Source organism: Lethenteron reissneri, chromosome 33 (assembly GCF_015708825.2).
Source record: "Lethenteron reissneri isolate LAM-NWPU_2019-01 chromosome 33, ASM1570882v1, whole genome shotgun sequence".
NCBI lineage: Eukaryota > Metazoa > Chordata > Hyperoartia > Petromyzontiformes > Petromyzontidae > Lethenteron > Lethenteron reissneri.
The window spans coordinates 357,518-429,606 of record NC_083811.1 but is presented as its reverse complement, the minus strand read 5'-3'; the positions used below and the strand labels follow the sequence as shown (position 1 = coordinate 429,606).

General features: G+C 56.4%; 3 protein-coding genes across 3 annotated transcripts in view; 1 reads left to right on the top strand and 2 right to left on the bottom strand.

Moving 5' to 3' along the window:
* The window catches only part of LOC133350420 (phenylalanine-4-hydroxylase-like), a 35,399-nt gene extending 25,132 nt beyond the window's left edge, over positions 1-10,267 (bottom strand). The window contains exon 1 of the mRNA XM_061564759.1: positions 9,983-10,267. Coding sequence (XP_061420743.1) covers positions 9,983-10,036 — 54 coding nt within the window. The 5' untranslated portion in view covers positions 10,037-10,267. The remainder of the gene's footprint in view (positions 1-9,982) is intronic.
* Positions 10,268-16,941: 6,674 nt separating this feature from the next.
* Positions 16,942-20,178, top strand: LOC133350395 (achaete-scute homolog 1a-like). The gene has a single exon (XM_061564729.1). It carries the CDS (start codon positions 17,415-17,417, stop codon positions 18,135-18,137), a length of 723 nt encoding a protein of 240 aa, XP_061420713.1. The 5' UTR covers positions 16,942-17,414; the 3' UTR covers positions 18,138-20,178.
* A 33,684-nt stretch (positions 20,179-53,862) lies between these two features.
* Positions 53,863-64,667, bottom strand: LOC133350454 (magnetosome-associated protein MamJ-like). The gene is made up of 3 exons (XM_061564808.1): positions 64,529-64,667; positions 58,825-59,167; positions 53,863-57,488 (listed from the first exon to the last, which is right to left on the bottom strand). Exons 2-3 carry the CDS (start codon positions 59,102-59,104, stop codon positions 56,581-56,583), a joined length of 1,188 nt encoding a protein of 395 aa, XP_061420792.1. The 5' UTR covers positions 59,105-59,167; positions 64,529-64,667; the 3' UTR covers positions 53,863-56,580.
* Between the last annotated feature and the right edge of the window lie 7,422 nt (positions 64,668-72,089).

The following is a 72,089-nucleotide window of genomic DNA, read 5'->3' as shown; positions in this document are numbered from 1 at the left end:
CTGGCATAGCCAAAACCCACATCGTCACCAGAGATAAAGAATGCCTCGATCTGGAGGGAAGCGAATCTCCAAGGAATAATATTAGCGCCACACGGGGTAGACATGAATTCCCCCAGGAGAGGGCGCCTAACCCAATAGAATCGACACCCGTCCACAACACGCTGAATAACGTTCCACGTGGGGGGAGGAACGAGGCCAGAGGAACTTGGCACCCACAGCCGCCACCACCATGGAATTCAGAAGAGGGCGGAGGCTGGAATTATGGACGAGGAAGAGAGAGTGACGGGCCACACCTACCCCGCGGAGGCCGACGCCCACCAAACCAGTCACCATATCGTCCCCTACTGCCGCCTCCACCAGCAATAGAGCATAGACCGCCGTTAGCTAACAGGAATCGATATGCTCACCACATTAGGATGGAAAAAGAGCTCCTAGGGAGTATGAAGACTTCCATGCAAGTAGCGAAGGGAAGAATACCAACTATACCCACACAAGAGGAGGACACACCCAGAGCAAAGGTAGCCCAAGTGAACGTAGGGAAGACAAGAAGCCTCGAAGCAATCACCGAAGTGGTACCAGAGGGAAAAGGGTACCATCTGGGGGAATTGATTCCCGTAGGACCAGTCGGACGAGTCCACGTGGAAGTAATACTGCAAGACACCCTGACCAGCCAGGGCCTTTGTGATACTGGAGCAGAAATATCCATGATATCCAGAGAATTATTTGACGAACTCCAGACTGCCCTCCAGAGGAAGAATGAAACACTACAAATGATGCCAAGTAAACTTACCTACTCAGGATGTGAAGGGACCCACATGCGACCTTTCGGCAAAGTTATGACGAAGTTGACGTTCAACAAAATCAACATGAACCATCCCCTATATGTCGTACAATACCCAGGTAAAGAACTGATTTTTGGGATCGAACTACTGAATCGCCTGAAACCCATTGTGAACCTTGAATCCCGACAAATTTGGGCACAGTCAATGCCGGAGAAACAAAGGGACTCAGAAGATGAAGACGTTATGAGAGACTCCACGGGAATCCAAGTGATAACACAAGAGCTCGACGACCTATCAACGACAATCAGGAACGAAGACAAGCTCCCCGCAGGAATTCGAATCACTCAGCTAATGACTAACAGACTGAGAGAAGTCCGAAAGGAAGCCGACTTAGAGTCAGTATCACCGAAAGACCGTCTCCTCATGGAGTATATACCGCCCCCTGGAGGCCAAACCGACGAACTGCAAACTGATGAAGGAGAACCCAAGGGCAAGAGCGTATTACCCTCGGATGAAGCCAAGGCAACTCAACCGATAGTAACGCAAAAGGAACTTTCAATTGAGCCGCCCGAAACCACGAAGGCCCTAGATCCAAACCAAGAGGGAAGAGTCCTTACAATAGAAGAACAAATAGAACAACAAATTGAAGCAGCAGACGCCCTCGAGAGGGAGGAGAAGTCAAAGCTCGCGACACCAGCGAAACTCACAGACGTTGAGCCACAAAATAAATATGGAAGTAACATCAAATCACTCTCTTGGGTACGTGGACAGAGTCCAGGGATTGATCGCACAAAAGTTAAAGTAAAATCGCCAGGACATGGTACACTAAGGGCAGAGGCAAAAACTGAAGGGAAATGGCAACACGAGCGACACGGCACTGGGCGCGCACACAGAAAATGCACACCACTTAAACACAGGAGACACAGCACAGACCAAAGTGACAGATTGCCTGATGATAACTTGTTTGATGATGACGCTGTCAGCAATCAACTTTCGGAATACCTGTTCACCAGTAAAACCCTTAAGTTGATGGACAAGGCTCTAGTCAGAATTCCCGATTTTGACCCCCACAATAAGACTATGGATATCCACACACATATCGCGACAGTGGAAGAGGAGGCAATGATTAGAGGGCTGAGGAGACGGGATGAAAAAGCGAGTTTGTTGAAACGGACCTTACATAAAGAATCTATTCCATGGGTAAAGTCACTACCACACAAGGTTAGAAATGATTTTAAACAATTGAGCCTGGCAGTGATTCGGAAGTTTGGAGAATATTCGACACTCACTGAGGGGTTTTATGCTGTAAAATCGATGACCCAGGGCATGGACCAAGATCCACGTGACTACCTCGTCCAATTTAAAAGAGCGTATTACGCAGGCGATGTGAATCAATACCACGAAGGGGATAAAATGTTCAAAATAATGTTTTTTGAATCCTTGAGCCCAGAGATTACAGAAAGGGTGAGAATGGTTTTGAATCCAGAAACCGCATCCTTACGCCGCATAGAGAGCAAGGCGTACATGGCATGGTTATACAGAGCTAAGAATCATAATTCGGATCCAGAACACAGGGAGAGGGATGAGGAACCCAGCCTCTCAGAGAGGAATAAAAATCACCGAGCAGTCCCACCATGCAGAGAGCAGCAGAAACGCACGCACACATGGCAAAATAACCCAGAGAGAGGTTGGCACGAGAATGAGAGCGGCACAAAGCCGAACATTCAGGAGAATCGCAGGAGGGGGAGGTTCAGAATAGAACCATACCAACACCCCATGCCCCGACATGCGCAAGGTCAAGATTACCCACAGGGATGGCGAAGTAACAATCCAGGAAAATTTGGCACCCAAATGGGAAAAACACTGGGCCAAGGGTGCAGGAGAATCGTAGGAGGGGGAGGTTCAGAACAGAACCATATCAACACCCCATCCCACGACACACGCAAGGTTCAAATTACGCACAGAGATGGGAAGATAACCACCTAGCGGGAAGGTGTTACACATACCGCGGAGGTATGGATGCGAACATTCACGAGAATCGCAGGATGGGAGGTCAAACACAATCGATACAATTCCGACCAATTCCTCCACCGGCTATACCAGGAGGGAATAGAGGAATAACACAGAATACGGTCCAAATACGTGATGAACCATCCACAGTGATTGAGAGCGGGCAGCCCATACGCGCCACACCCGCCGAGGTGTTAAACCCGGCGCTCAATGTGAAATACAGGCAGGCTGCAAGTGACAGGGCGGGCAAAAACGTGGACAGTACTCCCGTAAATGACGCGCGGATCGAATACAAGGACAGGGTTGCATTGAAGCGTGATCGGACAGTACAAAAACAGACAGCAGGGACACGCCCTGAGGAGCGCAGGCATGAGCCTTTGAATGGAAAATATCCAAGGGAAACCAAAAATTATGTGGATCGGAGTGCTAAAATGGAGACGAATGTCCATGACGTATCGGGAATGGTGTTGAAATCCAACACACTAGTAAAAACAAAGAGGGCAACATTACGAGGGACAGAATTAAATCGACACACGGACTCGGCAAATGTGCATGTAATCGCAGAGAGAGCGAATGCCTCGAACCAAGGGTCAAAGTGGGTCGGGTGCGCGAATTCTGGTTATGTGCAGCACAATTTTTCACCACACACTCCCACGACACAGAGAGTGAGAGAAGAAACTACAAAAACGAACCCCGAAAACCGTGATCGAATTATCGAAGTGATAAGTGGTGAACGAGGCAACATGAGGAAAGTAACGCATAAATGCGTTCGAAACCGCTACCTAGCGTTTCCCAGGATTTAACAAAAACAAAAATGAATATTCGTCGGAGTCATGATGTATCAGAACCGATGTAACGCAATATCGATGTTTAACGCTTGTTTAATTTTCTTTGCTCAATTCAAAATAACCATGTTAAGTTGTGACACGTACGCGCGCGTTGTAAGGAATAGCAGCAAAACTTGAGGACAATCGATGGTTCATGATGGAAGAAGGGTATACATTTTTTTAAAAATAACCCGTGGCCATTTGACCACTGGTCATTTTTAAAAGGGCGGAATGTTGTATACTAACCCTTCTTCCATAATTGAGATTAATAATATTTGATGATTTTTATATATTATCTTTTTACTTGTTTTTTTTAATGAGTGAAACACACCAAGCGCAGCAAACTGCAAAACACCAGGTGTTGTTAAGTAATGAACCGGAGGAGGGCTAGGATGGCAGAATTTACAACGTTGCTTCAAGGGAAGATAAGGCCTGATGAACGGGCACATGTCACCCGTGCAGGCGGCAGAGACAGTGGGAGTGTCAGCCAGACATAGTTAAGGCAAAAGCCCAATCATCCTGCATGGTTTTAAAGTAACGTCAAAATTCGAAATTCAACAACAGAGTAGGCTAAATTATCGATCCTCGCGCTCGCTCAAACTGGAGACCAGGCTGCGAGCTACATCAATGAACCATTGCCCATTTGCTAATCCAATACTGAATGTTAATATTACTGAAGTCAAAACGAATTCTATGACCTCAGCACATGGGCAAATAATAGGGCAGTGTCGACTCAAAGGCAATGGAAGAAACAGAGGCGCCTTTGTCTAAATCACAACCACAGAAAGCCAGGAATCATCACTGATTGTGTGTTCAGGAATTCCGAGCTAGTTAGAACACGTGCACAGGGGGGGAGCTGATGTAAACAACCCTGCGCGTCTGGATGTGAGGGGGCCTTGGACCTGGAATCAAGAATAAACACTCCCAGAGCAGAAGGTGGACAGGGGGAGAGGTGATTTAAAAGAGGGTTGTATATCTCTCAAGGCACAAGACCCAGCTGAACAACACGGCTGCGGGGGTCACCAGAAGTTCGCATTCGCCTAGTTAAGACAAAAAGCTCAATTATTCTGTATTGCTATTAAAGTAACGTTAAAGTCGGAATTTAACAACAGGGTAGGCTAAAGTTATCGATATTCACACCCACTCCAATTAAACCAGGCCACAAGTTACGCCTACTGAACCATCACCATTATTAAGTCAATATGAAATGTTATTTCCATACTTCAATACTTTCTATACAATTCGACCCGAAGCATATGACAATCAGAACCTTCCTAAGTCAAAATTGAATCGCACCCAGACAGGAGCGAATAGTCAATATAAGGTTGAAGAGGGAAGGAAATCAAGAGCACGGCGAACTGCAAACGTAAGCAAAAAGCCGGGAACAACACCAGCCCAGCAACAGCGAGTGGGGCTTCGACAGGCCATAAAGTAGAATAATAACTCCCGGGGTCAGGGGACACAAGAAGAAGCAGGCAGACAAAAACCAGAACTGACTCCAAGGTTCAACCGCCCTCACCTACTCAGGGGTGACGGAAATTAATGAGGCCTTGAATTAACGGCAGGCAACAACAACGGCGAGCAGAGATAGGGTGGGGCAAAGACTGCGGGCTATGGAATGCAACTTCGTGTCAGTAAAGCCCTGACAAACAAGTTAAGTTAAAGACATCACAATACATAATATCGCACATAACATCAATGTTAACGCTATTCACCGTAAACTATATTCCGCTTATATAACCATCCAGGCACCAAGGAATACGAATTCCTAGGATCAAGAAACTTACCCCTTAACCTAAGATATCGGGAATAAATTAATAGTAATAAGTATATGCATGAAAAGACAAAGTAAAACTTATGAAAAGCCAGGATAACGGGATGAATCACAACCAGGTCGAATATAATACATAATAAAAAAAAAAACGATGTTAAACCCAGGGTCGGAGAGAAAGGGAGATCCCGGCCGTCTTTGTATCCCCGCAGCGCGGGATAGGAGTGTGTATACGCTCGGGGAAACCTACACTTGAGTCAAGCACCACGATGGGAAACGACAGACCTTAGGTTACATACAGAATCATAACTGTGAAATAGTAAGGGACAAATGTTAACTTAAAACTTTTAACCATTTCTTTGTGCGCCGGGTCGGAGAGAGTGTTGCCCCCCTCCAGGTTGTGCAACACGAACAAAGACGCCTATGAGACGATTTGTAACGTCTGTGTTTTGGGTTCATGAAGAAGGCCAGACAAGAGATAAATTGCACCCAGACAGAGAGACGACTTCGAGACAATTTGTAACATCTGGTTGTTTGCTCGTGGGTTTTATGGAGGGAGTTGACAACGGAATATACCGTCAGTGATGCACACAAGGACATACGGACACACACATGGACACACCTGCCTACGGACAGATCCTGACACAGCAAAAATCGGAAGCCCCGCCTTGTGGGCGGGATCCAGGGGGATTTTTCAGCATAAAGGAACGGATCCTGAACATTGGAAACCAGTGCGACGGGAGGGTCCACTCAGAAGCTCGACCGGGAGGGTCGACTCAGGAACGAGTGCGACCAGAGCGGGTCCACTCAGGAGTGCGACCAGAGAGTCGACTCAGGAGCGAGGGCGACCAGCGGGTCGACCCAGGAGCGAGCTCGACCGGGAGGGTCGACTCAGGAGCGAGCTGCGACCAGCGGGTCGGCTCGACTCATCTTCAGCTCGTCAATCTCTGCTGCCGCCGGAGATCTCCGCTGCCGCCGGTGGTGAGCGTCGCGACTTGGCGACGATCCAGCGCTGCACGCTACGAGCGAGTTGTGGGCGCCACCTACCGACCGGGTTCCGAACTGCGACAGCGTATCAACAGCCATCCGAGCAATTCACCACGGTGACAGGGGAGCGCCTGATACGTATGACGCGCACCGCCCCCTCACCACACGACCACCAGGCGTCTGTTGACATAAAGAATCGACTCCGAACACTGACTATTCAAGACAACTCTTACCACTCAAACACACTCGAACCCATAAGTCATCCGTGGCTGGGAAGGCATCACAACGAGACCGAGTGGTGGCCATCCGTCGTATAAGAGTATTCTTAATTTTTATCTTTAATATTTAGTGGGCTGTACTCTTAATCGCATAAATTCCCAACAGATCCATCAATACGAACTGATTCTTGGCACCTCCTTCCGCCGAGCCACGCTCACGTGGGGAGTGGTGGCCCACCGGATCCTTATCAGGTGATCTGGTCCCCAATTAGTAAACTTGGTATAAGATAACGATCTTCGGAAAAGGAGCACCGTCGCAGGCCCTTACTCCGAGCCGTTCTGCTGTCAGATAACCTGCCGATGTATCTGTTGAGATTGGTGCCTTTAAGAATAATAACTGTTTTTGATTGTGTTTTTTTATCGCCGTATAATCTTTCAAGTATCTTTCAGTCATAATCGCCGCACGTACTCGCATCCTCTACAGAATATTCAACTGTTCCGTGACCCAAGGTGTTAACAACGTGATAAGGGTTGCGTATGATCAATAAGGAGTGCGGTACTGCGTGAACAATATTGAGTATAATCATTCATTAACGTTAAGGTTTTCTTAGCATAGTATTTGCATGTTTTAACGACTCTCTCTCTCACTAACAACCATCGCGTTATGCGGGATCCATGTGCCGTTGTCAAAGTGAAATCAGACAATCGTTGATGATACTGTATTGATGCCGTATTGACGTTCCGGGATTGAGAGTTCGCATACTATATCATAGTTAAGGTTGAATTAGTAATAAATTGATCAATACAGAAGTGGTTGTGTGATTCTTTCCTGAAATCTATGCATAAGATCTGCTTCTGCGTTGAGATTTGAACTTGGTGACCTTAATAAACACACTAATACATACTCAGTAAATGTTAAAGCGATAACGGGGTGAACCGGGGTCTGGTTATCATAACGACTTGCGTTATCATAATTACACCCACTCGCATAATTAATACGATTACCTCTCGAATTGGCATAATTAAAATGTGCGTAATTACATAATTAACATATTTCCGGATAATTACACATTTGGCCAAATTTCATTAATTATTATTATTTCCACTGAATATTCATAACCCACACATACAACATAATAATTTCACCCACGCACGCATACAACATAACAAATTTTCATACCCAACATATACAACACCACCCACCCCCTCTTGCCCTACAAGTTGAGCAACTCCGAGTTTCACCGGGAGGTGGGGGGGGGGGGCACTAAATAGCGCGGGGGAATGAATCTGAGAGATTAAAACGAGAATATGAGCCCCCCCCCACTCTCCTCCCACAGCCCCCACACCTTCTACCTCGCACTATATGAATTCTCAACAATTTAGGTGACGGACGCCACCGCTTTGCGATGTTTAAACAGAACCCCTGGCTGCTCCCAGGGCCCCCTGGCTACCCCTGGCTACCCCAGGGCCCCCTGGCTACCCACTGGCTGCCCCCAGGGCCCCCTTGCTGCCCCCAGGGCCCCCTGGCTGCCCCCAGGGCTCTCTAGCTGCCCACAGGGCCCCCTGGCTGCCCCCAAGGCCCCCTGGCTGCCCCTAGGGCCCCCAAGGACCCCTAGGGCCCCCTGGCTGCCCCCAAGGCCCCCTAGCTGCCCCCAGGGCCCCCTGGCTGCCAGTAAGACCATTGTTCCGCGTGGGTTTCTCTAATCGCGGTTTCTAAGCTCAAGAACCATAAAGGGCCCACAGCATCAAGCAGCCCGCAACAAACAGCGCGGAATGTTTCCTTCAGGGGTATAAATGTCCTTCACGACGACTACTACAGTACTACTCCTACGAGTGACGAGAATGAGTCCAATTATAACGGATCGAGAGTCAGATTGTCAGTTACAGTTATGAGTGTGGCTGGGCTTTACGGCCCGACTTGTCCATTGTATCCTGGAGGTGTTCACGACGCCCAGGTTGGTGGACACCGAAGGCTCCCCGCACGCACGGCTCCACGTGTTTTGGAGTTAGGATGGAGTCAACACCCGGCCGTGACAACGCCGAGTTGACGTTGACTATAATTCAGTCGCGACTATGATGATGATGTTAATGACGATTACGTGGGGAGGATGCTGAGAGTGCGGGGACGCTAATGCTGATGATAGTGGGGAGGAGCGGAAGTCGAACGGCCAGCGCGTTACGAACCCGGCGACCCGAGTTCGTTTCCCGCCCGCGGCCAACACCACCAGTGACGATTATCTGAATCGGTCCTGGACTTCCCATTAGCCGACTCAGCCTCAAATAAGTACATGGTGAGATGTGTAAACATCGCCACTGGGGATACAAAGGCGGCTGGGCGTGGTGTTGGCCACCCACCCCTTAGTGTGCCGTGCCAGCCTTCATAGGTGCTCGCTAACAGCACTTGCCCCAGCAGTCTGGTGAAAGCTACATGGGAGATCTTTGTCTTTTGTTTGAGTTTGTCTTTGGTGAGAACAGAAACCTCACGATTGTATTTTTTTTAACGTTTTGGTGAGAGGGGTGAATGTTGTTGATGGTGGCGGCGGTGGTAGTGGTGGTTGTGGTAGTTGGTGGTGGTCGTGATGATGATACTTTGATTGGGACACGGAGGTTCTTTATTGCCGACAGGTACACTCTCATTTTTCCAAAATCTGAAAGTTGTGGAACCACCCAGTTTCGTCTCTTGGCATCTCAATTCTGCCATCTCTGTTCTCATGTAAACTGACTATTTTAAAATCACTAAGGTGGATGTGTAAATAAAAATGTACAACATAATTAATATTCTTAATATTCTTCTTGGTTCTTTCGGTAAAGTCACGTTATTTTTATTATTTTATTACTTCCCTTCTACGTGACTTTACCGAAAGAACCAAGAAGATGAATCCCTGCAGTCACGAAAGCTTTAAATCGAAATATAATTAATATTATTATTAAATTTTTATTTTATAATCTCTAATTGTAGAATGCTTTGATGTTGTCTGCCGGCCGAGTCGGACCCTTAAAAAAATCTTCTTAACTCAATGGGCTTCACTCGTGAAGTAAACTTCTGACTTCTGATTCTGAAACTTCATCATTCGTTGGCAGTGTTGAAGTGAGCACAATAAGAACACAAATCAACGACGTTTAAAAAAGACTTAGAGTCGACGTTTCGGGAAATGGCCCCTTTTTAAAGTAGAGCCATCATAATGTTGGGGTTTGCGGGAGGGTTTCCGATGGGGTTCGGGTGGTGACGTTGACGATGGGGAGAGATGTGGATAGTTGTGATGCCTCCCTTGGGAAACTTTCATCGTTTTCTGATTTCGCTCAGCGCATTCACGAATGCGCGTGTGTGCAATGTGACTGCTGTTAGGAGCAGGGTCTGGGCGGAGTGGGGGGGGGGGGGTCACTCACCGACTCCGAATGCTTGGAACCCGCGCCGTTGTGGGTCTTCGTGATCGCGTCCATCTCTGAGTCTCCGCGTTCTCAGTGACCGATGTCAACTCTCTATCTCGATTTATCCGGAACTCTCCCCGTCTCGCTCTTCCCTGTCACTCTCGCTGTCTCTCTCTCTTCTCTGTCACTCTCGCTGTCTCTCTCTCTGTCTCTCGCTCTTCCCTGTCACTCTCGCTGTCTCTCTCCCTCTGTCTCTCGCTCTTCCCTGTCACTCTCGACCTCTCTCTGCGATTCATGTCGAGCGCTCCCGCGGCCCAACTTTTATGGGATCCGTGGAACAACAACAAATCTCGCGTGGGGTGCGGGCACGGCCAATCAGAGCGCGAGAGGGGGCGACGCCCACGGGGGGTGATGATCGGGGTGTTGAGTGATGGTGATGTGATGGGTGAAGGTCTGCCGGTGTCGAGATGTCAACTACCTCGCCTGGTATACAGGAGGACGTGGGTTCGATCTCAACCCTGACGCCTGCTGTATACTTGGAGTTTGCGTGTCTCTCTCTTTCCCCGTGGTCGCGTGGGTTTTTCTCCGGGTCCTGCGGTATTTCACTCCAGATTTAGAAACTTGCGTTTAGAGTATTTGGCTGCTATGAATGTCCACGTGAATAGCCACTTCGTCGAGCTGTCACGTGTGGCCAGGTCGCTTCGGAAAAGAGCTACGCAGCTCAGTGGGCCTTGCCTGGTGAAATAAGACGAATTGTTTAATCTCGTTTATCTCTCACAGTCTCACGATGAAACAATTCACCCGACACCTGCGCACAACCGTTGTCGTCGCTCCATCTCCGCGGCGGATGTCCCTCTCGGATGCGTTTCTCTCCTTTGGCTGTCACTCTGCCAGTAGCTTCGACCACAGCCATCGTCCCGCCAGCGACGCGTCGTCTGCCCAAACCCTCGCACCTTCCTGCACTCTTACTGATGGCGTTGCTGTTCGCGCGCGTGTTCCCGCGTTCCTTTTCTGTCCCCCATTTGCAATCCCGAGCGTACCTCTCGCCGTGATTCTTGGCGCACTTCTTAGTGTTGTGATCCGTCCTCTTCGTCAGTGCCCGCGGTGCTGCTCCACGGGTCACGCGTCGCACTCTGGGCGCTTTGGAAAAGTCGCTTCGCACGATCCACGCTCAGTTTTCCACTCCAGCCGTCTCCCAGGCGCTTCCATATCTTCCCAAACTGATCTCTGCCCGCCTTCAATCACTGCCCGTGGATGGGGGAAGCTGGGGTTAGATGGGGCCGGGGGGGGGCGTGTTCCCCCATCGTGTTTCCCCGACAAAAATCACTGTGAGCCAACGATGCGCGTCGCCTGTGATTGCTGTGGGTAACGAGAGATGGTGTCGGTCGTGCGCGATGGGTCACGGTGATGTTGGTGGCGATAAATGGTGGTTGTGGTGGTGGGCGATGCGCGATGGGTGGTGGATGATGTGGATGTTGGTGATGGGTGGTTGATTGCGTTGTAATATGCGCCGCTGATGTTGATGTTGGGATCGGATCGCTGTGAACTCTCTCTTTGTGATTACGCCACGGCGCGTGAGCAGCGTCCGCATGACTCCTGCACGGGGGGCGGGGGTTGAGCCCACTCGCCAGCCCCCGCTATCGCGACTCCCCCCGTGGGAGCCCCTTTCGGGGTCCCGGTCATCACCACGGACTCTGACCGAGGGGTTGCCTCACTCTTCGGACGGGGGACCAGGGTCGGGGGCTTGGCGGCCGCATCCCCTTGGTGTGAGCGGTGGCGAGTGGAGCTCGGAGTGGGCGCGGGGTTGGTTCTGTGACTGCGAGCAATGCGACACTCCACATTCAGACCGCGTGGTTTTCGAGAATCAAACTCATTGGGTTTCTAATAATTTCCATACGATCTCCGTGGCTGATAAAAGATGAATACCACTTTTTAAGGAAGTCGAGTGGTTGTTATACGAAAGGACTGCCCCCCTCCCCCCGTCATAAGAATGTGAAATTTCCATCATTACATTCCCATGGACGGGTTCAGAGGCAGTAGATGCGTGAACTCGGCGTTGTCGTCCGCGTGGTATTCTGTTAAACAATGCGACATCGATGCGTCGTGACGCGTGTTCTTGCCGAGGAGTGGCGTTGCCCTTGAACATTCCGGCTGAATATTGAACGCTGGGTTCAATATCGGATCGCGTGGACCGTGCGTCCACGTATCTACTGATTGTGCCCCGATTCAGAAAACCCCACACTCGCATTGTATCTGTGCTGCTGCTGCTGTTGCTGCTTTTGTTGCTGCTATTGTTGCTGTTATTATAGTTGCTGCTGTCTGTTGCTGCTGTTGTTGCTGCTGCTGTTGTTGCTGCTGTTGTTGTTGCTGCTGCTGTTGTTGCTGCTGTTGTTGTTGCTGCTGTTGTTGCTGTTATTGTTGCTGCTGTTGCTGTTGTTGCTATTGCTAATGTTGTTGCTGCTGTTGTTGTCGCTATTGTTGCTGATGTTGCTATTGTTGTTGCTGTTATTGTTGTTGTTGTTGCTGCTGCTGCTGTGTACGACCGAACCGGCCGCATGCGCTCACAGCTCTGGCCGTGGCCCGCAGCGCCGCTCACTCCGGCGCCAGGGTCCCCCTCCCGCCGTGTTCGCTTCGCGCATCTGAAGTTGCAGTCGTTCTCCTCCCGCATCCCTCTGGCGTCTGACGCCGATCTCCACCCCAAGCGCGCGCAGGAGACGCGCCCCCTCGGGATGCCGCCCTCACGCAGAGCCCTGGCGGCCAACACTCGCGTCGCGACCAGAACGCGCATCACGCGGTCCTTGACCACAGATCACGTGGCCCGTCAGAACAAAGACCTCCTCGTCCAAGACCCAAACAATGCCCAACATTGCGGCTTTATTCCTCCTCCTCGACGACACTGGTGGAACCGCCAACCGCATCAGAACAGCAGCGAGGGTTGGTGGATCACCGCACCCAGTTGTGGCGAACTCTCTTCTCGTGGTCGACGAGACGGTGTCGTACCCTGGCTCACCAGCAGAAGGCAGTACAGCAAGTTGACTCATCGCCATCTGTTTCCATCTGTGCGGGGATGGAGTGTTTCCCCTTGCGCAAGACGTGGGGTTTTCTCCGAGTTCTCAGGCTCCCTCCCCACGTGACCAATAAACACGGCTCGTCACTCATTGGCTGCAGACTTCTTAAAGTAAAAAGCCAATGTAGCAGCACCCGACTGCAAACGAGTCCGAAGACCCAAGGAGTGTGGCTCTCGTGGTCAAATAAGTCAAGAGTATACATAAGTGAACTTCCTATAAAGTAACAAAGGTCGGCCACTCGGGGCGGGCTCGATCTGGCGCGACCGGACGCGGCGCGGCGTCGTCGAGGCGCCGTGCGCTCTGCGGCCGCACGCCGCCTCTCCACGGCCAGCCGCGAGCCAATGGTGCATATTCCACATTCACATGGCGGGTGCGAGTTAGCCCATAAGACTCCCACTGTTGACTTCCCCACAAAGTAGAACGTATTGTTTTATCGACCCCAGGAGGGATGATTGGGTGAGCCAATCCTCTCTCAGCCAGGATTAATCTCGCGAACTTTCCGATTGTGAGCCTCTCACTCTACCGCGGAGTCACCAGATAGGAGAGAGAGAAATGTACAGTATAAGAGTGATACGAGATTTGAGAGAGATTTGTATTAGAACGGTACGAGATATGAGAGAGGTAGGAGAGACGCATGCAGAGGATATGAGACGTATGAGATAGAATCGGAAGAGACGCTGAAAGTTGGGAGATGCATTCAGAAGAGTCGCCTGGTCCCTCTCGCACATCGACCCAGAGAGATGATGGAATGTTCCCGGTCGGGTCGCTTAAAATGCGAAATGGAATCGCCCGCTGCTGGAGAAAGGCCCTCCCCACGCCGCGTCGGCCGTGGCGGTTGTCTGACCATACTTCCCCACGCTGGTCTGTGTGGGGGTCGTCACGTCGCTTGGGTGACAGCAGCAGCACCGCAACTCGATCGGTGTCCCTGTCCCGACGTCACGGCTCGCGATGCCGCACGCGGCTCAATCGCTTTGATAATCACTTACCACTGCTCCATTGATGGTGTTATAGTTAATGGGGTTGCTTAATTGCTCTGATAGTTAACGCAAGCGATATTTGATAATCTGCTCGTTAATTTGTCGAAGTGCTCTCGGAGTTTACTCGTGCTGCGGTGCGATCGCCTCGTGGGTCTCCGCGCGCCCCCTCGCGTCTCCGCTCCGCGTCTTTCCCCTCGACCCACGCGCCATGGCGAGCGAGGGTGATGCACGCCCCGCTCCCCCCCGCCTCTCACGGGATCGACTTGGAGAGTTGACGCCGCGAGACCCCAGAGGCGCGGAATAAATGGTGACCTCGTCAGCAGGGGGCAGCAGTGGCGCGCAGGAGATGGATGGGGTAGAGGTTGTGGTAGGAGTCGGGGGGGGGGGGGGTAGAGTTAGGGGTAGGGTTTGAGTTCGGGGTAGGGTTAGTGTAGAGTTAGGGGTGGCATTTAAGAGTAGGGTTAGGGGTAGAGTTAGGGGTACGGTTGACTGAGATGACTGACAGATGCACCATCTGTGGTCAACTTTACGTGCCAATTCGCTGTATTTTATCCGCCTGACGCTCCACTCGTTGTTGTGAGCATCTCTTTCATCTGCCCACCAATGTTGTTGGAGGGCGACTGCCTACAACTCCCCAACAGCGTCCTTGACGAACCTCCTCTACAGAGGCCGATCTTGACATTGATTGTACCAGTTATCGGCAAGTCCACTCAGTTCCACATTCTTCTGAACCGTGTCAGTCCATCTCTTCTCCAGCCCGTGTCAGTCCATCTCTTCTCCAGCCCGTGTCAGTCCATCTCTTCTCTAGCCCGTGTCAGTCCATCTCTTCTCTAGCCCGTGTCAGTCCATCTCTTCTCCAGCCCGTGTCAGTCCATCTCTTTTCCAGCCCGTATCAGTCCATCTCTTTTCCAGCCCGTATCAGTCCATCTCTTCTCTAGCCCGTGTCAGTCCATCTCTTCTCCAGCCCGTGTCAGTCCATCTCATCTCTAGCCCGTGTCAGTCCATCTCTTCTCCAGCCCGTGTCAGTCCATCTCTTCTCTAGCCCGTGTCAGTCCATCTCTTCTCCAGCCCGTGTCAGTCCATCTCTTCTCTAGCCCGTGTCAGTCCATCTCTTCTCTAGCCCGTGTCAGTACATCTCTTCTCCAGCCCGTGTCAGTCCATCTCTTCTCCAGCCCGTGTCAGTCCATCTCTTTTCCAGCCCGTGTCAGTCCATCTCTTTTCCAGCCCGTGTCAGTCCATCTCTTCTCTAGCCCGTGTCAGTCCATCTCTTCTCTAGCCCGTGTCAGTCCATCTCGTCTCCAGCCCGTGTCAGTCCATCTCTTCTCCAGCCCGTGTCAGTACATCTCTTCTCCAGCCCGTGTCGCACCCATCAGCCTCATCTATCCAGGACTGTGCGCAGACTTTCAAGGATCTGCGAGCTTCTCGCATAATCTCGTCAGGTTTAAAGCAGGATGGATCGTAGGCAGGTCCGCCTGAATGTTTAAAACCGACGCAGATGTTCTTTTAAGGGGGTCCACCTTGCGCAAGCATAGATAAGAGAGGGCATGTTATAACTGTGGCTGAGAAGACCCAGACAGCTTCTACACAGCGTTATGCAGCCGAAGCATTTATACACACGCATACACAAAGACAACGATCTCCTGTGTAGCCTGCATCTGCTCTCTCAGCAAGTTCTGCACGCGAGGGCCGGCACGGCACACCAGGGGGTGTTTTACACTCCACACCAAGTACTAATTTAAGGCTGAGTCGACCTAGGGCAACGAGGCCCAGGATCGCTTCAGATAATCGTCACTGGTGCTGGCCGTGAGCGGGAATCGAACCCGAGTCGCCGGGTTCATAGCTCAGCGCGCTAACCGCTACACCACCGCTCTCCACTACACACACACACGTGTACACACACACACGTGCACACACACACATACACGTGCACACACACACGTGCGCACACACGTGCACACACACACACGTGCACACGCTCACAACCTACACACACAGTCTGACGAAGCATTCACTTTGCGAAGGGCGACAGCGAATGGACAATAATCGCCCCGAGTTAGCGGCCTCCGTGTGTAGCGCTGCGTGGCGCGCGCGTGAACGCCGACGCCGCTCTCTGGCTCCTGAGGTTTCCGTCGGCTCGGGGGCTCTTGCAGCCAGACCGAGGCATGGCCATTGTCGCGGAGAGTCGCGGATTACGGAGCGCATAGCGCATGATACTCGAGAGGGCGCAACGCGCAATCTCATCAACATCGGCGTGACCATGAAACCAGGAATGTCATCATGATACACGTCGACATCATCGTCATCATCACCGCTCTCATCGTCATCATAATTATTATTATCACCACTAACATCAAAACTGTCATTAAAACTACATCATGACTATCATCACCACTATCATCCATACTAATAATAAAAACTATATTATGGATGATACTGGTCACGAAAGCCTACGTGTTAAAATCACCACTATAAAGATCACCACTGTCATCGTCACCATTACCATCATCACCATCTCCATCATCACTACTATCATCATCACCACCACCGTCATTATAAGAACTATCAGTGTCACTATCATCATTAACGCAATCGCCACCATCATGATCATGAACATCATCATCGTCATCATCACCGCCACTGCCTCCACCATCACCGCGGACTCCACGGATCCGCTCCGCCGCCCCCGCTAGCCCCCACCCTCTGCTCCTCGTGCACGCGCCGCGCGCTCCCCCGACTCCCCCGCCCCTCCCCACTCCCCCGACCGCCCCTCCCCTCGCTGTTTGTCCGCACTCGAGTGGCACGCGCCTGGCGCGCGCGTGCGGCCCCAGTGTCAATAGGCGACACAAAGCGGGCGGGTGTGGCCCGGGGTGGTGGGAGGGGGAGCGGAGGGATAGAGGCGGGGGGGGTGAGTCCCTCGCGCTCAAAACCTCGCCCCGGGGACCGTGCGCGCTTAATGCGCGGGAGACGGAGACAGAGACAGAGAGAGACAGAGACAGGGTGAGACAGAGACAGGGTGAGACAGAGACAGGGTGAGACAGAGACAGGGTGAGACAGAGACAGGGTGAGGCAGAGACAGGGTGAGACAGAGACAGGGTGAGGCAGAGTGAGACAAGCCACCCGAATAGAGCGAAGCAGAAGGACGAGCAGAGGAAGATTCTGCGACACCGAGACAGAGAAGCCACCTGCTGCATAGAGCCGAGTCGAGAGGCAGCAGCGGCAGCAGCAGCGGCAGCAGCAGCAGCGGCGGTGGCCCGGCCAGGTGAAGAGGGCAAGAAAACCTCGCCGCGTTGTTCCAGCTACTCTGACAGCAGCACAGGTTGGCTGCTGTCCACCCCGGCGGTCCCCGTTTCCCACTGGTAACCTCCGAGTCCACCTCCGAGGCCACCTCCGAGTCCACCTCCAGAGATGTCCGTGCAAGTGGCTCCTCCCTGCGCGTTCGCGCCCGCGGGTCCCATGATGAGCCTCATGGCTCCGGGCTCCCCGCACGCGGGGCTCGCGTCCCCCGCGTCTCCCGCGGCGACTCCGGCGCGAAACCCGGGCGCCGGCAGCAGCAGCAGCAGCAGCGGCAAGGGGCGCTCTGGCAGCAAGAAGCACCACAACCACCTCCATCACCACAACCACCATCGCCACCACCACAACAACAGCCACCACCACCACCGCGCCTCGTCACCCGAGCTGTTACGGGTGAAGAGGCGACACCCCTCGGGGGGGCTGGGGGGGTGCTTGGGGCTCCCGGCGCCCGCGTCCGTGGCGCGTCGCAACGAGCGGGAGCGCAACCGCGTGCGGCTCGTCAACATGGGCTTCGCGGCGCTGCGGGAGCGCGTCCCGGGAGCCGGAGCGGCCAAGAAGATGAGCAAAGTGGAGACGCTGCGCTCCGCCGTGGAGTACATCCGCGCGTTGCAGCACCTCCTGGAGCGCGGCGACGGGGCCGCGCGCGCCGCGCTGCGCGCCGCGATGCCCGCCCACGGCGGAGACTGCGCCGCGCTCTCTGCGCTCGAGCTCTGCTGCTCGTCGTCGTCCGTCGCCTCCCCGCTCTCCTCGTCCGGCGCCTCCTCCTCCGAGATGGCGTGCGGCTCGCTCAGCCCCGACGACCACGACCTGGCTGCAGACTTTGCCGCCTGGTTCTGAGACTCGAGAGAGACAGAAGGGAGAGAGAGAAAGACAGAAGGGACGGGGGCGAACGTGGAGTTCCCTTGCAGAGAGGGCGGATGATGAGTCCAGGAGGAGCTCCCCCCCCACCATTCCCTGTTCCCCGCTGAGTGAAATGATCACCTGCACAGAGACGATGCGTGAATAGCGCGTGTGACGAAGCGGAGGGGGGATGCGAGAGACGGTTACCGAGTCTGACTGTGGACTCGTGAAAGCGTGAGAGAGAGCGTGTGAGAGAGCGTGAGAGAGAGTGTGAGAGAGAGTGTGAGAGAGAGAGCGTGAGAGAGAGCGTGAGAGAGAGCGTGTGAGAGAGAGAGCGTGTGAGAGACCGTGAGAGAGAGTGTGAGAGAGAGAGCGTGAGAGAGAGCGTGAGAGAGAGTGAGAGAGCGTGTGAGAGAGCGTGTGAGAGAGAGTGAGAGAGAGAGAGAGTGAGAGTGAGAGAGAGCGTGAGAGAGAGAGCGTGAGAGAGAGAGCGTGAGAGAGAGAGCGTGAGAGAGAGAGAGCGTGAGAGAGAGAGAGCGTGAGAGAGAGAGAGCGTGAGAGAGAGAGCGTGAGAGAGAGAGAGCGTGAGAGAGAGAGAGCGTGAGAGAGAGAGAGCGTGAGAGAGAGAGAGCGTGAGAGAGAGAGAGCGTGAGAGAGAGAGAGCGTGAGAGAGAGAGAGCGTGAGAGCGTGAATTCCTGAGCGACTCTTCAACCAGTCACGTGATTGTCTAAAAGTTATGTCACTCGTCGAGACTCGGGACGCCGAGCAGCGGGGGATCAGAGACCAGGAGTCGTGAAGCGGTCGCCGCCACCTTGGCAATGCTGTTACCCGGGAGGAGGGCCTCCCACGAACCCCCACGGACCCCCACGGAGCCCCGAGATTCAATATCTACCTTGCACCCCTCAGCCCCGATGTGTGTGACACTCATAGTCGCCGTCATGTCCATGAACACGAACGTCGGGGTGGCACGCGTGGGGGGTCGCTCCCCACGCGTGCCGCCCCGTTTGCCCGGGAGCGCGTCTCCTGTGCGTGTGACGCTGACAACAACAGCAAGAAGAAACGCAGGTCGAGTGGATAACATTCAGCGACTTGGCAAAGTGGGGAACACAGATGGGGGTATCTGCCAGTTATCTCAGTCAGTCAACTCTTAAATCTTGGGTCTGTCCCGTAACCTCCTGCCACCAGAGAAACTTCGATACTTCACGTGGCCTCAAGGTGCACCTAGCCTGGCACAAACGCCGTGGTGATGTCACCGCCACTTGGTGGCGAACGACGGTTGTTGTGAATGCATGCGTGTGTGCCGAGGTGTGTGAGTGTGGCGAGCGGTAGTGCAGCGACTAGCGCGCTGCGCTACCAACCCGACGGGCCGATTTCAAATCTTGCTCAGGGCCAACACCAGTTGCAATTATTTGCACCGGTCCTGGGCCTCCCGTAGGTCGACTCAATCTCAAATGAGGACTTGGTGCGGTGTGTAAACATCGTCACTAAGGAGACAAAGGCGGCCGGGCGTGGTTCTGGCCACCCACCCCCTCGTGTGCCGCGTCGGCCTCCATAGGTACTCGCTAACAGCACTTGCCCCAAACGTTTATTAAGGCTATACGGGGGATCTTTGTCTTTGCGAGTGCGCGTGTTTATGAATGCAGGGGGTCAGTTCCGTTAGCGAGCACCGCTTAAGCCAAAGCTACACTGGGGCAGGGGGGGTGGTTTGTGTTGAATGTGGCGCAGTTCCTCCCTGGGAACGAGCATCAGAATCACGTCGTGACGTTCACCTCTCTCGAGTCAGCCCTGAAAGATAATGTAACGCGGTGTACAAATATCAGCACGGAGAGACAAAGGCGGTCGGGCGTGTTTCTAGTCACACCGTGCTGGCATATTCGAAGGTGCTCGCTAAGAGCACCCAGACAGTCGGATACGGTTATAAGGGGGACCTTTGCCTTGACGTGCGCGCGTGTGTGTGTATATGAATCTATATATTTTGTGTATATGCATTTATAAAAAAACTATACTGCGGCGAGGATAGCACCGTGCCGGCCCCGAGCTGCCTCATGTACTTGACTATTTTATCTCATAAACTCTATTGAGAACTCTGTGAGTGGACGAGGTCTCTGTGAGCGAGCGAGGCCTCTGTGCGATTTAATAATAAATCACGCAACATCTCGCACACAGACACGCAGAGACACATAGACACGCAGAGACACAGACACACAGAGACACACAGAGACACACAGACACACAGACACACAGACACACAGAGACACACAGACACGCAGAGACACAGATACACACAGAGACACGCAGACACACAGACACACACAGACACACAGAGACACACAGACACGCAGAGACACAGACACACAGACACACACAGAGACACAGAGACATAGAGACACACAGAGACACACACAGGCACACACAGGCACACACAAAGACACACAGCCACACACAGACACACACAGACACGCAGAGACACATAGACACAGACACACACAGACACACAGAGACACAGATACACACAGACACACAGGGACACACAGACACACAGAGACACGCAGGCACACAGAGACACACAGACACGCAGAGACACACAGACACACAGAAACACACACAGGCACACATAGACACACAGAGACACAGATACACACAAACACACAGACCCACAGACACGCAGGCACACAGAGACACACAGACATGCAGAGACACACAGACACACAGACACAAAGAGACACACACAGGAACACATAGACACGCAGAGACACAGACACACAGAGACACACACAGACACGCAGAGACACACAGATACAGAGACATACAGGCACGCACACAGAAAGGCAGAGATAAACACAGATACACATTCAGATATGAAGACACATGCACACATACATGCAAATACAGTCATGCATGCATAAACCCACACAGATGCACATACGGAGACAAATATTCCCCATTAAGCCTGAAACAGACTGTTGGGGTAAGTTCTGTTAGCGAGCACCGATGAAGAACGACACGGCACACGAAGGGGTGGGTGGCCAGCACTACGCCCGACCGCCTTTGTCTCTCCCTAGTGGCGATGTTTACACACCGCACCAGGTACTCATTTGAGTCTCAGTCCACCTAGGAAAGGCCCAGGACCGGTTCAGATAATCGTCACTGGTGTTGGCCATGAGCGGGAATCGAACTCGGGTCACCGGGTTCATAGCTGGCTAACCACTACACCACCGCTCCAGTTGGATACACAGACGCACACCTCTGAGCGCACCTACCGCTGGCGGCACCCGTGAGCGCGCAGGTGTGTACACGCGCACACACGTGCACACGCGTGCACAGTGTTTGTACACGCGCACACACGTGCACACACATGCCACGGCTGTGGCTGAGTGGGGCACCAAGGCGATGGGGGGGCTCGGAGCCACCGGGGTTGAAGGGCCGAGAGGGCCCAAGAGAGAAGATCTCCCTCCCCCCTTCCTCGCCACTCCTCCAGCTCGCACCCCACCACGCCCCCTCCCCTCGTCCCCGCTCCCTCGTCTACACCATCATTAAAATGATCACGTGGCCGCGCGTGATTAAATGAGGAGCGGGGGGGGGGTCGCCTCTGGGCGCGCCCCCCCCCACTCCTCCTCGCATCTGCAGGACGCACAATGGTCGTGTTGTGCCCAATGACACGGAGCGTGCGCGGACACACACACACGAACACACACACACAAACACACACACACGGACACACACGCACACACACACACGGACACACACACACGAACACACACACACGGACACACACGCACACACACGGGGACACACACACACATACACACACACACATACACACACAAGGACACACACATACACATGGGGATACACGGACACACACACATACACACATACACACACGGACACACACACATACACACAGGGACACACACACACATACACACACATACACACGGACACACACATACACATGGGGACACACACACACGGACACACACACATACACACATACACACACGGACACACACACATACACATGGGGACACACACACATACACACACATACACACGGACACACACACACACGAACACACACACACGGACACACACGGACACACACATACACACACGGACACACACACATACACATGGGGACACACACATACACACACATACACACGGACACACATACACACGGACACATTACACACATACGGACACATACACACACATACACACATACACACATACACACACACACGGGGACACACACACATACACACACACACACACACGGACACACACGCATACACACGGGGACACACATACAGACATACATACACACGGACACACACATACACATGGGGACACACACACATGCACACATACACATACGGACACACACACATACACATGGACACACACACACATACACACACAGGAACACACACACACACACGGACACACACATACACATGGGGACACACACACATGCACACATACACATACGGACACACACACATACACATGGACACACACACACATACACACACACGAACACACACACACACACGGACACACACACATACACACGGGGACACACACACATACACACATACATACACACACACGGACACACATACACATGGGGACACACACACACGGACACACACATACACATGGGGACACACACACATACACACACATACACACACATACACACACGGACACACATACACACGAACACACACACGGACACACACACATACACACACGGACACACATACACACACACGGACACACACACACGGACACACGGACACACACGGACACACACACGGACACACACACGGACACACATACACATACGGACACACATACACACACGGACACACATACACACGGACACACACGGACACACACACACGGACACACACACATACATACACACACATACACACAGACACATACACACACGGACAAAAAGACAAAAACAAAGATACCCCCTATAGCCTTAACAGACTGTTGGGGCAAGTGCTGTTAGCGAGCACCTATGAAGACTAGAACTGCACACGAGCAGGTGGATGGCCAGAACCACGCCCGACCGCCTTTGTCTCTACAGGGGCGATGATTACATATCGAACCAGGTACTCATTTGAGGCTGAATCGACCTAGGGGAGGTCCAGGACCGATTCAGATATTTTCCACTGTTATTGATCGTGAGCGGGAATCAAACTCAGGTCGCCGGATTCGTAGAGCAGCGCGCTAACCGCTGCACTACCGCTGCACTACCGCTGCACTACCGCTCCCCAAACCGCAACACACACACGGACACACACACAGACGTATGCACAGATGACTGATGCAAACACAGACGCACGCAGATGCTACACTTGCACGCCCCAAGTAATTCTAAGATCTGGATCTTGTCAGCGGCATCACCATCATCACGATCATCGTCACGAAGCGACGCATGAGGCACAAAGGCGCGCGCTGTCGGGCGGCGCGAGCCGGGAGGCGTCCTGACCCCACCGAGACCCCCACCCGGACCCCTACCGTGACCCAGAGCGGCCGCTCCCCATCCCCTTGTCTCCCCATCCCATCGTCTCCCACAGCATCGCTCCCAATCCGGTCAAAGCAAGTGTGGGAGCACACGCCGAGACATCGCGTAGGGGGACCCCTTCTGGCAGAGCCCCCAAGCAAACCCCCTTCCTCGGGATCCCTTCTGGCAGAGCCCCCGAGCGAGCCCTCTTCCCATCCCGGAGTCTCTGTAGTCACGGACGATCTGATGCAGCCACGAGGCGACGAGGCTGTGTCCGCCCCCTTGGCCTCCCCCTGCGCCCGCAGGTCCTCTGGGCGAGATACTCTGGGGGAGCGGCGTGCCCAGAGAGTCGGAGCTGGGGTCCCCGTGCCCTGCAGGCAGCGAGCCTCACCTTGCCCTCCCCCGTGATCCCCTGAGCGTCCCCGCACGGGAGGCACGGAGACACGGAGCCGCGTCCTTCTGCTAAGATAACGGCGACGCCAAACGCGCAGTGACTCCGAAGGCTCCTTTTCAGGCGCTTCCTGCTGGGATGTCTGGCCAGCTCTGTCCGACTGAATATTTGTTTGGATCGGTGTCGGTTGAAATCTGAGAGTATCCGAAAAAAACCCCACCGCGCACACGAGCAGACAACACAGCGCTGCACAGATGGATTAAATCCCTGTGCTGCTCTGCAAACTCCTCATGGTGATCCACCAATCATTATTTTAAAAGCGGGCTTGCCCCACCACTCACAGCGAGCTAGCGGGAGGAACATTGAACAGTGAGCGGATAGCGAGGCAGGGCTGGGTCAGGGCAGGGCTGCTGGGTCAGGGCATGGCTGCTGTGTCAGGGCACGGCTGGGTCAGGGCAGGGCTGGGTCAGGGCAGGGCTGCTGGGTCAGGGCATGGCTGCTGTGTCAGGGCACGGCTGGGTCAGGGCAGGGCTGGGTCAGGGCAGGGCTGCTGGGTCAGGGCATGGCTGCTGGGTCAGGGCAGGGCTGTGTCAGGGCAGGGCTGGGTCAAGGCAGGGCTGGGTCAGGGCAGGGCTGCTGGGTCAGGGCAGGGCTGTGTCAGGGCAGGGTTGTGTCAGGGCAGGGCTGTGTCAGGGCAGGGCTGCTGGGTCAGGGCAGGGCTGTGTCAGGGCAGGGTTGTGTCAGGGCAGGGCTGTGTCAGGGCAGGGCTGCTGGGTCAGGGCAGGGCTGTGTCAGGGCAGGGCTGTGTCAGGGCAGGGTTGTGTCAGGGCAGGGCTGTGTCAGGGCAGGGCTGCTGGGTCAGGGCAGGGCTGTGTCAGGGCAGGGTTGTGTCAGGGCAGGGCTGTGTCAGGGCAGGGCTGCTGGGTCAGGGCAGGGCTGTGTCAGGGCAGGGTTGTGTCAGGGCAGGGCTGGGTCAGGGCAGGGCTGCTGGGTCAGGGCAGGGCTGTGTCAGGGCAGGGCTGGGTCAAGGCAGGGCTGTGTCAGGGCGGGGCTGGGTCAGGGCAGGGCTGTGTCAGGGCAGGGCTGGGTCAAGGCAGGGCTGTGTCAGGGCAGGGTTGTGTCAGGGCAGGGCTGTGTCAGGGCAGGGCTGCTGGGTCAGGGCAGGGCTGTGTCAGGGCGGGGCTGGGTCAGGGCAGGGCTGTGTCAGGGCAGGGCTGGGTCAAGGCAGGGCTGTGTCAGGGCAGGGTTGTGTCAGGGCAGGGCTGTGTCAGGGCAGGGCTGCTGGGTCAGGGCAGGGCTGTGTCAGGGCGGGGCTGGGTCAGGGCAGGGCTGTGTCAGGGCAGGGCTGGGTCAAGGCAGGGCTGTGTCAGGGCAGGGCTGTGTCAGGGCAGGGTTGTGTCAGGGCAGGGCTGGGTCAAGGCAGGGCTGGGTCAAGGCAGGGCTGTGTCAGGGCAGGGCTGTGTCAGGGCGGGGCTGTGTCAGGGCATGAGGGATCGTGGAAGAGGCAACAGGAAGCAGGGAGTGGGGGGCATGGAACCCTGCAGTGCCCCCCCCGCGTCGCACCCCCCCCCCCCCCCGCTGCCGACGCCCTCTTCCTCCTCGTGGCCGGTAATTACTCTCCAATTAGCGCCGTTAATTAACGGCTCCGCTCTCAGGATTCATCCGCGATTCTGCAGGGGGCACAACTCCTGCCGCCGGGCGCACGCGCCTGTACACACACACACACGTTGTGGGCGTGTTGGTGCGCACGTGTGCGCACGCGTGCATACCTCCTGTACACACGTACACACCTGTACACACGTACACACCTGTACACACGTAACATCTGTACAAATACATATACAAATATCTCTTTATAGCCTTCACATACTGTTGGGGCAAGTGCTGTTAGCGAGCGCCCATACACACACGTACACACATGCGCACACCACACACGTACACACACTTGTACACACACGTACACACTTGTACACACACTTGTACACACACTTGTACACACTTGTACACACGTGGAATCCCACACGCATTGGACAACGAGAGGCGAGAGCGCGGACTCGGAACACAAACACGGGCGCGTGACGGGGGTCGTGAAAAATTAACGAGTGGTGGGGGGGGGGGTTAATCCCACGACACAAAGGATGCGAGGTGACGCGTGTAGTGTACACCCCCCACGTGCACACAGGTGAGACACGTGTACACTCACCTGCATGTACACAGGTGAGACACGTGTACACTCACCTGCATGTACACAGGTGAGACACGTGTACACTCACCTGCATGTACACGGGTGAAACATTTGTACACCCCCCCCCCCACATATACACAGGTGAGCCAGATGTACATAGGTGAGTACATGTACACTCACGGCCCTTGTGTCAATCCACTGCTGGATGATGACCGTGAGGGTTAATTGGCCATACTTCACCGCGCAGGTCTGTGTGGGTTGGTGAAGGTGTGGAGAAAACACAACTCGTGTGCATAGACGTACAGTACAACAATGGATGTTGCTGCCCTTGCCCCCTGCTGTTCGCCACCTAATCCCCGCACAGCCTGTATCATCTGTTATGCATGGTGCTCTCACCCATGCAAGCCCTATCCAGGCTCAACCTGCTTAGCCTCCGAGCTCTGACGGGATCGGGAGAATATTAGACATGTACGCATCCAGGAGAGCCACGCCGAGTCGTTTTCACTAGGGTGCTCCCACTGCCTCGTTGGGTGTTGTTTGAAGATGTTTCAACCCACGCCTTGCGCGAGGGGACAACACTCTATCCCCGTGCATATTTTAACAAATGGCGATTAGTCCACTTGCTGTACTGCCTTCTGGCGAGCTAGGGCACGGGCACCTCTTGGACGACCACGGGAAGGGAGTTTCACGACGACCGCTGCGTGCCGTGATCCAGCAACCCCCGCTGCTGCTGCCGCCACAGCGCGGGCGACGGGCAGCCGCCGCCAGGGTGATGTGCAGCAGCCGGGAGAGTCACCTGGTGAGGCCACGGCGGTGACCTTGGTCTCCAGACAGAGCCAATAGAGAGACAGCGGTGGTTGACATTGAGTGGGGCAGCACCACACCCGCAACACAAACACAATCATAGCGGACACACGAGGGGGAGAGGACGCGGATCGCCAGGGAGAGCAGGGAGGCATCCACAGCAGGTGCACGTGACACACGCGTACGCAGGCAAGCCGCGGGTATACAGGTGAAGTGCATGTACACACACACGCGTGGCACGTGGGTACGGCGGGTAACAGGGGTAGGCCGAGTGTGCACCGCTACACGAAAACGGCACGCACACGACACAGGTAAACCACGGACACAAAGGCGCACGCGCCGGGCTGCTTGTGAACACAGCGACAACGTCAGGAACACGACCCCCCCCACCCCTCCCCTGATACCCCCCCCCCGTCCACTTTCCTCTCCCTCCCCCCATGCGCGCCGCCGCTGTCGCAATAGGCGCCGAGTCACGTGTGCGAGTCACCTGTGCGCGCGGTGTGTCCACAGCCTTTGTGCGGCTCGGCACAATGAGGCCCCGGGGGCTATACCCCCCGCCCACTCCCCCCCCAACCCCCGCTCCCCACCTTCCAACCCCCCCCCCCTCCACCCCCACCCCCCGCAGGTGCCCCGGTGTCGTGATGAGTGAGGGAGGCGTTAAACAAATAGCGCGCGGCGGGGACGTGGAAACTGGGAAATTAAATTAGAGCGGTGGACAAACAGCGCGACGCGAAACGTGCGGGCCAGGGGCCACGGGCAGGGCTGGGCCGGGGGCATGGTCTGGTTGGGACTTGGCTGGGTGGTCAGGGCATGGCTGTGTCAAGGACATCATCATCAGTCATCCTCATCAATTCTGTCCTCACCAGCACATTGCGCGCGGAGAGGGTAGTGAGGCTGTATTTGGAGTCGTCACGAAGAGATTTCGTCAGGGGGCGGTCCCATTACCCATCCTCACCACCCCTCTCATCATTCTCACCCCTTTATCTTCATCCTCACCCCCCCCCCCCCCCGGTCTCTTCATCCTCACCACATCTCTCCATCCTGACCTCCCAACCCCCCATCTCTTCATCCCCACCCGCAATTTCCACCCACAGCAACTCCATCATCATCATGATCATTGTCAGTCATCGATCAATCCGCTGTTGGATGAAGGCCACCCCAAGCCGTCGCGTCGCCATCTCTGACGACCCTGCGATGTAGCGATCCATCTAAACTCCACGGGCTCATTTCGTCGCTCCATCTCCACGGATTTTGGGGTTCCGAGTGGGGCCCCCGGCAGTGTTGGCCCTCGGCCATCAACCCCCATGGCCGCGATGTGACCCAGGACGTCTCGAACCCGCGCGTGTCCTCTGATGCACGCCAACCTCCCCCGCCCGCCCGCCCGCCTTGCTTCTTGGCGTTTTGTTGTTCAGTGTCCGACGACTGAACGGAGCTGGGCTCGGGCACAGTCCCCCTGAGGGGTGCTGACGGATGGACACGACGGGCGACAGAGGCGGACGACTCCCCCAGAGACGGAGCTATGAGATCAAGATCAGTTCGATGGAGATGATGGCTGGAAGCCAGCACGAGACCGAAGGCGCTGGGGGTCGGGGGTTAATTCAGCAGTGGATAGACAATGGCTGCTACCGCTCATGAGTCGGTAGTGAATCTAACCGTGCGTGGTGCTGGCGGGTTGACTACTGCAACCCCAAACACGCACGGCTCTCTTCGCCTGGAAGCAGGAACGTGAACGAACATTCAACGCTGTCAGCCGAGGGGCATCCTGCGGTGATGTCTTACAGGAGGGGACCTTGTTTAGCAGACAGCACGCCGCGGACGAGTCACGAACCAAGAGAAACCGGAGCGGGGCCTGCCGCTGTAAATAAGACGGGGTGAGGGTGTGAGGCGGGGTGAGGATGACGAGACGCGGTGAGGGTGGTGAGGCGGGGTGAGGGTGACGAGACGGGGTGGGGGAGGATGATGAGGTCATCTTTGATTAAAAACAAAATTTTCAAGATCACATTGACTATATCGGTCAATGTGATACAAGTCGATGTGTGTGTGTGAGTCTATGTCTGTTGGTATTAGTCCATATGTGTGTAAGTCCATATGTGTGTGTGAGTCTATGTGTGTGTGTAAGTCCATGTGTGTGTGTGTAGGGCGATGTGTGAGTCTGTATGTGTGTGTGAGTCGATGTGTGTGTAAGTCGATGTGTGTGCGTCTTCGTCGATATGTGTGTGTGTGTAAGTCCATATGTGTGTGTGTAGGTCGATGTGTGTGTGAGTCTATGTATGTGTGTGTAAGTCGATGTGTTTCAATGTGTGTGGGTCGATGTCTGTGTGTGTGTAAGTCGATGTGCGTGTGTATCTTTTTCGCCCGGGCAACGCTGGATACTTCCCGCTAGTCATATATAAATAAGCCCCCAGCAGTGTACTGAAGAAGCTTGACCCAATTCATCATTCTGCCTTAAGATTTGCATTGAACTGCCCACATAGGACCCACCACTGCGATCTCTACATTGGTTCAAACTTACCATCTCTCAATGATCGACGGCTTGTGCATCAAATCGTATTTATTCACGATGTACTTACAAAACTACCTGCTGGATCTCCTCATTATTTCGAAGAACAAATGTAACCTAAGGTCCTCGCTGATTTACCAGCTTCATTCCTTATTGCCGTACAAATACTGGAGGAAGGGCCTTTGCTGTGATGCCCCAAGGGTCTGGAATGCTATCGCCAATAAACTGAAACTTGAATCACTACCTGTGAGATCAGTACTCAAAACGGCTCTTGAGGAGCTGTATACCCCCCCCCCCCCCGTTGCCACTGCTATGCTGAGTGGCCTGAAATCAAATGCATCGCTCCGGATGTCTGCTGCAAAGTATGGATTTTAAGTTTTGATCATAGTGTGCTGATAATTAAAGGTGCATTGATATAGTACGATACGACTGCTGATATTCCTGCTGTTATGGAGTAACTCATGCTGGTGGCTATGGCTGTGAAGTTGTATTAGTACACGTTATGTATATCGTTTATTGTAAAAATGTTATCACAGTTCCTATGATCACTGTTGTTACATTGCTTTTATAGTTTTATTTTGGTGATTTCAAAAACGTATAGTTAAGCTATGTCTGTTTGTTGAAGTACTGAGTTAATAACTTAAATCTAAATTGTCTTTTGGTTGTTATTTTTTCACTTAAATCCCATCGGGATTGTTGCACACAGCCTTGTTAGACGGTGACCTTTTTTTCTGGAAGATTTTGCTGTTTTTCCTGGATGTTTCTGTTGCCTCACTTTAAGATGTTCTGTGTTCATGTTTGTGTTTGTTGCGGTTGCACCTGAGTCAAGAGCCACACGGCTCACAGGGCTACACCTAATACATGAGCTTAAAACTTGGGTGAAGATGGCGAGACGGGGTGGGTGAGGATGGCGAGACGGGGTGGGTGAGGATGGCGAGACGGGGTGGGTGAGGATGGCGAGACGGGGTGGGTGAGGATGACGAGACGGGGTGGGTGAGGATGACGAGACGGGGTGGGTGAGGATGACGAGACGGGGTGGGTGAGGATGGCGAGACGGGGTGGGTGAGCATGGAACCGATTTCTAACGAAACTCCTTCGACTCGGGACAATCGTCGCTCAACTCGAGTCAAGCGGAGACGCGGACTGCGCGCCCAGAGCGATCGATGAGCCAAGATTACACCCGCCCACAAATCGTCGCCCCCACCCCCTCCGCCCGCCCCTCTAATTGAGAATTCTAAACGCGCAATTTGTGTAATTTTTTTGCTAAAGGGCGGGCGTGAGGGGAGGGGAAAGTGGGGGGGGGGGGGGGACGGTGGCTGAATGAGTCCGCGGGGGGCGCTGTCTCCACCCCCCCCCCCTCCGCACGTGAATGACAGCCCCCTCCCCCCTCGTTAGTGAACCCACCGGCACTGAGATAATTGGGCGGGGGTAGGAGGGGAAGGGCGGGGTCGTGGGGGGTGGTGCAGAGACAGGGGCCATTGTCCTCGCTGCCCCCCCCCCCCGTCTGCCCCCCCTCTCCACCCCGTCACTGCGTCCTGTATAATTGTTGCGCTTCCAGCACCCAGAGCCCCCGCGGCTCCCCCACCCCTTCCACCCCCCCCCCCCCCCCACTGCCGCGTGCCCTGTCATTAAGCGCTAATTGCCGCTCACCAGCAAGACTCGGAGCCGTGCCCCCACCCCCCTCCCCCATCACCCCTCCCCTTCTCTCCCCCATCACCCCTCCCCTCCTCTCAACCAGGCAGACTCCCGCTACAGTCCCAGACTCAGTCGCGCCGGGAAGAGATTGGGGACCAGTCAGAGGTTCTCTCCGGGTACACACAACTACAAAGATCCCCCGTGTGGCCTTAACGTAGTTGTGGGGCAAGTGATGCGAGCGAGTACCTATGAAGGTCGACAGGTCGCGCGAGGGGGTGGACGGTCAGTCCCACGCCCCACCGCCATCGTCTCCCGAGGGGCGATGCTTACACACCGCACCAGGTACTCATTTGGGGCACGCTCAACATACACACTCATGCACACACTCGTACACAAAGATCCCCCTTATAACCTGAACATAATTTTGGGCAAGTGCTGTTAGCGAGCAGCTATGAAGGCATAGATACTATGCTCGACCGTCTTTGTCTCCCTATTGGCGATGTTTACATACTGAGGCTGAGTCGACCTCGGGGAGGCTCAGAACCGGCTCAGATAATCGTCCCTGGATTAGGCCGTGAGCGTGAAACTAATTCGGGTCGCTGGGTTTGTAGCTCCCAAAATAAAGACAAAGACCCCCCGGGGGTATAGCCTTGACAGACTGTTGGGACAAGTGTTAGCGAGGACCTGTGAAGGCCGTCACGGCACACGAGGGGTGGCTGACCAGCACCACGCCCGGCCGCCTTTATCTCCCTTGTGGCGATGTTTCCACACCGCACCAAGTACTAATTTTGAGACTGAGTCGACATAGGGGAGGCCCAGGACCGGTTCAGATAACCGTCACTGATGTTGGCCGTGCGCGGGAATCGAACCCTCGTCGCCCCATGACCACTCCCCACACTCACGGCAGAGCGAGGGGGCCCTATCCCCCTCCCCCGCCTTCCTCTGCCCCCCACCCTCCTCCATCATGCACACCACTGCCCCCCAGGGTTTAGCATACATCACCAGCCCCCCTCACTCCACCCCCCATTCTCACCAAACATCACCCCTCTGCCCACCCCCCTCGCCCCCCTGTCGATTACTGGGCTCGCCTTTCTGGCGCAGAGATTCTCAGAGATGACGAGATCGGGTTACGCTCCACACGGAGATGGGGGGATGTAAGTGAGGGAGTCAGGGTGATGGGGAGGGTGGGTGAGCGTGATGGTGAGAGTGAGTGAGAGTCGTGGTCGCATATTCGACTCCGGCGTGAGGGTGAAGGAGAGTGGAGATACGAAGGAGCAGGCAGGAGGAGTAAAGAGAAGAACAGTGGAGAAAGTAGGGGGGGGCACGACATTGGGTCAAGAAGGAAAGAGAATGAATGAGAATGAAAGAGGAAGGAGGGAGAGAGTGGGAGCTGACAGACGACGTGGAGGGAGCAGGAGAGTTGAACTCACAAAACGTGTCGGATCTTTTTATCCCTCTCGGCGTCTCTGCTCTGAGTCTCGGGCCGCGCCTTTATGATTCACACAAAGGCGGAGTTCTCCTGGAGTAGGGGGGGCGGTGATTGGGGGGGGGGGGGTTCGGCCCGGCCTCACCATCACCAATCACTTGACGGACATAGACCCCGCGCCTCGCAGTCTCCCCGTTCCTGTCCGATCCAATTCGTCAATCAACCAGTCAATCAATCAACTGACCACTCAACCAATGGGTTAGCCAATCAATGAAGCTATTTATCAGTAAATCAGTCACGCAAGCAATGATAAATCATCCAATCCATCAATGAATCGATGAATGAGTTAATCAAACAGTGACAAATCAGTCAATTGATTAATTATTCGGTGAATTAATAAGTCTACAGTCAACAGGTGTGCATGTGTATCAGCTATAAAGTTTCCCCCCCCCCCCACAGATGTCCAGTATAAGTGTGTCCAGGTGTACACATCAGTGGTAGCGCTCTGCGTGACGAATACGGTGACCCGAGTTCGATTCCGACTCACGGCCAACATCAGTGATGATACATTGAACCGTGCCTGGACCTCCCCTAGGTCGACTCAGTCTCAAATGAGTACCTGGTGCGGTGTGTAAACATCGCCACTGGGGAGACAAAGGCGGTCGGGCGTGGTGCTGGCCACCCACCCCTCGTGTGCCGTACCTGCCTTCATCGGTGCTCGTTAACAGCACTTTCCCTAACGGTCTGTTAAAGACTATACGGGGGTATTTGTCTTATAGGTGTGTATGTGTATTCGTGTGCATAGTAGTGTAAGTATCATCAGACATGGTCATTCTCACTCTCACCAAATAGTCACTCAAGCACTCCACCCGCTCAATTACATCATAACTCCTCACTCATTCTCACACTCACATTGCAATTGACACACTCACTCATTCATAGACGCAGAATCTAGATCACTCACGCATACATTCAATCACCCAGTCTCTCGCAATGAAACTCACTCACTGACACACGCGCAGTCACAATGTAAATCGCTCACTCGCACATTCGCCCAACCTCTTCATTGCTGTTGTGATTCGCCGATACCCTCACGCACACTTTCACTTGCACTGTCACCCACGCGCTCACACCTTCACTGCCGTATACAAAGACAAAGATCCTCTGTATAGCCTTAACAGACTGAAGGGGCAAGTGTTGTTGACGACCACCTATAAAGGCCGGCACGGCGCATGAGTGCGCAAGCACAACCTTTGTACACACACTCATTCACACACTCATTCACACACTCATTCACACACTCATTCATAAACTAATTTACACAATCATTCACACAATCATTTACACACTCATTCACACACTCATTCATAAACTAATTTACACAATCATTCACACAATCATTTACACACTCATTCACACACTCATTCACACACTCATTCACACGCGCGCACGCAATCACACGCTTGAGCACGAGAAGAGTGGTGTGGTCAGAACCACGCCCGGCCGCCTTTGTTTCCCCAGTGCAGATATTTTACACATCTGACCAGGTGCTTATTTGAGGCTGAGACGACCTAGCGGAGACTGCAGGACCGGTTGAAATGTTCGTCACTGACATTGACCGTGAGCAGGAAACCAACTTGGGTTGCCGAGCTCGGAGCATGGCACGCTAACCACCGTGCCACCGCTCCCCACCGACACACACACACACACACCGACGCGAACACAAGCACCCTGACATACACACGCACGCGCAGCCGTGTTTGCGTGGCTGTATCCACGCGTCACTGTTTGCTCAGGCCTCGCTGGGTACACATACGGCAGGTGTGCGAGCTGCTATCTCACCTGGGCGCTCGCGTGGCGGCCCTGAAACGTCTCGGCTGCGAACGAGGGGTCCTGCCCCCACAGAGGGGGGGGGGGGGCAACGCAGACCCCTGCCCCGCGCGCACACACACGTACAGCACGTAGTGTAAAACGTCGGACACCGTGCCAAACGCCACGCGGTACGACCCGAACACCCATCCATAGCACGCCCGCGACAGCCCCGCAGTCGTGAACACACAGTGCACACACACACCACGAAGACGAATACCCCCCCCCCCCGTATAGCCTGGGCAGGCTGTTTGGGGCAAGTGCTGTTACCGAGCACTTGTGAAGGCCGGAACGGCACACGCGGGGGTAGGTTGCCAGAACCACACCCGGTCGCCTTTGTCGACCGAGTGGAGATTTTTAAGCACTGCACCGGGTCGGCTAAGTCGACCGCGGGGAGACCCAGGATCGGATGAGAAATTCGTCACTTTTATTGGTTGTGAGCGGCAATCGAACTCGAATCTCCGGGTTCGTAGTGCAATGCGCTAACCACTGCGCCACCGCTCCCCCACAAAAAACGTAAAATACAAATACGCACAGATATCTTCTTAAGTACCATACACGTAACAATATACCATTGTGTGGACCCTGCCTCAGTGACTTATTTACAAAATACTCTACCCCTACACACAAAATTCTCGAAACACCCCACACAATGCTATACCGCGCGCACAATACGAACTACACAAAGATCTCCCGTATAGCCTGTAACAGACTGTTGCAGCAAGTGCTGTTAGCGAGCACCTGAGAAGGCCGGTTCGGTACACGAGGGGGTGGGTGGCAAACACCGCGCACAATACTACACACACACAATCAAGTACAAATACAGCCCAATGCTGCACACACCGCACGATACTACAAGCCACGGTTTCAATTGCATTTGAGTTAATAACTGTGTTTACGAATTACTGCTGCTATGGGAACCCGCGTCTTAATTCCACCCAAAGTATTTGCTCTCCAACCATTGCCCTCTGATTCATAAAGGCACGCGGCCAGGTGAGAGCGGCCAGGTGAGAGTGGCCAGGTGAGCGTGGCCAGGTGAGGAGGTGCAAGTGAGGAGGTGCAGGTGATTGCAAGTGCAATTCATACAGGTGAGGCTAAGAGATGTAATGCCGGTCAGGTTATGTCCACCAGGCTGAGGTTTCAGGTGGTGCTTGAGAAAGCAGGTGAGACCGTTCAGGCGGTTTGGTTTGGTGAGTCTGGGCGGCGGGTGAGGTTGCTACAAGTGATGGGCGAGGTTATGGTGGATGGGCGAGGTTATCGCCACAGGTAAGTCTTGGCGGGAGATGTTGTACACGTGACGCTGCGCAGACGAGGGGATCGCGCGGGTGAGGTTGCACAGGTGAGGTCGGGCAGGTGGCACGCGCCTCGGCGCGGGGCAGGGCACGCGCCTCGCACCGGTGCGTGACGGAGAGGTGTGGCACGCGTCTCCCTCCCGCCATCCTCTTCTTCCTTACCCCCCCCCTGCACTCCCCCCAACCCTGCACACCTGTGCGCGTGCCCTTTCATGTCCCGCGGCGCGCGGCGCGGACGCGCGTGACCGAGGGCGTCTGCGCGTGTGTCGCGACTTCCCTCTCTCAATCTCGCAGAGAAAGTGAAGTTGACATCAACACCCCCCCCCCCGCCCTCCTGTGATGACGGCAAACACACACGCGTACATACACGCACACAAAGACATCGATCCTCCGTATGGCCTTTAATAAGCTGTTAGGGAAGTGCTGTTAGCGAGCACACATTAAGGCCCGCACGGCACTTGAGGGGGTGATGTAGCCAAAACTACGCCCGGCCGCCTTTGTATCCCCTAATACTAATGTTTACACGCCGCTCCAGTTCGTCGTCAAGATAGGGGGAGGCCCCAGACCGGTTTAAATATTCGTCGCTGTTGTTGGCTGTGAGCAGTAATCGATCTCAGGTGGCCGCATCCGTGGGTCAGTGCGGGAGCCACTGAGCCACCGTTCCCTCGAGTGAGGGAGTGGATCTGTATTCTCAGGTTTTTTCGGTAAAGTCACGTAGGTAAAAAATAAAAATAAATAAAAGTAAAAGTGGATCTGGCTCAGCCGCTGGAGCAGTGGGGTGGCCCGGTCGGGGCGCAGTCGCATGACTCGGGTCTCACAGCAAGACGACGGGTCCCCGATTCCGGCTCCTCTCTGTGGAGTTTGTGTCTTCTCTCCCTGGATTGCATGCGTTTCTCCTGCTTCTCTGGTGTCTTGTCATAGTTGAAAACAAAACACACACGATGTACCAGACATTGGCCAAATCACATCTCAACGTTGCAAAATTACTGAATGGCGATGACGCAAAGCAGCAACATCGCCCGCTGCTGTGAAGACTTTGTCAGGCCCCTCTCGGCAGAGACTCGCCATTCGCTGAGTTCACGGGGCCCTGGCTGCTCAGCGGGAACGGCGTTTTCTCGCATTGCAGCCGTCTGTCTGTCTCCGCCGCACCCGCACGGGGCTCGCTGCTCCAACTCCGTGGTGGGCGACCTCTCGGGCGTGCGCCCTTCAGTGTCGCCCTCATGGCCGCGACGTTCCCTGCGACGTCTCTAAGCTGCTGCGCGTGCTCTCTAGTCCATGCGTTCCACATTGCCTCTCGCAGAATAATTCCCAACGTGAAATCCTCCGTGCTTTAGATGAGCTCACTTTAACAATGCAGACTCCTGAATGTTGTTTTCACTTCACACATGTCCACGCCCCCTCCCCGAGGCGGTGCCGCCACTCCCAGTCGAGGTGGATTGTCGGATCGTCGCCAGTCCGAGTTCTGCTTCATCAGCCCGGAGCCTCCTCTGCGTTGACCGCCTGGCGAGCGGCGAATTCCCCCATCGACGGTGTCGCTCCTTGAGATGCGGGAGAAGAGCGGTTCCACGCGCAGGGAGCTGGCAGCTTCTTCCTCGCGAGCCCACCGACCCGAGGCGGCATTGGGGACAGAGATCTCGGTTGGGGACGAGGAGGCGATGTGCGCGTGGGGGGTAGCTGTGTCGATTAGGAGTGACGAGGTAGACCGCAGGGCAGAGACACGTGAGCGCGGTGTGTACACTTTGCTTTGTGTACACACGGCGTGGCGAGTATCGTGTTATTATGTTTTGTGTGTGCTTGTGTTGTTATCCAGGACAACCTTACTGAGTAGCCAGACTCATTTCAGAAGGGTCGTGACAAGTTTTGGCAGGAGGGGGACGATGTCGCTGTTGTGTGTAATCCAAATTGAGTAATTTGCAGGTTATTTGTCTTTAAAACATTGGGACGTTGGCCAATTCCGGTGACATTTTGTGTGCGTGTGTTTAGCTCTGGGAGAAAGCAGAGACCCCCGAGTAACCCGGTGTAGAACAGGGTGAGAGAGAGAGAACCTACACAAGTCAACACACACCGAGAGGCGTCCGGGTGGGGGATCGGAACCCTGGTCCCTTCTCGCCGTGAGGCCCGAGTGTGAGCACGGCGCTGGCACCCACAGAGCCCCCCCCCCCCCCACCCTGTGTGCTGCTGCTGCGGTGGTGGTGGAGGTGGTGGAGGTGGTGGTGGTGGTGGTAAAGGTGGTGGAGGTGGTGGTGGTGGAGGTGGAGGTGGTGGTGGTAAAGGTGGTGGTGGAGGTGGTGGTGGAGGTGGTGGTGGTGGTGGAAAAGGTGGTGGAGGTGGTGGTGGAGGTGGTGGTGGTGGTGGTAAAGGTGGTGGAGGTGGTGGAGGTGGTGGAGGTGGTGGTGGTGGAGGAGGTGGTGGAGGTGGTGGAGGTGGTGGTGGTGGAGGTGGTGGAGGTGGTGGTGGTGGTGGAGGTGGTGGAGGTGGTGGTGGAGGTGGTGGTGGTGGAGGTGGTGGAGGTGGTGGTGGTGGTGGAGGTGGTGGAGGTGGAGGTGGTGGAGGTGGTGGTGGTGGAGGTGGAGGTGGTGGTGGTGGAGGTGGTGGAGGTGGTGGTGATGGAGGTGGTGGTGGTGGAGGTGGTGGAGGTGGTGGTGGTGGTGGAGGTGGTGGAGGTGGAGGGGCCTCGCCCTCCTGCCCGCCTCGCTGCCGTTCCGCGCGCTGCGCCGTCGCTCCTGAACGCGGCCCCCCCCCCGGGTCCTCCGTGTTGTGACAGCGGCGCTCAACGGACAAGGGGAGCGGGGCCGGGGGTGCAGGGGCGGGGGGGGTCTGAGGGGCGGGGGGCGCTTTGATGGCGCGCGAGGAGTCCTCGGGAGGACTTTGGGGGACTCGGGGGGCGGGGCGGGGGGTCGACCTCGGGGGGCGGGGCGGGGGGTCGACCTCGGGGGGCGGGGCGGGGGGTCGACAGAGCGACCACGTGGGGGGGGGTCTCGCTGCTGCGTCGCTCTCCCGATGTCGCGTGTCGTGGTGCATGCGGCACGAGGTCTGACGTTTCGCTGAACGTGCAGGGAGCTTCTTCGGGAATTTAATAGCGTGTACACGCAGTTCCTGGATACATCTGAACAATAGAAGAGGTTTATCAAAGACGACGATGTTGCTATAAATGATGATAACTCCGAGTCGAGAACAAAGCGGGCGGAGGGGTCTCGATGCGGCCGCCTCCCGAGCTCTCCGGCGACTCGTAGCCCCGCCCCCTCCCCATGCAGTGGGCGGGGCTAAGGGCGAGGTGGCCCCCAGGGCGCACACAGCATTCTCAGGGGAAGCGCTCGCCAGGTGAGGGTCTCGCTGGGCCCGGAGACCATGACACTGATCCTCCAGCTGCGTCTTGGGCTGGGCTAACACCACAAAGACAAAGGTCCCCCGTGTAGCCTACGCGGCAGGCGTCTGTAGGGGCAAGATCTGTGGATGAGTGGCACCTATGAAGACGAGGTGGTGGGTGACCAACGCTACACGCACAGCAACGCACATGTGGCACGCCCCCCCCCCCCCCCCCCCCCCCGTGTACAACAGGGTGGCCCTGGCCACGGTCTCCACGCGTCGTGATCGCGAGGGGCTGACGTGCACACGCGGATTGGTGGATCACAGCAAGCATCGCGCGTTAAACTGCCCGGCACGGGCAGTGGCAGTCCACGTTTTCTCTATGCGGGCACGTAAATTCCACTCCCACACACATATACAGTATAACATTTGGTCAAGCAATCTACAACTTAATGTGCATTCATAAGACTAAAACCATCCTTATGTGTAGCTGCATCTGTGACGACGACGGCGATGGCGATTGCTGTTGTTATTTGTACTGCTCGGGCATCCCTCCCCTCTCCCGTTTCCTCCCCGGGCGCAGGACGCAGGGCGGGGGAGGAGCTCGTGGAGGAGGAATGAGGGGGTAGGGGGGGATGCAGGTAAAGGTAAATAATGTAATAATTAAATGAATGAGTCTCGCCACAATGGGCGCGCGCGCGCAGAGCAAACACGTGGCAGGTGCCGCGCGCGGGTGGTGGTGGATGCTGGGGGAGGGGCAGGGGATTGCGTAACTCCCACAACTCATAATTATTGTTGCTGCTGCTCCCGTAGAACCCACAGTGGCGGCAACCAGAGACCCCTATACAGGACCCCGGTAGGACCACGGATGGGACCCCAAATTGAACTCCAAGGCCAAGACCCCTGGACACCCCGAGACCCCGGAACCGCGGACTTTGACACCCCCCACACACCCGATTCGCCTGACGCTCCGCTGCGCCTCCATCACCCGCGCGCATCTGGCGATCGGTCAACACGGGGACGATGGGGTGGCTCGGGCCGGGGAGCGGGCGTGCTGGTCGTCGGCCTTAAATGGCGACGTGCCGCGGAGTGTGAACATCTGCGCTGGGGAGACAGACGCGGCGGGGCGAGGTGGCCACACCGCAACGCGAGATCGTCACCTGTGTGGGCGAGGGGCGGTCTGAGCACTGCCCCCCGACCCCCAGTCCTTCGCCTCTATCCGCGGCTGAAACTCAGAGCCTGAGACATCGCTAACGAGGGCAGGTCTCCTCCTCACCGGGGTCGAATAAAGGAGAGCGAGGGACAGGAGGTGGCGCGGCCGAGGGAGAATTGGGGATGGGGGAGGGAGGCGGAGCGCGGGGGGGGGGATACGCAGGTACACAGAGCGCACCTGCCTGTGGCTGGCGGGGAGGGCGCATGGACGGGGGAGGAGAGTGGGGGGGCTGGAGGAGGTGGATGTGAGAATGGCTCTGCGCGTGTTTGTGAATGGCTGCGAGGACGTGTTTAAGAATGGGCGTGCAACCAAATCACGCGGAATGCGCCCGGTCTCGTCAGATCTCAGGAAGCTAAGCAGGGCCGAGCCTGGATAGTGCTTGGATGGGCGACCACCACCACCGTGCATTCGATCGGCGCCATTGCTCCCCGCCTTCACCAACCCGCACTGACCAGCGTGGTGAAGTATGGTCAAACAACCCCCGGACAAGCGCGGCGTGGAGACGGCGTGACCCAGCAGTGGCTTGACAACAGAGCTGCAGTGTGCACGTGTCGGCGTGCGAGGGATGGGCACGAGGACGCGCGTGGATGTATTGAAGGGTGCGTGAGGGATAGTGAGAGATTTGTTGAAACCATCTTTTGTCTCGCTCCCTGCACAGTCGCGGTCTCAACTCTACGGGGGGTAGCGGGGGGTGGACGGTGAGGTGGGGAGTGGGGGCCACCCTCCCCGTGCACGCCACGTAAATCAGCGCTGCTTCAGGGACGGACTCCCTCGGGGCAGTGTATGGAGCCCGCCGGAGCATCTCTCGATCGTGCCCCGGCGTTCAACTTTAAAGTGGCAGGTACCAGGCCTGGCTACGTGCTCCATGGTATCGCTGTGGATGGAGTTCGATGATGTTGTTGAGGCTGCGTGCGCATCTATGGAGCAGATGCGTTCGTGTGGAGGCTCGCAGCGATGGGTCGTGATGTTCCATCGCCCATACGGGGTGGGGGGGTGGGTCAGAGATTTACAGCTCCCTGTGACCCCTCACCTCTCCTTGCCCTTCTCTACCCCAACACCACCACAGTCGCCCCGCACCCCCTCTCATTTCGGTCCGACCGGCCGAGTCCCCTCGACTCTCGGGGTCGCAAGGCCCCGATTTGCGCTAAGCGCGGCGTGGTGACCTCCCCAATTCAAACGGGGCCCCCTCCCCCCCACCCTCCCTGGTGACCCTCCCTTTGAGGTCTCCCGGGTACCCTGCCTGGTGTCTCCCCCCTCTCCATACACTGGCACGCATACCCTGACAGACAGACACGTCCGAGTACAAAGATACTGACATTCACACAATGGCATACATTTAAACACACACACAGATATTGACACACACACAATTACGCACACTGTAACACTGATACACATGGACAAAGAGCTCCCGCATAGCCTTAAACTTTTGGGCCAAATGCTGTTAGGGAGCACCTATGAAGGCCGGCACAGCACACTAGAGGGTGGGTGGCCAGCACCACGCCCAGTCGACTTTGTCTCCCAAGTTGGCGAGTAGCGGTATTTATACATCGCATCAGGTACTCATTTGAGGCTGATTTGACCTAGGGGAGGGTCAGGACCGGTTCAGATATTCGTCACCGGTGTTGGCCGCCGTGAGTGGGAATCGAACTTGGATTCGCCGGGTTTGGAGCTCGGCGCGCAAACCGCGACAATGGCGCTCCCCACCACCACACAAAGACACGTGCACACACGCCCTCACACCCATCCATACACTCTCACACGCGCACACACACACAACGATCTCCCATGGAGCCGTCAACAGACTGTTCGGGTAGATGCTGTTAGCAAGCACCTATGAAAGGCCGGCACGGTACACGAGGGGTGAGTAGCCAGCACCACGCCCGACCGCCTTTGTCTCCTCAGCGGTGATGTTTACACACCGCACCAGGTACTCATTGGGGGCTGGTTCCACCATAGGGGAGGGCCAGGGCAGGTTCAGATAATTGTCACTGCTGTTGGTGGCCGTGAGTGGGAGTCGAACCCTGGTAATCCGATCCGCAGTGCAGAGCGCTAACCGCTGCGCCACCGCTCCCGCCACACTCCCACAGTCCCACACACTCCCACAACTCACACAGTCCCACACACTCCTAAGTCCCATACACACTCCCATATACACTCCCACACACTCCCACACACACTCCCACACACTCCCACACACTCCCACATACACTCCTACACACTCCCACACACTCCCACACACTCCCACAGTCCCACACTCCCACACACACTCCCACACACTCCCACACACTCCCACACACTCCCACACACACTCCCACAGTCTCACACTCCTAAGTCACATACACACTCCCATATACACTCCCACACACACTCCTACACACTCCCACACACACTCCCACACACTCCCACACACTCCCACACACTCCCACAGTCCCACACTCCTAAGTCCCATACACACTCCCACACACTCCCACACACACTCCTACACACTCCCACACACACTCACACACACTCCCACACACTCCCACAGTCCCACACTCCCACACACACTCCCACACACTCCCACACACTCCCACAGTCCCACACTCCTAAGTCCCATACACACTCCCACATACACTCCCACACACTCCCACACACTCCCACACACTCCCACAGTCCCACACTCCTAAGTCCCATACACACTCCCACATACACTCCTACACACTCCCACACACACTCCCACACACACTCCCACACACTCCCACACACTCCCACACACTCCCACACACACTCCCACACACTCCCACACACACTCCCACACACTCCCACAGTCCCACACTCCTAAGTCCCACACAGACTCCCACAGTCCCACACACACTCCCACACAGACTCCTACATTCCGACACACACACACACACACCCTCCTACAGTCCGACACACTCACACTCCTACAGTCCGACACACACACACACTCCTACAGTCCGACACACTCCCACACACACTCCTACAATCCGACACACTCACACTCCTACAGTCCGACACACACACACACTCCTACAGTCCGACACACTCCCACACACACTCCTACAGTCCGACACACACACTCCTACAGTCCGACACACTCCCACACACACTCCTACAGTCCGACACACTCCCACACACACTCCTACAGTCCGACACACACACTCCTACAGTCCGACACACACACACACTCCTACAGTCCGACACACACACTCCTACAGTCCGACAACACACACACACTCCTACAGTCCGACACACACACGCACTCCTACAGTCCGACACACACACACACTCCTACAGTCCGACACACACACGCACTCCTACAGTCCGACACACACACACACTCCTACAGTCCGACACACACACGCACTCCTACAGTCCGACACACACACACACACACTCCTACAGTCCGACACACACACACACTCCTACACTCCGACACCCACACGCGCGCGCACGCGACTGGGGATCCCGGGAGGGGAATGGGAGGGGGGGGGGGCGTCTCGCGCGCCCGGCTCTGCACTCCTTTGCCGGTAACCATGGCGATGCCCCCCCCACTCCCCCAAGCCACCAGCTCCGCGAGTCCCTGTCTCCCCGCGCCCCCTCGCGAACCCCTAATCGTGTTTGTGTTGCGAATCAAACATAAACCCCGACACAATAGAGAGGTCCGCACATGCGGAGAGCTCTGCCACTCCCTCGCCCCCCAGCTCCCCCCCGCAAAGGTGCCCCCCACTCCGCCCTCCCCACTCGCCCCTCCCCCGGGCCCCGAGGAGATGAAGCCAGAACCTCTGACCTGGTCCCGAAAAGGGGGTTTCAATGGGTGACTCAGAGGTCGGAGGCGCTGAGCCACGGCCCGTGATGAAACTGGGATGTCAGGTGTAGGATGCTGATGGTCTCATCCCGGTAGCCAGCGAGTTACACACTCGAGTTACACACTCGAGTTACACACTCGAGTTACACACTCACACTCAAACCCATAGATTCACACAGATACCCATAGACTCGCATAGAGACCCACACTCACAGACCACCCATAGACTCGCATAGAGACCCACACAGACCCATAGACTAGCATGGAGACCCACACTCACAGACCCATAGACTAGCATGGAGATGCATAGATTAGCAACCTCCGAGTGACACATTTGGTTACGTACGGTGCGAAAGAAGTTCAACATACATACATAGACCCATACACTCCCACAGAGATCCATAGAGTAACATAGAGGCCCATATACTCTCACAGAAACCCATACACCCATATAGAAACCATAGACTTGCGTAGAGACTCATACACTCGCACAGAGACATAGATTCGCATAGATATCCATCCACTCACATAGAGACCCATACACTGACACAGAGATACACAGACCCGCACAGACACCCACAGACCCACACAGACTGAGTTGATTATGCACTTAATTGGGCTACAGTGGAGACCAGGAATCACTTGAAGGTCAAAAGTATATCTACGATATCTGCTTCCGCGGACTATTCTCTGTGAGATTTCCGAAAGTAATCCTCGTCTCATTGCACTCGAGGGGCGGGTGCGTGTGAGGGTTGAGGGGAGGGTGAGTGGGGGGTTGGGGGGAGGGTGAGTGGGGGGTTGGGGGGAGGGTGAGTGGGGGGTTGACGGGAGGGTGAGTGGGGGGTTGAGGGGAGGGTGAGTGGGGGGTTGGGGGGAGGGTGATTGGGGGGTTGAGGGGAGGGTGAGTGGGGGGTTGGGGGGAGGGTGAGTGGGGGGTTGAGGGGAGGGTGAGTGGGGGGTTGGGGGGAGGGTGATTGGGGGGTTGGGGGGAGGGTGAGTGGGGGTTGAGGGGAGGGTGAGTGGGGGTTGAGGGGAGGGTGAGTGGGGGGTTGGGGGGAGGGTGAGTGGGGGGTTGAGGGGAGGGTGAGTGTGAGGGTTGAGGGGAGGGTGAGTGGGGGGTTGGGGGAGGGTGAGTGGGGGGTTGAGGGGAGGGTGAGTGGGGGGTTGGGGGGAGGGTGATTGGGGGGTTGGGGGGAGGGTGAGTGGGGGGTTGAGGGGAGGGTGAGTGGGGGTTGAGGGGAGGGTGAGTGGGGGGTTGGGGGGAGGGTGAGTGGGGGTTGAGGGGAGGGTGAGTGGGGGGTTGGGGGGAGGGTGAGTGGGGGGTTGAGGGGAGGGTGAGTGGGGGGTTGAGGGGAGGGTGAGTGGGGGGTTGAGGGGAGGGTGAGTGGGGGGTTGGGGGGAGGGGGTTGGGGGGAGGGTGAGTGGGGGTTGAGGGGAGGGTGAGTGGGGGGTTGGGGGAGGGTGAGTGGGGGGTTGGGGGAGGGTGAGTGGGGGGTTGGGCGGAGGGTGAGTGGGGGTTGAGGGGAGGGTGAGTGGGGGTTGGGGGGAGGGTGAGTGGGGGGTTGGGGGGAGGGTGAGTGGGGGGTTGGGGGGGGTGAGTGGGGGGTTGAGGGGAGGGTGAGTGGGGGGTTGAGGGGAGGGTGAGTGGGGGGTTGGGGGGAGGGTGAGTGGGGGGTTGGGGGGAGGGTGAGTGGGGGGTTGGGGGGGGTGAGTGGGGGATTGAGGGGAGGGTGAGTGGGGGTTGAGGGGAGGGTGAGTGGGGGGTTGGGGGGAGGGTGAGTGGGGGGTTGGGGGGGTGAGTAGGGGGTTGAGGGGAGGGTGAGTGGGGGGTTGGGGGGAGGGTGAGTGGGGGGTTGGGGGGGTGAGTGGGGGGTTGAGGGGAGGGTGAGTGGGGGGTTGGGGGGAGGGTGAGTGGGGGGTTGGGGGGGGTGAGTGGGGGGTTGAGGGGAGGGTGAGTGGGGGGTTGGGGGGAGGGTGAGTGGGGGGTTGGGGGGTGAGTGGGGGATTGAGGGGAGGGTGAGTGGGGGGTTGGGGGAGGGTGAGTGGGGGGTTGGGGGGGTGAGTGGGGGGTTGAGGGGAGGGTGAGTGGGGGGTTGAGGGGAGGGTGAGTGGGGGATTGGGGGGAGGGTGAGTGGGGGTTGGGGGAGGGTGAGTGGGGGGTTGGGGGGGGTGAGTGGGGGGTTGAGGGGAGGGTGAGTGGGGGGTTGAGGGGAGGGTGAGTGGGGGGTTGGGGGGAGGGTGAGTAGGGGGTTGAGGGGAGGGTGAGTAGGGGGTTGAGGGGAGGGTGAGTGGGGGGTTGAGGGGAGGGTGAGTGGGGGGTTGAGGGAGGGTGAGTGGGGGGTTGGGGGGAGGGTGAGTGGGGGGTTGAGGGGAGGGTGAGTGGAGGGTTGGGGGGAGGGTGAGTGGGGGGTTGAGGGGAGGGTGAGTGGAGGGTTGAGGGGAGGGTGAGTGGGGGGTTGAGGGGAGGGTGAGTGGAGGGTTGGGGGGAGGGTGAGTGGGGGGTTGAGGGGAGGGTGAGTGGGGGGTTGAGGGGAGGGTGAGTGGGGGGTTGGGGGGAGGGTGAGTGGGGGGTTGAGGGGATGTGAATGGGAGGTTGAGGGGAGGGTGAGTGGGGGGTTGGGGGGAGGGTGAGTGGAGGGTTGGGACGCGGGTGAGTGGGGGGTTGGGGGGAGGGTGAGTGGGGGGTTGGGACGCGGGTGAGTGGAGGGTTGGGGGGAGGGTGAGTGGGGGGTTGAGGGGATGTGAATGGGAGGTTGAGGGGAGGGTGAGTGGGGGGTTGAGGGGAGGGTGAGTGGGGGGTTGAGGGGAGGGTGAGTGGGGGGTTGAGGGGAGGGTGAGTGGGGGTTGAGGGGAGGGTGAGTGGGGGGTTAAGGGGAGGGTGAGTGGGGGGTTGAGGGGAGGGTGAGTGGGGGGTTGAGGGGAGGGTGAGTGGGGGGTTGAGGGGAGGGTGAGTGGGGGGTTGAGGGGAGGATGAGTGGGGGGTTGAGGGGAGGGTGAGTGGGGGGTTGAGGGGAGGGTGAGTGGGGGGTTGAGGGGAGGGTGAGTGGGGGTTGAGGGGAGGGTGAGTGGGGGGTTAAGGGGAGGGTGAGTGGGGGATTGAGGGGAGGGTGAGTGGGGGGTTGAGGGGAGGGTGAGTGGGGGGTTGAGGGGAGGGTGAGTGGGGGGTTGAGGGGAGGATGAGTGGGGGGTTGAGGGGAGGGTGAGTGGGGGGTGGGTTATTAATTCATGAGCGCTGTTCTGCGGGACCCAGAGACACAAAGCGGCGCGGATTCGAGACCTCCCTCTCCCCTCCCCCCAGTCGTCCACCCCCGGCACACGGAATGGCGATACGTTTGTATGTGACCATCACCCACGGGCCCCAGGGTCGTCCGTCGCCTTTATTGAGCCATCGCGCAGCAACCACGCAACGCGCCATGCTGCTGCTGCTGATTCCACTGCAGCAGTTGATGGTGATACTTCTCCTCCTGACGCTGCCGCTGATCAACCTGCAGCTGCTGCTGCTGATGATTCGCGCTGACTGCCGCTGCTAACGACGATCACGATGACGCTCACGATGGCACTGGGGCTGTTGGAGACGATGACGATGGTGCTGCTCGTGCTGCGGCTGCTGTCGACGAGCATGTTGCCCTTAACGATGATAACACGGCCGAGGCTGCTATTGTTGCTGCTGCCGATGCTGCTGCCGATGATAATTCTGACGATGATAATCGCGGCGGCGGGCATTATGGGGCCCATTATGGGGCCCATTATGGGGCCGGACAATCGCGCCTCGGGCCCCGCGGGCGCGCCGCGTCTGGGTGGCCATCCATCAGCGCGCGCCGCCCACGTGCCGCGGATCACGGCCATTGTGTGCCGCCTGCAGCTGCCGGGGTCCCAGGAGCGGGGTACCCCCCCCCCTCCTCCACCCCCATCACCCCGCCGACTCCTCGCGTCCTACGGGGGTCCCAGGGTGGGAGTGCGCGAGTGGAGGAGGAAGACGCGGGGGTGGGCTGTGTCACGCCCCCCCCTCGTCTCCACGGCCCTGTCTTCGCACGTTTACCAATCTTACGCGCTGCTCAACATAGTGAGCCCCTCCCGCCCGCTTTGGGGGGCGTGGGGGAGGGGACAAGGGATGGGGGAATGGGTCACGGACCCCCGTTAGATTTACTGTGGGAGGGGGTGGGGTACAGCGACTGTGTCTAATGTATAAGCTCTGCTGACTGGTGGGTTGTATAGTAATGGTAATAATTATGATTTACATCCATCTGTCAATCCACTGCTGGATGAAGGCCTCCTCACCACACGCCGCACTGGCCCTGTGGGTTGTTGACCACCGCGTAGGAGGCAGCCCTCCCCCACCTGGCGGCAGCCCGCCCTGCGCCAGGCGTGGCCATCCAGGCTGACGCTGCTTAGCTTCGGAGGTGTGACGAGATCGGACGATGCACGGCTCAGATATGCACGTTGGTACTGATCAACATCGTTGTAATGTACTGGGTGTTAACGACACCGTCATCTCATCATCACAATCAGCCATGGTCCATCCACTGCTCTTTTATTGCCTTGTGAATCCCTCGCTCGCCGTGTCTCGAAGCAACAATTCATCTCGCTCCTGGGCACGAGCCGATTTCCCCGCTCCATCTCCGCGGGCACCCCCCCCCGCCCTCCGTGACGGCGCCTGCCACTCGCGCTGGCGACGACGCGTGACGGGGCGCGAGGTGGGGGAGGAGTGGAGCGGGCGGGGAAGATGGCCCAGGGGAAGGGGGCCAGGTGATTGGGGTCCAGGAAAGAGGATGAGACAGAGAGGGCCGATGGCTCCAGATATCATTCCGCCTCAATCATCGTCTTTATCAAATTGTGCGCCGCCCAGCCTCTACGGCGAACGTTAAAGACTCCGTGGCGTTGCTCTTAAGAGCGCTGCTCACGGCTGATTGACATTAATTAAAGTAACGCTCTTCTCACCACCGGCACATCGGTGCTGTCAGCTGCCTGCCCTCGTTCAAGCCCAGACCCCAAGACCTTCCTGGATTGGTATAATAAATTATAATACATGATAATAGCGTCGTTAAAGCGGGGTGCAATAGCATAGCGAACAATAGAAATAGCGAATGTCGTCTTGGGGGAGACACGAAGGTGCGACACAGCATGGGGATGGAGAGGAAGCGCGTGAATCACCTCGACGGTGGATTCGGCGCATGATTCATCCGCGCAGCACCCAACCGGTGGCACCGACCAAATCCCCTCGACGCGTCGCTCAGCCCTTGCGAGCTGCCTCGAGGCAGCCCTTGCGAGCTGCCTCGAGGCAGCTGGTGGAAGAGCTGACGACGATCTCGCCTCCCCCCATCCGCCCAAAAAAGAATCTGACTAAAAAAGGGACATTTGCCAAAGCACACGCGAGTCGCGGTCACTGAGCCTCTCCCTGTCTCTCTCTCCCTCTCGCGCTCTCTCCCCAGAGCCTCACCTGGTTAAATAAAGGAGGCTGCCAGTGGAGCGGAGCTCACAAAGCCGCGGCCGCGCGGCCACGGTAATTGATGGCGCGCAGTGCCGCGCGCGCCCGCGACCTTTAGAGAAAAGCGACAACAGCGATTTATATTTATATGGAGTGGGGGGGGGGGGCATTGTGGGGGGCCTGTTTGATTGGAGTATGTGTTGGGGAGTATATGGTGGTGTAGGATGTTTTTTTTATTGAGGGCTGTGATGGAGGTATGCGTTGGTGGTTTATTGTGGGGGGTATGCGATGGCGGGGAGCGTGTGTGTGATGGAGTCGTGCTGTGATGGCGAAGTATGTCTGTGGGAGTGTGCAGTGGTGATGGTGTCCTCTGACGGGGTTGTGTGACGTGGAATGTACGTATGCGATGCGTAATACACGATGGATGAATGTGATTCAGTATATGACGGCATGTGATGGATGAATGGCGTGGGGTGGATATAATATGACGTGATGGCGGTCTATGATGCGAGTATTTGATTGAGTATGTCAGAGGCCATTATGCGATGGGGTGGGGGGGAATTCCTTTGCGCACCTGGGGACATTAAGCACACTCCGCACACACACAGCACACTGCACACACCACACACCACACACACCGCACACACACCCCAGACACCACACACACCGCTCACACCACACACAGCACACAGCACACACAGCACACACAGCACACACCACACACACCGCACACACCGCACACACCACACACACCACACACACCACACACAGCACACACCACACACACCGCACACACCACACACACCACACACACCACACACACCACACACCGCACACACACCACACACCCCCGAAACCACACACACCACACACACCACACGCACTGCACGCACCAGACACACCACACACACACCACACACCACACACACCACACACACCGCACACACCACACCGCACACCGCACACACCTCACACCGCACACCGCACCCACCTCACACCGCACCCACCTCACACCGCACCCACCTCACACCGCACACACCACACACACCACACACACCGCATACACCACACACCACACACACCGCACACACCACACACACAACACACCACACAACACACCACACACACACCACACACAGACCCCACACACACACACACCACACACACCACACATACCGCACGCCACACGCACCGCATACCACACGCACACCGTACCGCACACACCGCACACACCACGCACACTGCACACACTGCACCCCGCACACACCGCACGCGCACAGTTCACGGTGATGCCAGGGCGAGACGCGGCACTTGGCAACGCGAATCGGCCCCCCGCCCCAACCCCCCTCCCCCCCCTATCGCCGTTACCGCGGCCGGGAGCCGGGCGCGCGTGCCCCGCGGTAACGCAAACACCGCGCAGCCGCCGCCGCTGCTGCCGCTGCTGCTGCTGCATTCATCTCGCGGGAGCGCGGGGCGGAATGCGCCGCGGTGACGACTTAACGAGGGCGAGGGAGGGGGCATGGGGGGGAGAAGACGGGGGGGGGGATTTCGAATGAGGACCTGGGAGTGATGGGGGGGGGGGTCTGTGGCTGCGTACGGTGCGAAACAAGTCCGACACACATACTTACATGTGCAGCACGTGGTGGTTGGTTAGGGGAGGTGTTGAGAGGTGAATCTGGTGTTAAAGGGAGGTGATTGGTAGTGGTGGTGTTGGGGTTAGTGGTACAGTATTTGTCCCAAAAGTTTGTTAAGGCTCTTCGTGATGAAGGCGGTGTTACTCGTGTTCGTAGTGGCGGTGAGTGGTCTTGTGTCAATGGTGCGGGTGGTAGTGCTGTTCGCGTTAAAGGCGGTCGTGGTGATCGTGGTCGTGTTGTCAAAGTGTTTAAGCAGTATTTATCGGAGGCACGGAATATGCCTATAGCATCGCATATCATCCTCACACCTCCCTCAAATACCAACATCAAATACCACCATCACGTGCCTCCCATCACATGCTCTCGTCTGTCTCAGCACAGTGGTGGTGTTAGTGTGGTCGGCAGTTCGACTGCTTGTTGCTGTACTCGTAGTGATGGTGGCATTGTTAGCGGTGCTGTTAGTGGTGCAGTTAGCGTGAGTGAGTGATGTTGTTGGTGACGTCGCGGTGTTTGAGTGGTGAAGGAGGGGTCCCTTGCCTCACTCCTGGACCCTTCAGGGGTTTGTGTTTCACCGCGGCCACCCTTGGCTGCGCCTCGCCTCCCCCCGTCTCCCCCGTCTCCTCCCCGCGTCTCCCCTCGCTCCATCTCCTCTCGCTCTGGCCGGACGAGGAATGTCCTTTTCTCGCCTCGCGTTTCACAGACGGGAATGCGGGGGCTGCCCCCGTCCCCCCCGCCTCCCCAGACCCCCTTGAGAGCGGTGCCTCATCCCCTTCTCGAGACCCGGGGTGCGTGAGCCGCCGTCCGCGTGGCTCCTCAATACGGGAGTTGCTGCTGCTGCTATTGGTTTTATTGTCGCGTAGTTGATGTCTGGTTGCTGTTATTGTGACTGTATCGTTCGCTGGTTGACGTCGTTGTAAATAATATGAAGGCGCAGCCCTGCAGTTGCTCGCTCACGCCACTGCTGGCGGAATGGCGCGGAGCGAGCATCAGAGAGCCCCTCTCGAGGACGACTGCTTGTGGCCTTCTCCTCCACGCCCGCCAGACGTCTTGGAAGAGGCAGGCCGTGAGAGGTGACCACGGCTTGGGGAAGTCTTCGTCCAGCAGTGGATCGACCACAACCGATGATGATATTCTATCATCATCAACCTTTATGAAACCACTGCTGGATGAAGGCTTTCTCAGGCTGCCACCATCTCTCGCGATCTGGCGATGTAATCTACCTATGGCGCCTGCGCACGGGTTGATCTTATCGCTCAGTCTCCTCGGTGGAGGTCCTCAGACTCGTTCCACTCCTTGGTTGCCACTCCATGTTCAGTCTTGAGCACGGGCCGTCGTCTCGCCGTGTGGATGTGTAAAGCCTCACTCGAACTCCTTGGCGGTTCGAACGCTGCCATTGAACTTCCTTCGTCTGGCCTCTGATCCACATCCCTCTGCTCTCTCTTAATTGGTACTGCTAATTTTGCCTCGTGTTAATTTGTAATCTCTTGTGCTGTGTTCTGTTAATTTGTGCTGTGTGTAACCCACACTCCTGGGTCGTTCTCTTGTAACCGTCTGCCATTCTCTCAGTGTCCCGGCCTCTGCCCCCAATCATCTCCAAAAATTTAAAAGTTATTTTGAATCTCCCATGTAATTCTCACACTTCGCCTCTCGTCCCGTCAACTCCACTGGCTTGCCGTTAACTCTCCCGCTGTCTGCTAGAATACCTTTACACTCGTCTTGACATCTCTCCATGGCCTCGCTCCACCTGAACTCGCATCTCTCGTCTCTCTCTGTCTGTCTCTCCTCCTCCTCCCTGTGCCCAATTCCGTGTTCGGGTCTTCTTCCTCCTTGCACCCTCCACCGGCGTAACCTTCCCCTCCACATCAAGCAGCCCCCCCTCCTCAACCTCCTTCCGTTCCTCTGCTAAAGCCTCACCTCTTATCCATGGCCCATTATTTTCCTCTTCCCTCCCCTCGCCACTACTTCCCGTGCCTCCCCTACTCTTTCGTGATCCCTGGGTGACCTCTATCACTGTCACTCATTCCTCAATACCTTGCACGCCCCTGTCAACTAAACCATTCTGTCATCGTTGTGTACGCTATATACATTAGATTGGATTAATGTCCTCGTTATACGGCACAGACCACGTCAATGCAGGCGCTCTACACACTCACGCATCTCTCCCCATGATGTTTGCGCACTCGACGTGGTCCGCTCGGTGCCTTTTCGGTAGCGGCCGTGATTCTGAGCCCAAGTGACACGGCAGCTTTGTGCACTCGTTCACACCTCTCTGCTAGAGGCCACATCGCTGGTACTTTGAGCGTCACCACGTTCAGCTTTACAAAGACACGGAGACCTCCTCTCATCCTTCTCCTTGTCATCTCTTTCACCCCGGTGCGCCCGCAATCTGACCTCGGGGACGCGCGCGTTCCCTGCATCCCGTGCCCGCCGACAGACGCGCCGCTGCCCTCTGCTGGAAGCCGATAGGACAGCACCTGGGGTAGGGTGGTCTCACACCCAGGCACTATCCCGGCTCGATTCTGCTTAGCTTACAAAATGCGGGTGATTTGGACAGAGCGCCCCGATCACCGTGCATCCGATCCTGGTTGTGTCCGCGGCCCCGAGGTCTCGGGGTCTCGAGGTCTCGGGGTCCCGGGGCGCTGCGGAGTCGTGGCGCCCCCTCGTGGTAGAGAACGACTCGAGTCGCGGGTGACCCGCCTGGAGTTGGGAGCAGCAATTTTATTACAGCGGAGCGTGCAACCAAGCACACAAACACACGCGCCGTGTACACATAGCAGCCGTCATTTACCCACTCAGTGGCGGTCACGTTACCACGACGATTGTGCCAGGATAGGTGCACGTCGAGGCGATCACGTGACGTGTGGGAGGCTCTCGCTGCTGGCAGGGAGAGACCCAGCCAGGTGCGCGGCACGGGCCGACTGACCGAGATGGCTGGCAGATGCACCTCCTGTGCTGCCCACTGTGCTGTGCTTGCACTTATTCATTCATACTAAAGACAAAGACACCCCCCCCCCCTCATCATAGCCTTTACCAGACTGTTGGGGCAAGAGCCGTGCTGTTAGCGAGCACCTATAAGGGGCCGCAACGACGCCACGAGGGGGTGGAGTTGCCAGCGCCACGTCCGACCGTCTTTGTCTCCCCAGTGCTGATGTTCACACACCGCACCAGGCACTGATATCGGTCCACCTCGTTTTGAGGCCCAGGACATGTTCGGATATTCGTCACCAATTTTGGCTGCGAGCAGAATTCGAACTCAAGTCGCCATGTTCGCAGCACATTGCGCTAACCACTGCGCCACCGCTCCCCCCACACATACACACACAGTGCAGTCTCTACCCACGTACGGGGCCCACCCCCAGTTTGTTGAGGACCCCCCTCACATTGTCTCTCCCCGTGTCTCCCTCCTCGTCAGCATCACGTGTCTGTCTCGCCGTCTGTCTCGCCGCGACCTTCAGTCACCTGCCGCGGTCTCTTCTCTCGAACACGAAGCGGTGTGCCGCTGTTTACTGGAAGCGTTTTCGCCTAACGATCTAACGCCGAGAGCAGCACGAGAATACAACTTGCACGGGATAATGAGAGAAAGCTAAAAAGAACCACGTGAATATTAAAACTAGACCCGCGAGAAGCCAGTGGGGGGCAGCACCACGTGATGGGGGCAGCACCACGTGGTGGGTGACGTGGTGGGGGGCAGCACCACGTGGTGGGTGACGTGGTGGGGGGCAGCACCGCGTGGTGGGTGACGTGGTGGGGGGCAGCACCACGTGGTGGGTGACGTGGTGGGGGGCAGCACCGCGTGGTGGGGGGGGGGGGTCGAGATGCGAGGAGGCGACCCGGGATGTGGAGATCGCTTGAGAGTCGAGGGCAGTCGGAGGGTCAGGGGTGGGGGCAGCAATTGAGGGGGGTGGGGGCAGCAATTGAGGGGGGAGGGCGAGGGGATTCCCATCCCCTCCCCCCGCCACCCGCTATCGCCCACCCCCTAACTGCGCACGTGTACTTCATGTGTATACGTGCAGGTATACGTGGATCCATGTGTGCATGTATTTCTCACTTGTGTGCATGCGCCTCTATTGTCTGTGTATATGTGCATCTCTATGTGCATCTACGTGTGTACACATATCTACGTGTGTGTGTACACAGGTGTGTGTGTCTACCTGTGTGTGCGTGCCTGTGCTCAGCGCACCACGGCAGCACGATGCGCAACGCGCGGGTTTAGCTAGCGGGGGAGGAGGAGGCGGGGGGGGGTGTTGATCCCCCGTGCATAGCTACCGCCTGTGCACCCCGCACACCACGTGTGCCCCCCGCTGCTCCAGGCCGCGCCCGTGGCGGCCCCGCACTGGCCACGGTGAGCCCCGGCGCGGGGCTGGACCCCAGCCCCCACCCTCCACCCGGATCGTCTTTGCCCCCACCCACCACCCCGGGGCTGAACGAGGACACCCCCCGCGCCCCTCCCTGGCTCAGGGTCCATCTGGGCCCAGCCCTGGGCGTGCGCAGTCCGCACCGGAGCCGAGCGGCCCGGGCCGCGGGGCGAACTCTGGCCCCTCGGCATCGCGCGGTGGGGTTCGCTCCGGGGGGGGGGGGGGGGGGGGGGCCTCGCACACCCCCGCTCCCCCCTCGCCCAGGGTCGAGGTGAAACCGCGGACTGTGGAGTCCCAGGGAGACCCCCCTTAGACGTGGGTGACCCCCGTGAGCGGGGTGCTGTGGTCGATCGCTAGCCTGGACGCCACCGCCACCCTCGCCCTAAGGCACCCACCTCGGTGCCCACGTTCGAACGGCGTTGACACGTCTGCGCGCAGCGACTCGGGAGGTGAGTCTCTCTCGTGGTGCTTGCAGTTTTGTGTTTAGTCGCCCCACGCGTGCCATCAACTCGGCTCATCGCTCCTCTGCCACCAGAATCGAACTGGCGGCAGCGGCGATGTTTATCGCCCGTGAACGCCCACGCGCTGTGGAGCAGACAAACGGCGACGAGAGTTCTGTCCCCAAGTGCGGGTTAGGGGTCGGGTTAGGGTGAGAGGAACGGCTGAAGGGCAATCGATAGGTCGGGTAGAGGTCGGTGGGGACGGAGCGAGTGATTGGCTATTGCGGCTCAGGTCAGGTTTACTGGGAGGGCAAGTGCCAGTGGCCGCTCGGCTGTCGTTGGCGTGCGTGAGGTGGAGAGCCGGACTCGGGGCTGGCGAGTCAGGCTTGAGCGCTAGGGGGTTGGCTATAGGGGGCTGGTGCGAGTGAATGGGAGGTTCGGGGTAGGGTTCACGTCTTCAGCGCCAATACCGCTCGCCCCGTCCCCCTTCTCCCCATGCCGGTGTTTAAAGCGCGTGCGTGCGTTGGAGGGGGGAGTTGGGGGGGGAGAGACAAAAACGGGCGGGCGGACATTTGGGCGGAGGCAGCGGGTTCGAGCGCAGGCGACGAGCGTCCCGGTCGCGGGGGTCACTCGAATGCGCGTCTCACGGCGAGAATGAGCCCCACGATGACGGCCACGGCGGCCACGGCGGCGCCGCCGTACAGCAGGAAGTTGCTCTCGGCCGCGTGCGGCGACGGCGCGGCGCCCTCCGCCTTGGCTCTGGCTCCAGGCTCCGGCCCGGCTCCAGGCTCCGGCCTGGAACCTGGCACAGGCTCCACCGCCGGCCGAGGCTTCACCTCCTCCGCTGCCAGAGAGAACTCGGCTTCCGAAGATTTAAACTCGGACAGAGGCGCAAATCCTGGCTTGGGCTTAACCTCTGGTACAGGTTTAACTTCTGGGACTGGTTTAACCTCTGGAACTGGTTTAACCTCTGGTACTGGTTTAACCTCTTGCACTGGCTTTACCACTGGAACTGGCTTAACCTCTGGTACTGGTTTAACCTCCGGTACTGGCTTAACCTCTGGTACTGGTTTAACCTCTGGTGCTGGTTTAATTTCTGGAATTGGCTTGACCACTGGTACTGGTTTAACCTCTGGTACTGGTTTAATTTCTGGAATTGGCTTAACCACTGGCGCTGGTTTAACTTCCGGGATTGGTTTAACCTCTGTTTTCGGTTTAACCTCTGGCACTGGTTTAATTTCTGGAACTGGTTTAACCTCCGGTACTGGCTTAACAACTGGCACTGGTTTAACCTCTGGTGCTGGCTTAACCTCTGGGACTGGTTTAACCTCCTCCTCCTCCTCCTGCTCATCATCCGGAAGTGGGACCACGTTGATTCTCTTCATCATCTCCTGGACCTGGGCGAGTCTGTTGAGCTCCTTGCTCAGGTCGAGCCCGCCGAAGGGGACCTGCCCGCTCTCCATCCACTGCGTGTGCACCATCCCCGGGGTCGCCCCCAGCTCCGCCGCTCCCAGCGCCGACACGGGCGCCTCCTCTGCGCGAAACGAGACAGGGCCCACGGCGCCACGGCCCGGGTCAGGGCCACCAAATCCGACCAACCTCGGCGCCGTTTCACGGCCAAAGCACACCGTGCGCGACGCATCCGTACACGACCTGTCGCGTTTTTTACACTGGTTGCGCCGTGCCGATGCATGACCTTGCGAGTTAAAATTGTTTTGCCGCGTGTTTTGCTGTAACCGGGGAACGCAGTGGCCTCGGCCTTGGATAGATTTGGACAACGCGGTCAACATCCGCAACATGCCTCCATTGCTTGGAGGCAATGGAGGCATGTTGGGTGGCCGGTACGGCCGCGGGGTTCCTCCGACAGGCTCACGTGGCGCGGGCGCTACTCCCCGTGTAGACGCCTGCCACTGGCACACTCGGCATCCACGGCGGGAGCGGCGTCGGTCCAGTTTGAACGCTCTCGTTATGAAGCCGCGTTTTAGACTCGCCCGCTCAGCCATCGACTCCACTCACCCACTCGTTCACCCACTCAGCCACCCACTCGCTCGCCCGCTTACTCGTCCACGTGTACACTCCAAACCGCGTCGTGTCTGAACACAAGTCTACAGGTGCTGCACCAGTCTTGAGGGTGTACTGCAAGCTGGCCTCAATGTGTGTGGTAAGCTGTGCCTACTCCGTCCACACAAGGTCTCCCAGTCACAAGCCGCCTTGCTCCACGGGTGCAACTGCACAGCGCTGCAGAAGCAGCAGCACACACACACACAGCTGTCTTCACACACACACACACACTCACCTGCCTCCACACACACTCACTCACCTGCCTCCACACACACACACACCTGCCTCCACAACCACTCACCTGCCTCCACACACACACACTCACCTGCCTACACACACACACACATACACCTGCCTCTACACACACACCTGCCTCCACACACACTCACTCACCTGCCTCCACACTCACCTGCCTCCACACACACACACCTGCCTCTACACACACACACACACCTGCCTCTACACACACACCTGCCTCCACACACACACACACCTGCCTCCACACACACACACACACCTGCCTCCACACACACACACACCTGCCTCTACACACACTCACCTGCCTCCACACACTCACTCACCTGCCTCCACACACACACACCTGCCTCCACACACAGACACACACCTGCCTCTACACACACACACACACACCTGCCTCTACACACACACACACACACACCTGCCTCTACACACACTCACCTGCCTCCACACACTCACTCACCTGCCTCCACACACAGGCACACACCTGCCTCTACACACACACACACACCTGCCTCCACACACACACACCTGTCTCCAAACACACACACCTGTCTCCGTGCCATCGCTGAGCTCCTCCGTCTCCACGTGGACGATGTCGGAGTTGGAAGACGAGTGGTCGCTCGGCTCCACCCCCACATCGCTCAGCTGCTGCCACGACTCCTGGGGGTCCATGGACGATGGGGGGCCCTGCCAGGAGCCGGGGCCCCCCAAGGGCAGGGGGGATGCGAAGCCCCCTTCGTGGAGGCTGCCGTGTCCCGTCGCCGTGGCGACCGGGAGATCGGGTTCGCACAGCGGTGACGGGTCTCCCTCAGAGGCGGGGGTTTCCATGGCAACAGAGATGCTCGGCGGCACGCGCTCTCGCTTGGTGACGTCACCAGGTGAGTTCAGCACCTGGGAGAGAGGTCACGACGGATGTGAAGCCACCGTGGTGTGAATTTGTCCTTTGGTAATTGGTGGCGCAGCAGTAACACTGGCACCTCGCAGCCAGAAGCCCCTGGGTTCGGGCGGTCGCCTTTCTGTGTGGAGTTTCCAAGTTCTGCCCCATGTCCTACACAATGCGAGTGTGAGAATGTGAGAGTGTGGAGTTTGTATGGGGAGTCGCAGAGGTGGGACAAAGTCATTGTTATGCAAGTCCAAGTCGAGTCTGAAGTCATCAAATTCATGACTCGAGTCTGACTCGAGTCCAAGTCACATGACTCGAGTCCACACCTCAGAGGTGGGACAAAGTCATTGTTATGCAAGTCCAAGTCGAGTCTGAAGTCATCAAATTCATGACTCGAGTCTGACTCGAGTCCAAGTCACATGACTCGAGTCCACACCTCTGGGGAGTGGTACTGCAGCAGTTAGCGTTGCACTGCGCTATGAACCCGGCCACCTGAGTTCGATTCCCGCTCGCGACCCAATATTCGTGATGAATATCTGAACTGGTCCTGGGCTTTCCCTAGGTCGACTCGGCCTTAAAATCAGTACCTGGTAGTGGCGTGTAAACATCAGCACTTATCTCAATTGTTTGTTGAAGGCTACGTGGGGCATCTTTATCTTTGGAGTTTGTATGTTCTCCCTCTGTTCTGCGTGGGTTTCCCCCGCTGTCCTTCCATACAATGCAACTAGCCTGGGCCAAACAACTCAATCAATCTCACGCTGGCCCTCCTCTCCCAGAGAGAGCTTCTCTGTCTGTTGTGAGGACGGCCGAGGTTGTTCACACGGCCCGGCCTTAGCCGGCTGGCGTAAGGTTACTGCGCTGCTGCACGTGGCCCGGCAGTGTTGGAGGCAGCAGTGAGAGTTGGTGGAGGCAGCAGTGAGAGTTGGTGGAGGCAGCAGTGAGAGTTGGTGGAGGCAGCAGTGAGAGTTGGTGGAGGCAGCAGTGAGAGTTGGTGGAGGCAGCAGTGAGAGTTGTTGGAGGCAGCAGTGAGAGTTGGTGGAGGCAGCAGTGAGAGTTGGTGGATCGTCGAGCAGGAGCCGTACCCTGGCTCGCCAGGAGAATGCAGCAGAGCAAGTGGACTCATCGTCATCTATTTACATCTGCACCGGGATAGCGTGTTGCCCCCTCGCACAAACAAACAAAACAAACAAACAATACAAACAAACAAAACAAACAATACAAACAAACAATACAAACGAGACAGAGCGCAGGGAGAGTGACTTGACCAGCAAGACCAAGGACAGTCGCCATCTGCCTGTACGCTCCCACGCCCGTGCTCTCCACCTAGACCAACCCGCACTGACCACCGCGGTGAAGTATGGTCGATGAACCGCCACGACCCGCACGGCACTGGGAGGCCCTGATCCAGCAGTGGAGTCACAGAGACGCTGCGCGCGGACACGACCCCCCCACCCCCCAGCCCCCTCCCCCCACCCCCCAGCCCCACCTCCCTCCCCCGACACCCCCCACCCCCCTCCCTAACTCCCCCGCGCCTCCATTTGGGACTGCGTCGCGTGGCCGGCCTGGCGGCTCACGGACAAACAGACTGGCGGCTTCGGGTCTGAACCCTGGCGAGGAAGGTCGGGCGCAGAAGGGATCGTGACTGGGGGACTCCTTTAGCTGCTCCCTGAGCACAGATTAGTTAAACACCCTCGCGAACGACCGTGGTCGTTCTGTGGATATCCCCGGCACCGCCATAGGAATGTGGTATTTCCAGTAAACAGTAGATGAGCACCCGTGACTGACTCATTAGCGCAGGTCGATGAGTCCACGTGGTTGCGGCTTGAGGTCTCACAGGGCAGAGACCTCGCTTCAGAGCCTCGGGGACGGTTACCCTGCGTCTACATAACCACCGCGTCCCAACAGCCTGCACGGAACACCCAATTCAGACTCCAAGCTCGGCTACGACTGCAGAGTTGAGACTTGAGGCTAGAGTTAGACTGCAGAGTTGAGACTTGAGGCTAGAGTTAGACTGCAGAGTTGAGACTTGAGGCTAGAGTTAGACTGCAGAGTTGAGACTTGAGGCTAGAGTTAGACTGCAGAGTTGAGACTTGAGGCAAGAGTTAGACTGCAGAGTTGAGACTTGAGGCTAGAGTTAGACTGCAGAGTTGAGACTTGAGGCTAGAGTTAGACTGCAGAGTTGCGACTTGAGGCTAGAGTTAGACTGCAGAGTTGCGACTTGAGGCTAGAGTTAGACTGCAGAGTTGCGACTTGAGGCTAGAGTTAGACTGCAGAGTTGAGACTTGAGGCTAGAGTTAGACTGCAGAGTTGCGACTTGAGGCTAGAGTTAGACTGCAGAGTTGAGACTTGAGGCTAGAGTTAGACTGCAGAGTTGAGACTTGAGGCTAGAGTTAGACTGCAGAGTTGCGACTTGAGGCTAGAGTTAGACTGCAGAGTTGAGACTTGAGGCTAGAGTTAGACTGCAGAGTTGAGACTTGAGGCTAGAGTTAGACTGCAGAGTTGAGACTTGAGGCTAGAGTTAGACTGCAGAGTGCGGGTTGGAGAACCCCCATTTACCGAGGGCCGAATATTAGTGTCAAATAAACTTGGCGGGCAGCCACAAGGTGAACTCACACATTTCAGTCTGTTCTGGCACTGTAAGCAAGGCGCCCTTGGTCGTGACGGATGTGAGTGAATGTGCGCAGTGCTAAAATTGGACACGAATTGCTGCCGGATCGATGATTTCAGCGGCGCCCCTCTAGCAGCCGATCAGTGCTGCTAGGATTCCTCGCGCAGTGGCAGAGAAACGCGGTTGGCGGTGCGGCGCTCAAAAAACAACAAAACACCCAGGGCCCCCCCCCGCACTGTCCTCAACCCCACCAATCCTGCTCAACAGAGCCCCCCCCCCGCCCTCCTGGGCGTGGTGATATCGCCGCGTCTCTCCGCGCCATCAGCCATCGGCTCATTCACGCGTTCACTCGGGACGAGCGGCGCGGGGTGGGGGAGACAAATGGGGGGTGGGGGATGGAGGCGGAGCGGGGTGGAGCGGAGAACGGTCGTGCCAGGCAAGTTCGCCCACGGTGACATCACGATCATTATCAGCGGCTTCATAGAATCATCACTCAACATCAGCACCGACAACTCTTTCATAATCACTAATAGCAGACCGTCATCGTCTGCACCATCATCACCAGCATCATCAGCAGCACCACCGACAACACCGTGATCGTTGAAGCGATACCAAAGAGTATCAATACCAATGGACCGACAATCCAAGGCGAATTTAAGTCTCCCCGCGCCGCGACTTCCATGGGATTAGTTTGACCATCACCACCACGTTGGTCAGTGCCAGATGGTAGAGGCAGGGGAGGGTGGGGGGAGTGGTTCAGCTCCAGTTCAGATAACCCTCGCCACTGATGTTGGCCGTGATCGGGAATCGAACCAAGTCGCTGGATTCATAGCGCAGTGCGCTAACGACTTTGCCACCGCTCCCCAAATAATCATCATCACTCTCATAATCCTTCTCACCATCATAATCAGACATATCATCATCAGCAGCAGCACATTCAATGGATCACATCATCACCATCACCGCCCCACGTGTCGCGCTGCTATTTATATCCCCCGATCCCCACTCCTCTCGGATTCGCGGGGCTCACGGAGTCCGTTTCCTTATTCGGCCCAGATCGTCAGGGCCCTGGGCTCCTCGTAGCGATTATTCGATGATGTGTCTGGTCGCTCGAGGCTCGAATAGCACCAGAGGACAGAGTTATGGGCAGTCCGGGTCAGCAGCAGCAGGGAGGGATTAGTTCGAGTCGGGGCGAGGTGGCTTACGAGTGTGAGTCAGAGTTTGTATCGGGAGGAGGGTGGTCACAATCGGGGTTAGAATTGAGCCAGGGTCATGGTCGGGGTTACTGAGTTTCGGGTCGGGATAAGAATATGATCGTGGAGGATTGGGGTCAAGGTCAGGGTTGTGGTCAAGGTCAAACCAATAACCAGCACCAAGAGTCGTGGAGTATCACTGAACCCCCGTGCCGAGCTCGTCAACCTTCCCCTGACGGGGGCGATTCCGTCTCGAGCACTCCGCCGTGGACTTCCATCGCCAAGCGGCGCCGAGTCGGCCCCCAACGCGCCGCGCGGCCTCGTTTGGGCGCACGAGAGGCGAGGCGACGGACCGCCCCGCCCCGCCCGCCACCCTCGATTCTCGCCCCCCAACCACCCCGCCCCGCCCCTCGCTCTCCCGGGTGCGGGTCTCCTGCTCGTCCCATGAGCTGCACGCGATGGGACTCCATGGCGACCCCTGTTGACCCACGTATCGTCCCCCCACCCCCAGCCGGTATCGATTAAGAGCGACGCCGCGTCTCACCCCACCCGGCCGCATTCCCCCCTACACCCCCTCCCCCTTCCACCCCTCGCCCCCCACCGCGGCGCGGAATTTGCGCCCGGGCCCCCGACGCAGCTGCCAAGTTGGGCGCAACTCCCGCAGGAGGTTCCAGCCGCCTCCGCGCTCGACACATTCCTGCCCACGTCTCCACCCCGCGTCTCCACCCCGCCACCGCGATATGAAACTCAGTCATTAATAATAATTAATAATAGAATCAACGCCACATACATCTACGATGGCCTCCACGAGTCTTCTCCAGACTATTTTTTTGCAGGATCATGCGACATTGCTATGTTTGACAAACGCCATTCATCATTGCCTGGCACGTAGAAGTAAAACCGGAGGAGGGGGTGGTGACGCTCGAAGCTCCGCACAGATAGGTTTAAGAATCCATCGCCGCCTTTCATCTCGTAGCCACCTCGCAGAAACGCGTTGGTTGAAACTCTGTACGGGCAGGCGCGGAGTGGAGCTCGAATGCCAACAAGGCGACGTCTCCTCTCCAGCGGGTCAGCGGAGAGGGCCGCGATGTCTGAATGAGGCCACCACCTCAGGCCGCGTGCCCTCGGGGGTTCAGTCCGGCCCAGTCCCGCATCGCGAGGGTCCCCGCGTGCCCTCTGCCGCCAAGCGCGGCCCCGCATCACGGCCTCTCCCTGCGCTCCCACGCGCTCCCACGCCCTGCCCCTCTCTCTCCCCTGATGCCACCGCCCTGCCCTCTCTCCCCACTCTTCAGCAGCGCGCCCCGTTGCCGCTGCAGCAGGCGGAGTCGCATGACTTTGCGCAAAGACCCCAAATAACCCTGGGGCCTACCGCGGGGCCGAACCCCCGTGACGGACCCCGCGCGGACCCCTGGGCCGCCGCGGTCGAAACTTTGAGTGACGCAGTAAGCGCGTTCAGCTAGCGGGGTCCCCTGGATCGCGCGGAACGGTGAGAGTTCAGATTTAGGGGGTGGGGGGGTCCATCTCGGAGACGCTCGGAAGGGGGGTCAGGAGGAGAGGGGAGCGCTCACCTGGAGGGTGGGTAGATGTGCGATGCGGCTGGGCGCTGCGGGGCGGCTGGGCGCTGTGCGTGCGGCGAACGTCTCCGTCTCCTCCGCCGAGTGGGGGCGGTGATGTCAGCAGAGGGGGGGGTGGGCACGCGGGCCGTGCGCTCCGCGTCACGCGCACGTGCGCGCTCACTCTCACGCACAGCACAAGACAAAGATGTCCCGTATAGTCTTGAACAGACTGGGGCAAGAGCCGCGTAGTGAGCAACCTCGCTAACCGCTACATTACCGCTCTCACAAACTCATGCACACTCGCTGTCGGCAACTTTCACGCACGCAAGCGCTGTTACGCACGCACTCTCACACCCGCACACACGCGTGCGTACTTTTACGCACACTCACACGCAAGTGTCCACGGCACCCATTGTCACGCACACTCATGCGCACACTACTGCGGGGTCTGGCATAAGGAAGGGAGCGATGGCGATAGATGTGTGGTGGCGGCATCAACGACATTGCCCCCATGACTGCTTTAACTCGAGTGGATCCTCAGCTGAGGGGCACACGGAGGGGTGGGGGTGCGAGGATTGATTGCCATTTAGGGAGCCATCGGCCCCCAAACCCGCCAGAATCGCCACTGCGCTCTCGCACCCGCCACCCGCTCCACCACCGCTCCCCACGAACGCCAACACACACTCGCAGTCAGCCGTGCGGGGCCTATGCGTGACAGAGTGAGGAGCTTTCTCTGGCTGCATCCAGAGGGGGTGCTAAATGATCTTAGGGGGGCGGTGGGTTGATTGTAAAGTCTAATTGGGGGGGGGCGGGGGGGGGTAGGCGGCCGCGGGGGCCCAGGAAGGGAGGAGTCTGGTTGGGTGTGAGCGATAAGCGAAGGCTGGAGGAGGAGGGGGCTGGCTGGTCTATGGCTCTGCGCGTTCCTGAGCGCAGTCGTCATACACAGGGGAGTGGTGCGCATGTGTTCCTTCCCCCGTTGTTGTAGTGGCACGGTCCAGGCTTCCTGTAGCGATGCCTGGCTCGCGGGGGGTTTGGTTGTACCACTGCCACGCGGGGGGTGCCGGAGGTTGTGCGCGAGCAGCGTGTGGCCACGTGTCGCGCGGGATCCCTGCTGTGTGTGCGCACTATATGGGGAGCGGTGGCACAGCGGTTAGCGCGCTGCGCTACGAACCCGGCCAACCGAGTTTGATTCCCGCTCACGGCCAACACCTCGTGACAATTATTTTAACCGGTCATGGGCCTCCGCTAGGTCGACTCAGCCTAGAATGAGAACATGGTGCGATGTGTAAGCATCGCCACCTCCCTCCCCCTTCGTGTGCCGATCCAGCCGTCATAGTTGCTCGCTATCAGCACTTGTCCCAATAATCTGTATTTGCGTACAATGCACGTGTCATTGTCAATCCGCTGCTGTATGAAGGCGCTCCAAGTCGCTAGTGATCTCCACCTAGCATCTTGCACACGAGCTAATGTCGTCGCTTCACCTGAATGTGTGCTTGTCACACGGAACGTCTCATTTGTCCAGTTACCCGGATAGTCTGCAAGATAGATCCGTGGATACATCGGAACAAGAACAACAACACGATGGAAGTAATCCGCTCGGAGGAGCAGCAACATCGGAACAGAGCGCATCAGAGGTGCAGGAAAAATAAGTACTTAATGAACCACATCAGAAAACAAGTTTTGCTGACTGGCTGGAAGGATAGACAGTCGGTTACGTTCAAAGGACTTGCAGAATGATCGTTCTTTATTACAATGACGAGGGGCTGTTCGGGGGCGCCTGTGGCATCCCTCACAACCATTTGCGGCCTTCGGCCAGGAAAGTCACGGAACAAATTGCACACAAACGACGCCTTCACACAAGCACCCGATGCTCCGTTTTGAAGTTTTCAAATGAAACATCTTTGAATTGTATTATGTTTTAAATTAGATACGTTTATTTCTTCATTAAAAGCTTATATAATTTTACATCTGGAAGACTTCATTGAAAACGACATTTCGTGTCAATTTTCTCTCGTCAAGTCGATGGCCTTGCTGGGGGTTCGGTTCGATGCGGACTTTCACCTTCATGGGATTGCGGGGTCGAGATAAGGCGACGTAGAGCTGCTGGCCGTGCGAGAAGACCGCCGTCTGCAGATCGATTCCAACGTAATCGAACTCTGTCCCTGCAAACCTACGCGCCCCCTGCATGAAAACGACGGAAAGTGCAGCGTTCATCACAGATAAAGTTGTGCGCTTATATAAGAGTACTAGCTGTACTACCCGGCTTCGCCCGGGACTTGTATCTACCACGGCCGGCCGCCTTTGTCTCCCCAGTGGCGATGTTAATACGCTACAGTAGTTAAGTTACTCGTTTGAGGCAGAGTCGACCTAGGGGAGGTTCAAATAATCGTCACCGGTGGTGGCCGTGAGCGGGAATCGAACTGGGTTTGCCGGGTTGGTAGCGCAGCGTAGCGTTAAGCACTACACCCACCGCTCCTCACACACCACACACGCACAGACACACACACAGACACACACACAGACACACGCAGACACACACAGACAGAAACACACACACAGACAGCACGCTAACCACTACACTACCGCTCCCCACACACCACACACGCACACACACAGACACACACACACAGACACAGGCAGCACGCTAAGCACTACACTACCGTTCCCCCTACACAACACACGCGCGCGCGTCCATAGGTACACATACACGCGCTTTCTGCAGACACACACGACTTTCAGGGTGCATACGGCAGTAAACGACTGAAATAATAAAGCGGCAATGCTGTGTAAGGAACGCCTTAGACCCGCATTATACATTTTTGTAATGCGAGCGTAAACACACAAACACACACAAACACATACACAATACACACACACATACATGCAGACACACAGACAGACACATAACACACATACATACACACACATACAAACACAGAAACACATACACACACATACATAGACACACACATACATACACACAAACACATCTACAGACGTACATACACACATACATACAGGCACGCAGACATACACATAAACACATACAAAAAAACCCACATACATACACACACACATACATACACACAAACACATGCACACACATACATACACACATGCATACAGACACACAGACATACACATAAACACATACACACATACACATGACCCGGCTTCGCCCGGTACTTGGATCCACCACGGCGGCAAAACCGACATACATACACACACAGACATACACACAAACACATACACACACATACATACACACATGCATACAGACACACAGACATACACATAAACACATACACATGACCCGGCTTCGCCCGGGACTTGGATCCACCACGGCGGCAAAACCGACATACATACACACACAGACATACACACAAACACATACACACACATACATACACACATGCATACAGACACACAGACATACACATAAACACATACACATGAGCCGGCTTCGCCCGGGACTTGGATCTACCACGCCCAGCCGCCTTTGTCTCCCAAGTGCCGATGTTAATACGCCACACCAGTTACTCGTTTGAGGCTGAGTGGACCTAGGGGAGGTTCAAATAATCGTCACCGGTGGTGGCCGTGAGCGGGAATGGAACTGGGTTCGCCGGGTTGGTAGCGCAGCGTAGCGTTAAGCACTACACCCACCGCTCCTCACACACCACACACGCACAGACACACACACAGACACACGCAGACACACACAGACAGACACAGACAGACACACACACACACAGACACACAGACAGCACGCTAAGCACTACACTACCGCTCCCCACACACCACACACGCACACACACAGACACACACACAGACACACGCAGACACACACAGACAGACACAGACAGACACACACACACACAGACACAGACAGCACGCTAAGCACTACACTACCGTTCCCCCTACACAACACACGCGCGCGCGTCCATAGGTACACATACACGCGCTTGCTGCAGACACACACGACTTTCAGGGTGCGTAAGGCAGTAAACGACTGAAATAATAAAGCGGCAATGCTGTGCGAGGAACGCCTTAGACCAGCAACACATTTGTGTAATGCGAGCGTAAACACATACAAACACATACACACACATACACACACATACATACACACACATACACACAAACACATACACACAGACATACACATACACACAAACATACATGCACACAAACACATACACAATACACACATACATGCAGACACAGACAGACATATAACACACATACATACACACACATACACACACATACATAGACACACACATACATAGACACACACATACATACACACAAACACATGCACACACGTACATACACACATACATAGAGACACGCAGACATACACATAAAGACATAAAAAAACCCACATACATACACACACACATACACACAAACACATACATACACATACATACACACATACATAGAGACACACAGACATACACATAAACACAAACACACATACACATGACCCGGCTTCGCCCGGGACTTTGATCCACGATGCCCCGCCGCCTTTGTCTCCCCAGTGACGATGTTCACACACGACAGCAGTTACGCTTTTGAGGCTGAGTGGACCTAGGGGAGGGCCAGGTCCGTTTCAAATAATCGTCAGCGGTGGTGGGCGTGAGTTGGAATCGAACTGGGGTCGCTCAAGCAGCTTAATGACTGTTTGTACAAAGAACATATAAAGAATCGATTATAATAACCAGGCAAGAGTCCACATTATAGACTGCCAGTACACGCACTCAGCTTCATAAGCAGGCTAGAGTGTACATGATAGAGTGGCAGTACGCTCACCGAGCTTAATAAGCAGGCTACAGTGTACATGATAGACTGGCAGTACGCTCACCCAGCTTAATGAGTATTTGTACAGTGAACATTAAAGTAATCGATTGTTGGCGCGTTGGGTTTAAAAGTAATATTAGCACACATTGTGGTGGGGGTGTAGTGAAGAGTAGGAAAAACTTTGATGAATTTACCTCAGAGTGGCGTGGTGGGTGTCGAGGCCTAGTAGCGTGCAAAGCCTGCGGCCTCGCCTAAAATTGTCGGCTTGGAAGAGGCAGGGTACGGGTGGCGTTCCTTCCCCCCCCCTAGCGCTCCAACAATACTGTGTAATGGCTATTATTTAATTAAATACGGAGCTTATGAAAGTGGCGAAGGCGTGGCTAGCCGTTGGCAGGGGCAACCGCCGTCCAATGAAACTGCAGCCCTTGGCGAAGGCGTGGCTAGCCGTTGCCAGGTCCAATGAAAGCGGCGAAGGTGTGGCTAGCCGTTGCCAGGGGCAACCGCCGTCCAATGAAAGTGCGTATGGGCCAAAGTCCACACACACACACACAGACAGACAGACATGAACGATTTTATATATATAGATTATTGTCCCTATGTGCGTATGTATATATGTGTACGTTTATGTAGATATGTCTCGTAGATACAGTATGTGTGTATCTGTGTAGAAATGACTATACATGGGGAGTGGTAATGTCGCGGTTAGCACCCTGTGCTACGAACCTGACGAACCGGGTTCGATTCCCGCTAATTGCCACGATTAGTGGAAATTGTCTGAACCGATCCTAGACCTCCGCGAGGTCGACTCAGCCTCAAACTGAGTACCTGGTGTGGTGTGTAAACATCGCCATGAGGAAGACAAAGGCGGTCGGGCATAGTGCTGGCCCACCCACCCCCTCGTGTGCTGTGCCAGTCTTCATCGGTGATATCCGCTAACAGCACTTGCCCCAAAAGTTTGTTACGGCTATTCGGGGGACCTTTGTTGATTGACAGTACGTGAATGTGTTATATTCTGCGCAATAGCTGAGCGAGGATTTTCAGGTAGGGGGGCAACCCCTCCAGCAATGAAAAATGATAAAGGAGTTGTTAGTAAGTAAGGAGTTGCTAGTAGGTAAGGAGTTGCTAGTAGGTAAGGACCTTGTCCCTTGCTTTTTATTCGACGACGCATGTGCGGCGATGGCGCAGCCGTCGATCGAAGGTCGAATTCGAGCCGCGTGGTGCGATCGGCATCGCGCTCGCTGGAGGTGTTGATGCCTTCAGGGAAGTCGTGGACTGGATACGCGACTGCGCACAATTCTGTGATGATAGGACTTATAGAGTCCCTGGCACGTACTAATATGCTACACAGTGGCAGTGGGGGTCGCAAAATGCCTATTTATTACTAATCATTGGGGGGGGGGGCACCGTGCGACCCCCCCCCCCCCCCCCCCCCCACTGGCTCCGCCAGTGATTCTGCGTATTCAGTATATCAGTATATGTGTGTGTATATCGGCCCTGTTGGTCTTCATAGGCGCTCAATAAATTGTGTAGAGTATACGGGGAATCTTTATCTATGTATGTATATGTGTGTTCTTCGTGTGTATGTCTAAGAGTGTTTTATAAGCTACAGTGTCTGCATGAGTGCATCTCAGTGTGTGTATGAATCTATGAATAGCTCCCGCTCCATCTGGACACAGTGTGACGGCCAGGGACAGTCATCGCAGGAGCGCACATGGCAGAGAGATTAGGGCACCGCGCGATGATGGGGATGATGAGGACGATTATTGGCACAGACATTCCCTCTACACAAATTATCGCGACAGCAAAGTAACACACAAATTACACGCAGATACAATAACAACATCCGACATTCGCCACCAAGTGGCGGTGTCGTTACCACAACGCTTGTGCCAGGCTAGGTGTATTTTGAGACCACGTGAATGTCGAATGTTAACTCGCAGGTCACTGACCCAGGTATATTAGGTTTACAGATTGAGATGTCTGGCCAACTTGCTGCGTTTTATCCACCCGGCGCTTCACCCGTTGTTGTGAGCGTCGCTCCGCCCACCTACTGCCTCCAACTGCCCAGTAGCGTCCTTCACGAGCCTTCTCCACAGAGGTCGATCTTGACACCGCTGGAACCAGTCATCGGCAAGTCCACTCAGCTCCACTTCCTCTCTTACCAAAACTCTCCAGCCCGTGCCGCTTCCATTTGGCCCCCGCTATCCGGCCACACATAAGCTGCTTGGCCACGCTAACTCTACTATAGTTACGTAATTAATTATCTATGCTTCTCTGCCCAGGAAAGCCTCACTGAGTCTCGACTCTTTTCCAGGATGGGTCTGCCACGTTGTTCAAGTAGGGGGCGATGCTGTTGCTGTGTGTAAACCCAATTTAATGATTTGCTGGTCAATTTTCAGCATTGGGATGTATTTGGGCCAATGCGGGGTTACAGTGTGTTCTGTTCTTAACTATGGGCAGAAATCGGAGAACCCGGAGTAAACCCATGCAAGACAGGGGGGGGCGGGGGGGGACATACACACTGAACACGGAGAGGGGCGGCCGAGTCGGGAATCTTGAAGTGTCTTGCTGTGAGGCACGAGCGTTATCACTGCGCGCCAGCCGCGACTCGGACAACGCCACTGACAGCTGCAGCAGCATCTGTAGCTGCTACTGCAGCTACAGATGCTGCTGCAGCTACAGCTACTGCTGCAGCTACAGTTACTGCTGCAGCTACAGTTGCTGCTGCAGCTACAGCTGCTGGAGCTACAGCTGCTGCTGCAGCTACAGT

What these genes read in the sequence shown, in the direction of transcription:
- LOC133350395 (XM_061564729.1), top strand. Translation starts at nt 17,415, where the DNA reads ATGTCCGTGCAAGTGGCTCCTCCCTGCGCGTTCGCGCCCGCGGGTCCC.
- LOC133350454 (XM_061564808.1), bottom strand. Translation starts at nt 59,104, where the DNA reads ATGGAAACCCCCGCCTCTGAGGGAGACCCGTCACCGCTGTGCGAACCC. An exon ending in CAGCGATGGCACGGAGACAG is followed by an intron (nt 57,489 to 58,824) that starts GTGTGTGTGTTT and finishes CGTTTCGCGCAG; the next exon opens with AGGAGGCGCCCGTGTCGGCG.